General features: G+C 37.6%; 3 protein-coding genes and 1 pseudogene across 5 annotated transcripts; 3 read left to right on the top strand and 1 right to left on the bottom strand.

Annotated features, from left to right (window-relative positions):
- Positions 1-11,203: 11,203 nt before the first annotated feature.
- On the top strand, positions 11,204-26,287 carry LOC112590521 (putative fatty acyl-CoA reductase CG5065). Of its 3 annotated transcripts, none has more exons than XM_025307367.1 (10): positions 11,204-11,575; positions 11,648-11,896; positions 12,093-12,238; positions 12,473-12,582; positions 13,157-13,352; positions 15,177-15,425; positions 19,249-19,431; positions 25,060-25,140; positions 25,505-25,587; positions 26,269-26,287. In XM_025307367.1, the coding sequence occupies exons 1-9, from the start codon at positions 11,378-11,380 to the stop codon at positions 25,581-25,583; spliced, it is 1,491 nt and encodes a 496-aa protein (XP_025163152.1). In that variant the 5' UTR covers positions 11,204-11,377; the 3' UTR covers positions 25,584-25,587; positions 26,269-26,287. The 3 variants fall into 3 exon arrangements, with proteins under 3 accessions (XP_025163152.1, XP_025163153.1, XP_025163151.1); XM_025307368.1 differs by lacking the exon at positions 26,269-26,287 and having other exon boundaries at positions 11,204-11,324; positions 11,454-11,575; positions 25,505-25,657; XM_025307366.1 differs by lacking the exon at positions 26,269-26,287 and having other exon boundaries at positions 25,505-25,657.
- Positions 22,282-23,968, bottom strand: LOC112590522 (uncharacterized). Its single transcript, XM_025307370.1, has 2 exons — positions 23,024-23,968; positions 22,282-22,928 (listed from the first exon to the last, which is right to left on the bottom strand). Exons 1-2 carry the CDS (start codon positions 23,553-23,555, stop codon positions 22,447-22,449), a joined length of 1,014 nt encoding a protein of 337 aa, XP_025163155.1. The 5' UTR covers positions 23,556-23,968; the 3' UTR covers positions 22,282-22,446.
- Positions 26,288-39,620: 13,333 nt separating the features above from the next.
- On the top strand, positions 39,621-42,196 carry LOC112590523 (probable DNA polymerase). The gene is made up of 4 exons (XM_025307372.1): positions 39,621-40,085; positions 40,624-41,023; positions 41,078-41,345; positions 41,422-42,196. The coding sequence occupies exons 1-4, from the start codon at positions 39,621-39,623 to the stop codon at positions 42,194-42,196; spliced, it is 1,908 nt and encodes a 635-aa protein (XP_025163157.1).
- A 14,562-nt stretch (positions 42,197-56,758) lies between these two features.
- Positions 56,759-57,846, top strand: LOC105184476 (histone-lysine N-methyltransferase SETMAR-like; annotated as a pseudogene).
- The last annotated feature ends 14,243 nt before the right edge of the window (positions 57,847-72,089 follow it).

Genomic DNA, 72,089 nt, shown 5'->3' on the forward strand with positions numbered 1-72,089 from the left:
TCTCGAATTATTTAATATTCGATTATCTCGATACATGCATTAAAACAGAAATCCTTGGTTTAAGAAATAATTTCATACACCTAAAAATAAGTATGATATATCACAACCCGCTGTTTCGGTATTCTGTATCCGTTGTCCTGGCTTCCTAATTCAGCATTTTAGATTCAAAAGGGACTTTTTCTATCGTGACATCCCAGATATTTCCTTATAACATTGCCATCAACATTGACGCTCACGCGAGGGACATATCCTTTTATTTAAGTTATTCAGTTAGGATAATATATAGGGTGTTCCATTTTAAATGAACCAGGCAAAACATTTAAAAAATATGAAAGATATTAAGAAATGTTTCAGACAAAACTTGCATAATTTCATAGGGAATATAAAACAACAAACAACTATATCATTTTGTTTACAAATGGCGTTACTGTCAAGATTTACTGATTCGATATTTACTGATCGTTACTTTTCTTAAATGGAAACCCCAATTTTTTATTGTATCATCTTTCCTACTAATAAATTTTAACAACTTTTGTTTATAATAGCGACTTGACATTTATTAATTTGATGATTTTGAAATTTCCAAAGGTCGATAAGTTAACAAAAGTTAGGACTATTGCAATAATATATTCTTAAGACCAAGTAGAGCAAAAAAATCTAGTACCACTTTTTCTTCTGACAAATAGTTAGCGGGATATCGTGAGATAAATATAAAAAAGTTATCAAATTTTCCCTAAATATCTCAAAAAATATTAGGCAAATAAAAAAATGTTTCAGACAAAAGTTATTCAAATTAATTGGTAGAAAAAGATGATATAATGAAAAATTGGGATATCTATTTAAGTAATGATCAGTGAATATTTCGAAAGTGATGCCATTTGTAAACAAAATGACATAGTTATTTCATGTCTTTTTTGAAATCATATAACTTTTGTCTGAAACATTTCTTAAAATCTTCCGTATTTTTCGAGATTTTTTCCTAGCTCATTTAAAATGGAACATATGTCTGAGGCTTAAATAAAGACTCGTTATTTGAAATTTGCCTCAGATGAAATACACAAATTTGAATTTAGAATTAGATGCGAGTTTTTCAGTTAAATTTTAGCGGCTTACAAATGTGATGCATATTATATGAATCTAATAAAGAATTGAAATCTATAATTTAAAATTCAGATCTGAATATCTGAAGATCTGAATATCTCATGTGGGACAAGTATCAAGTAACGATTATTGAGACGTGCTTAACGGTTTGGCTTTTAAATTGTACAATATCTAAGAGACGTAATTTTAGCGCGAGAGATTAATGCGATATCGCACGCGACGAGAAATTGAATACTTTGTGTAAGATTTTGGCGCGTAACTCGGCTAACAAACCACAATATAATATAAATGACCATTGGTTATTAAGACAGACTAGACGTCGCACTGGACACTTGTTTTTTTCACTTACATTTCGTTGCAATTGTGGTACTTTGAACGGAATAGATATATGTGCAGTTTGTTCTTTTTAGCTGTACTGCTGAACTGGTGCAATAAATTAGAGTAAGAAAAAATATAGTGGTCTCACTATATCATCTCACAAGACCATAGACTTAAGTAGTTATATTGAGGATTATTATGATATTTGATATTTTTACATTTAAGATGACCTAGATATTACGCTTGTAAAATCAAACAGATATGTGATCTATATTTACTAATTAAGTAACTATATATTCATGAATTGATTGGAAAGCGGGGGAAAGACGAAGACTACGAGAGAGAAGATGCAGCACGAAGGTACAAATCTTTGCAATTGATCGTGTTCGGCATGCGATGTGCTTAACTTTCGAAATATTTAAATCAGTCGTCGCAAGAGAATCATATCTAACCTACTGACACGTGTACTTTTTGCATCGTTTGCCAAATCAAAATATAAATAACACACAATATCAAGGGGAAGAGAAAGAAAAGAATTCATGGGAAGGCATAAAAAGCTCGAGCGAATCACAATCAGCAAGGAAGATAAGGTCATACGTGAGTGTCAATCGCCGGCCGACGATTTAGCGGCCGATAGATGACAAGGATCTACATTTTGAAACATTGCGGACCTTTCAGGTGACCGAAGCTGTCGAGACCTCGTTTGTACGTTGTATCGCTTCGTGAGCGAACGTTACGTTTCGCGCAGACGAGTGATAAACTTACCGTGATGCGGTTTATGTGTATCGTGTAATGTTGGCCGTCATGTAATGAAAATATTCCGCTGATTCTTGATTGGGATATTTCATCGGACGCTCATCGTGCTGCTCAACACGCATTTCAACATGGTTAAGCTAATTTAATCTTATCTTTGGTCGCGTCGTATCTACAGTGTAGATTCAGTGCCACAATACTTGGAATGCCGCGATGTGGAGCAACAGGAAGCCAGGACGGAAGGCGTAGGACATCGAGACGTGGCAATTCATCGTGTATCATTAAATTGTAAATCATAAAGTAATAAATCTAAAAGTCTTGAAGTAAATATAACGTTCTTAAATTGAAATTTTAACTTGCGATTAAGGGGGTAGTCTGGTTTAGAAGGCCAGAAAAAACATGTTTTTCATGAATTTTTTTTTAACTTAAGGTCGATATCTATTTATGAATCTTTTATAGCATTTTTATTAACATTTGAAAGATGAAAAAAATTTTTAATAGTAAAAAAGAATTTTTTAAACGTTGAATTGCAAATGTTTCTACCGCTGCAGAAATCACGGTGTGCTTGTCGGTGTGCGGTCTGCTTATGTCGGTAATAGCGAGTGTAATTTTATCTGAAACAAAAAAAATAAAGTAAGATATTAATTATTACATATGTATTTTGTAGATGAACTAAAAAAATAACTAAAAGTTAACATTTTTATAATTTCTCAATGATTTAAAGAAACAAAATCGATTTTCGCCCAAAAATTTTGTCTTTAACTAGTAAAAAAATATACTCAAAAACATTTTTTCTGAACTTTTTAGTTCATATAGAAAAAAATTTAATAATCTTTCAAATTTTTTCTGGAACAACTCGATCCGTCAAGTAGTTTTTTTTATTACCGGCATAAAACTGAAAAATACGGTTTTGAGAAAAACGCATTTAAAGTTTTTTTTTTAAAGAAGAGTAGTAATGTTTTTAAACTTACAGCAATCTGAAACTAATCAAATATTCCAGGGGCATATAATAGTCGCTTACTTTCTTCGTGGAACTCGTTTTCTTGAATCAATTCCATTCTACGAGCTGTTCTAGTCTCTTTGATGTTGCTTAAGCTGCGGCACTCTCCTCTCTTGATACGTGAGTTATCGTACAATTCAGCAAAAATTTCGTATTTTCACCAATTCTGATCTGTAATTCATTCATCATTTTCAATATTGAATAATATCCTTCATTGAAAATGCAAGCAGCAATAAAAACAGCAATTTCAATTATTTTGGCGCCCGAATGCAAGTGCTTAGGACACTATACCGTAGAGTTAAAACTCTCGTTCGCGTTTTGTGTGACCTTCTAAATAATGTCGTCTTAAGCATATGTCGTAACTATCAGCACTGCTAAGTTTTCTTTTAGATGCACTCGAAATTACATTTTTACTTTCACGTTGCTCAGTAAAACGATTGTCGTCAAATTCTTTTTTGTGGTTCTGAAGCACGGTGTCGCTCTTCATGAGATCCTTTCGGATATGTTGACATTTTTTTCAATTAAGAAAAAATAAAACAAACAAATAAATTGGCGTCTATAAAGATGTAATGTGCCGGCGTTCTGAGCTCAACTAATCGTTATATGCAGTACGTACAGTGCGTTTCGAATTTCTTTACACACACACATACACACACACATTTTCATTTTCTTTTGAATTGTCCCTGATTCATACGATGGGAACAACCCATCTATCGGGCCGATGACTTTATAAGAAAAGATACAACAACACAAGGAACAAAAGGGACGGGCCTGGTTACCTGGCTACTTTACGCGCTCGGCTTCTCAGAGCTGTAATTTCCGGAATTTATGAGATATTGCTTTGAAATTTGAAATGTACATTTTCAAAGAGTACTTCTATCAATTAAGTATTAGGTGCGCAACTAAGTTCCCGCTGTTTTTCAAGAGATGGCTCCAGTAGTAAGTGCTGGTCGATTGTGACATAACCAAAACGTCATGAACCAAGCTTAGACATATGGTAAACAAACCGCTTTGACACATTAGTGATTTTGTTTTTGCGCCATATACTTTTGGTTGTGTGAAAATGTCTGATTTTGTGCCAAATAATCGTCATTTGCGGGAAGTGTTGCTTTTCTTCTTTCATTCGAAGAAAACGGCGGCTGAAGCGCATCGAGAACTCCAAAAAGTTTACGCAGATGCTGCTCTAAGTGAAACAACGTGCCGTGATTGGTTCCGTCGCTTCAAAGACGGTGATTTCGATGTTGACGACCGTTCGCGTGAAGGAAGGCCAAAAACCTTCGAAGACGCTGAATTGGAGGCATTGCTCGATGAGGATCCGTGCCAAACGCAAAAAGAGCTTGCTTCAGCATTAGGAGTTACCCGCCAAGCCATTTCCAAGCGATTGCATGCGTTGGGAATGATTCAAAAACAAGGAACTTGGGTTCCTTATGATTTGAAGCCAAGAGACGTTGAGCGTCGTTTTTTCGCCTGTGAACAACTGCTCCAGCGGCAAAAAAGGAAGGGTTTTCTTCATCGCATCGTTACGGGTGATGAAAAATGGATTTATTATAGCAACCCAAAGAGAACAAAATCATGGGGTCATGCTGTCCGGTCATGCTTCTACGTCGGCTCGGCCGAATATTCACGCCGCGAAGGTTTTGCTGTGTATTTGGTGGGACCAGGGCGGTGTTATTTATTATGAGCTGTTGAAACCGAACGAAACCATCACTGGGGAACGGTATCGAACTCAATTGATACGATTGAGCCGAGCACTGCGCGAAAAGCGGCCACAATACGAGCAGAGGCACGAAAAAGTGATTCTACAGCATGACAACGCTCGGCCTCACGTTGCCAAACCCGTTAAAACCTACTTAAAAACGCTCAAATGGGAAGTCCTGCCCCACCCGCCATATTCCCCAGATATTGCGCCGTCCGATTATTACTTGTTCCGTTCGATGGCACATGGTCTGGCTAATCAGCAGTTCCGCTCATATGAAGACATCTCAAAATGGCTTGATTCGTGGATAGCCTCAAAAGACGAACACTTCTACCGTGACGGTATTCGAGCTCTGCCAGAAAGATGGGAAAAAGTTGTCGCTAGCGATGGGCAATATTTTGAATGATTCATTTGTAACCATTTTTTCACAATAAAGTTGCATTTTCATCAAAAAAACAGCGAGAACTTAGTTGCGCACCTAATAGTATTATAAAAATTTAACAGTTTATTAATAGTGTCCAATATTAAAAAAAATATCCTTTTAAAGGTTATTGTTATTCACGAAAAACCCAGCTACAAAAAATGTCCATGGCATACATTTTTACAAGTAAAATTTATCATTATTTATTAGAACTCTCAGTTATATGGTTATTTTACTTGTTATTATAACAAATTAATTATTATAATAATGCAATAAAAAATATTTAATACAAATAATCTTGGCGCGGCTGCACCAAAAACTATATCAAAGATGTATGTACATAAAAGTCAAATTAGATATCATTGACATTTCGTCAATTATAATAAGAATAACATCTTTGAATAAAAAAATATCAAAATATGTAGAATATACGAGGGCGGTCCGATAAGTACTTAGCCTCACCGCCCGATGGCGCCACTATCGCAAGAGAAATTTACTATCGTGTAGTACATTTTCGTAGACGGCTACTGTCGAAATTTCAGCCGAATCGGACTCGTAGCTTTGTTTTGACCGCGTGTGGAAGCGGGCGTGTCCGTGGATTTTAGAAAAATGGAAAAAGAGCAATATCGGTCGGTGATTCGAATCTTGTTTTTGGAAGGGAAATCGCGCAGCGAAATCAAAGAGCGCTTGGATGCTGTGTACGGCGACTCTTCTTCTTCGATGGCGACCGTCAAAAATTGGTTTAACGAGTTTCAATGTGGTCGCACGTCGGTTTTTGATGAGCCACGCCCAGGTGCCCCGAAAACGGCTACCATGGAGGATAACATGACAAAAATCCACGATCTCGTATTGGCAGACCGCCGATTGAAGGTGCGCGAGATAGCTGAGACAGTAGGCATCTCAAAAGACCGCGTGGGTCATATCCTGCATGAAATTTTGGGCATGAGAAAGCTGTCGGCGCGATGGGTGCCGCGTTTGCTCACTCCGGACAACAAGCGCAATCGTGAGACCACTTCAGAACAGTGTTTGACGCTGTTTAAGCGCAATCCGAAGGAGTTTCTGCGTCGTTTCGTGACCGTCGACGAAACATGGATCTGGTACATACCAGAGACCAAGGAACAGTCGAAACAGTGGACTTCACCCGGCGAACGTGCTCCGAAGAAGGTGAAGACTGTCCTATCGGCCGGAAAGGTGATGGCCACCGTTTTCTGGGATTCACAAGGTGTGATCTACATCGACTACCTGGAGAAGGGCAAAACGGTCACAGAGCTGTACTATGCCGAATTATTGGGCCAATTCGACGCCGAATTGCAGAAAAAACGGCCCCATTTGGCGAAGAAAAAAGTGATCTTCCACCATGACAACGCACTGGCTCATACCTCCGCCCTCGCCACGGTCAAATTGGTCGAATTGGGTACGAACTGCTGCCCCATCCACCGTATTCTCCAGATTTGGCCCCGTGCGACTTCTTTTTGTTTCCAAACTTGAAAAAGTCACTCGCCGGGCAGAAATTTGAGTCGAATGAGGAGGTCATCGCCGCCACGGAGGCCTACTTTGCAGACCTCGAGAAAACGTATTTTTCAGACGGGTTAAAGAAGTTGGAGCATCGTTGGGTCAAGTGTATCGTGCTAAAAGGAGACTATGTTGAGAAATAAATCGCCACTTTTCCAAAATTTTCGTTTTTCTTTTGTAGGCTAAGTACTTATCGGACCACCCTCGTATACACATTCGATATCTATTAATATTCTATAGTGAAGGTTTATAATTTAATGTAATACTATATAAACTTAAATAAAACATTACACCGTATGTGTATAGAGAGAATTTATAAGTACATTTTATTATAATAAAAATGCTGTCATGTATGTATTAAACAAGTTTTAGTTCGATATAGTTTTTGGTGCAGCCGCGCCAAGATTATTTGTATTAAATATTTTTTATTGCATTGTTACAATAATTGATTTGTTATAATAACAAGTAAAATAACCATATAACTGAGTGTTCTAATAAATAATGATAAATTTTACTTGTAAAAATGTATGCCATGGACATTTTTTGTATCTAGTTTTTTCGTGAATAATAATAACCTTTAAAAAGATATTTTTTTAAATATTGGACATTATTAATAAACGTGTTAAATTTTTATAATACTATATAATTTTTACTTTTAAAAACTTATGTACATATATTTCTTGAAAGAAAAATAATTTGATAAGTTTTATTTGTAAAAACTTATGTTATGTACATAATATATATCTTAAAAAAGGAATTCTAAAAATATTAAGTATACAATAATTATATATATATGTTAGGTTTCTCAATTGGCGCTACTGTTCTAATATATCACTTTTTTTGTACAGTAGAATAGTGTTGTAGAATTTTATTATAGTTATAAGTTTTACTTGTAAAAACTTATGTTATGTACACATATATGCTTTAAAAAAATAATTTGAGTTTAAAATTTCTAAAAATAACACAATAGGTGTTGCACTTGTACTTAGCGCCTTTTTTTTACCTTTTTGTTGAAAAAGGTAAGTTTTATATAAATTTTACTTGTAAAAATTGTATATATGTTATGTACATAATATATATCTTAATATGACTTTCTTGAAAATGTCGTATCACGGAGATCCATTAGAAATCCACTAGAAAAGGTTAAAGGTGTAACATTGAAAAACAGTTATTAATTCTTTGTCTATATGATTTTGCGTAGCCGATCGCGCAGTCAAATGTAAATGTATCTTCTGTCTCGACTGCTTCCGTCTATTTTCTGCAACTCAGTGCACAAAGTACAATTTCTGCGACATTTCTACGTGATGTAACAAATGTGATATAAAAGAAAAACAGTCAACTTTTTATTCAACTTACACCTTCCCTTTTCTTTTACAACATAAAAACAACAAATTCCGACCATAAACATTATCCTTTTGACCGTTTGAGCTGCATAATAATAATGAATTATAAGATTAGTACTTGTTATTAGGTGTATGAATTAATTCGGTCCCTTTTTTCTTCCAAAAAAAGACTTTAGTATGAAAAAACATGAAAAAGTGTACTAATTAAAGTGTTTGCCATCGCTTGCTATTATTTTTTTCCATCTGTCTGGCAGTTGTTGCATTCCGTGACGGAAAAACGACTCATCCTTCGAAGCGGTCCATTCATTGAGCCATTTTTCTTTTATATATGTACATAAGCTTTTAAAAGTAAAAATTATATAGTATTAAAAAAATTTAACACGTTTATTAATAGTGTCCAATATTTAAAAAAATATCTTTTTAAAGGTTATTGTTATTCACGAAAAACCTAGGTACAAAAAATGTCCATGGCATAAATTTTTACAAGTAAAATTTATCATTATTTATTAGAACACTCAGTTATACTCGTTAGAGTTATACTCAGAACACTCGGTTATTTTACTTGTTATTATAACAAATTAATTATTGTAACAATGCAATAAAAAATATTTAATACAAATAATCTTGGCGCGGCTGCACCAAAAACTATATTAAAGATGTATGTACATAAAAGTCAAATTAGATATCATTGACATTTCGTCAATTATAATAAGAATAACATCTTTGAATAAAAAAATATCAAAATATGTAGAATATATACACATTCAATATCTATTAATATTCTATAGTGAAGGTTTATAATTTAATATAATACTATATAAACTTAAATAAAACATTACACCGTATGTGTATAGAGAGAATTTATAAGTACACTTTATTATAATAAAAATGCTGTCATGTATGTATTAAACAAGTTTTAGCTCGATATAGTTTTTGGTGCAGCCGCGCCAAGATTATTTGTATTAAATATTTTTTATTGCATTGTTATAATAATTAATTTGTTATAATAACAAGTAAAATAACCATATAACTGAGAGTTCTAATAAATAATAATAAATTTTATTTGTAAAAATGTATGCCATGGACATTTTTTGTAGCTAGGATTTTCGTGAATAACAATAACCTTTAAAAGGATATTTTTTTAATATTGGACACTATTAATAAACTGTTAAATTTTTATAATACTATATAATTTTTACTTTTAAAAGCTTATGTACATATATGTATTGAAAAAAAAATAATTTGATAAGATTTATTTGTAAAAACTTATGTTATATACATAATATATATCTTAAAAAAGGAATTCTAAAAATATTAAGTATACAATAATCATATATATATGTTAGGTTTCTCAATTGGCGCTACTGTTTTAATATATCACTTCTTTTGTACAGTAGAATAGTGTTGCAGAGTTTTATTATAGTTATAAGTTTTACTTGTAAAAACTTATGTTATGTACACATATATGCCTTAAAAAAATAATTTGAGTTTAAAATTTCTAAAAATAACACAATACGTGTTGCGCTTGTACTTGGCACCTTTTTTTTATCTTTTTGTTTAAAAAGGTAAGTTTTATATAAATTTTACATGTAAAAATTGTATATATGTTATGTACATAATATACATCTTAATATGACTTTCTTGAAAATGTCGTATCACGGAGATCCATTAGAAATCCACTAGATATATATTACATAATTCGCGTAGTTAACTCCTGAATGTAAAGAAAAAAACCGAATATCATATATGCTGTCTTTAAAGCATAAACGAGTAACGTCGCTATTGAAACTTGTAATTTCTTCCACGACTTGCATGACATTTAGAATATGTAGATGTAACGTTTTATATTTGCATGTTCGCCATGAATACTTCATAAGAAATATTGTCATAATAATTTGCTAATGGTAAATTAAGGTATTAATAACTGAATGTACCGTACATATTGTATAACTATAAAAATGGGAGAGATTATGGTATAGTAATATATAACGCAAAACATTCTAGCAAGTTTAATTAGACTGTCGATAACTCAGTAGTTTCGTAAATAATATAAGTAACGTACGTACCACGCAAATAGTATAAGTAACATTAATTAAGTATCGATAAATAAAAGCTTGTCAGCGATTTAGTGTAAAGTGTGATTGAAAAATACCATAGCATTAAAAAATTGATAATTATTCATAGGCAATGTAAAGCGTAAAGATAAATATCAAATCCCGAAATTTGTATGAGTGAGTGGTTCATGAGCGAATGGTTAAGGAATGCCTCGTATGGATTTACATTATAAACTTTGTGAAATAATTTTCATGTTTATTTGACGGATATCTTAATTTTGTCTGAAAAATGGTACAAATATATAAAAGGGAAAATTTCCATTATGATCATGTTTAATAAAATATCTTGATGTTTTTATAATATCTCGCAAGATATATTAAGAGTTACGATCGCATTTATGAAATACGTAAAAGGATAAATAAATCTGCATTGAATGAAAAATTACATTTTTATATAAATTGGCTCAACATTAATGTAATGTTTCTGATTAACAAGTACTGTACTATATATACCTATAGAGACATTTGCACGATATTTCTGATTTCTAATGATACGTACATATATGATATAATGTATATGTGATGTCGAATATTCCAATTTTTTTATGTCCTTCTCCGACAAAATCTCTAAAACTTCAACATTATGGTTACACTAAGTTACACAAAAAATAAATTTGCAGGACTATTCGCAGTAGCAATGTAATAATGATGTCGCATATAGCAATAGTTACACTACAAGAAGAAATTATGCAAAATTTATGCAAAGGGACACTCTGGAACGTCCTTCACGAACGTTCTTCACGAACTGATTAGAATTCAATAGGCAAGCAAAATTTCATAATATACGCAGTAGAGAATAATGAATATGGGTGAATAAATCGATGACCAGTGATATAACATAATATTCACATAAATATTCACGATACTGGACGATGACCGTACAGAATTATCAGAGTGAATAATCGTTATTGTTCTCTTAAAAGAACGTTGCAGTTGCAAATCAGACTTAGCTGTTGTAACTCGTGTATCCACAACCTTCTCAACTCGTCTATTGATTATCATTTGATAAAATTTGTAAACTTTACCACATAAAACACCACATAAAAATTCCCTTACGCTTCAATTAGTAAGTTCTTTCTAGTGATTATTACATTTGGCATTTTAACCCTTAAAATCATAATGGATTCGCTGTGTTCGATACCGGCCTTCTATTCCGGAAAGAGCGTTTTCATTACTGGTGCTACGGGGTTTTTAGGAAAATCATTGATAGAAAAATTGTTGAGGTCGTGTCCTGATATAAAAGAGATATTTCTGTTAATGCGCCCGAAGAAAGACGTGAATATAGAAGAACGGCTCCGAAAGTTGCTGACCAACCCGGTAAATTCACTATTTATAATTGACAATCTCGCAAAGTATCATTTTCATCATGTGTTGTGTTGTATGCTTTAGTTGTTTCATACATTGCGGCGTGAGCAACCCCATTGTTTCGACAAATTGATTCCCGTAAAAGGTGACATTGCTATTGAGAATCTGGATTTGTCAGACACCGATAGAAACTTGCTAATCCAGAAGACGTCTGTAATATTCCATATAGCGGCGAACGTGAGATTCGATATTACTCTGAGAATGTCGGTGCTCCAGAACGTAAAAGCTACGAGAGATATATGTATTTTAGGTGAACATATGAAGAATCTAGTGGTAAGTAGATACTATATTAAATTTAAAGGCATGTACTTGCATACGAATGTGTGAAGGAAAGAGAAAATTGCGATGTAAATTTTTTCTTATATTGGAAATTCCGATATTTTTTTATAAAAATACCAATAAGATACTTAACTAGAAAATTATCAGACATTATTATGTGTATGTATGTATTTAACTATATTCCTTAAAGGCTCTCGTGTATGTCAGCACGGTATACTCACAACTCGACAAACACGTTATTGATGAAATCGTGTATCCAGCGGAAGTCGATTGGAAAAAAATGATTCAAGTCGTCGAGACTTTGGACGAACAACTATTGGAAGTGTTCAAGTCAAAGTAAGTATAGAATCCGGTATCTACGCTATATATATTAAGTGCTTCATCGAAGATATCACATACGTATGTCTGATAAATAAAAAATATATTAATAAAATGAGGTAATCTCTTCGTTCTCAAATCGTTGGCAAATTTAGTTGATTTCATCTAAAGTGATATGTTTCATCAAAACGATCGCTTATGATAGATTTAGAATATATTCTTGAAAACACTTGCAAATGGAATTATTGACAGGTACATGGGCTATCTGCCGAATAGCTACGTATTTTCCAAGAAACTCGCCGAGCAAGTGATAGTCGATTACTCTGAGTCGTTGCCGTGTGTAATTTTGAGGCCATCCATAGGTATGCTGTTATTAACAAATATACTGCTTATTATTCATATTGCTTGTTATACAAATTTTGCACGGAGAAAAATAATTTACATATGTTAACGATGCAATCAACAAAACAAAATTATTTTGCTTGAAGAATGTAGGATCTCTTGACTATCAAATTTGTTTCTAAGATTCAGAAATTATGGTTTTTCCGGTTTTGAAATACGTTTCAATTAGTCCTTTTCTACGTGTAGGCTATATGTTTTTATCATCGAGTTTAAATCCTGAACTGGACTCTCACGATACATAAATGACTTGTAGTTCTTCACAACAGTCGTTTTCCAATGAGGAGCATTCATAATATTGTTATGCACGTTATGCACCTACATGGTACACCAATACCATCGTTTTAGAAAAAGCATGAATTAGAAAACTGTCAGATTACTTAGGTACATAAACGTAAAGGGATGAGAATTTATTTTTAAACAACTTATTTTATAAATTAATGGAATTTTTGAATATCAGTCTGTTTATCTCAGATTTGCAGTTTATTAATTATTTGATACTATCAAACCTTTCTAAAAAAATTAATATTTTAACAGTTGCAGCAACGTTGAGCGAACCTGTAAAAGGATGGATGAGCAATTTTAACGGCCCGATAGCACTTAGCATCGGCGTTGGGAAAGGACTAGTAAGGTTAATATATGGAGATATAAACGTACACATTAACATCATACCGCTTGATACCTTCAGCAAATCTGCCATTGTTGCATCATGGAAATGTGGAGTGAGAAAGACGTAAGTTCCATTTTATTATATGATATTAAGCGAGGATCAGAAGAATCGTTAAAATTTTTGAAGGGAAAAGTAACGGAATATACAGGGTGTCCCATTTTAAATCCCCCAGGCAAATATCTTGAAAAAGATGGAAGATACGGAAAAATGTTTCAGACAAAAGTTGTATAGTTTCAAGGGGAACATACAACAACTATATCAATTTGTTCACAGATAGCGCCATTTTCGAGATATTTACTGATCATTACTTTTCTTAAATATAATAGAAACCCCAATTTCTTATTACACCATCTTTTCCTACCAATTAATTTGAATAATTTATTGTTACGCGCTGGGTGCTAATAAGCGCGTATCCAGGTTCGCGAAATGATTTAACACTTGACTAAGAAAGAATTCTACTTTAGTATCGTTATTTACAAGGATATTTACAAGATTCTTTCGTTCTAACCATATCTGAGAACAACGTTTTTCACACGTCAACTCGCGGCGACGGCTTGTGTGTCTCTCTGTCAGTTATTATTTGTCTCGTTGTCTAGGGAAATCGCTCTCCAATCTCATGGACCGGTATCGATTTTACGTAGCTCAGCTGATCAGATCATTCCAGATGTCGGGCAATTTAAAAACAGGCGATACCACATACCGTGGCATATAATATATGTATACACAGTGTGTCCTGTTTTAAATTCTCCAGGCAAATATCTCGAAAAATATGGAAGATACGGAAAAATATTTCAGACAAAAGTTATATGGTTTCAAGGGGTACATAAAACAATTATACTAGTTTGTTTACAATTTTTTATTATACCATCTTTTTCTACCAATTAATTTGAACAACTTTTGTCTGAAATATTTTTGTATTTACCTAATACTTTCTGAAATATTTAAGGAAAACGTGATAACTTTTCAATATTTAACTCACGATATCTCGCTAACTATTTGACGCTAACTATCGGAAGAAAAAGTAGTAGAACTAGACTTTTCTATTCTATTTAATATCAAGAATATATTGTTATAATAGCGCTCTGACTTTTGTTAACTTACTGACTATTGGAAATTTCAAAATCATCAGATTAACAAAAGTCAGGGCGCTATTGTAACAATATACATGTTACTGAGACCAAGTAGAGCAGAAAAGTCTAGTACTACTTTTCTTCCGACAAATGATTAGCGAGGTATCGTAAGATAAATATTGAAAAAGTTATCAAGTTTTCCTTAAATATTTAAAAAAATATTAGGCAAATAAAAAAATGTTTCAGACAAAAGTTGTTAAAATTAATTGGTAGACAAAGATGATGTAATAAAAAATGGATTTCCACTTAAGAAAGCTAATGATCAGTGAATATCTCGAAAGTGGTGCCATTTGCAAAAGGGTAAAATGGTAAAAAACTTTTTGGTTTAGAATGACTTAATTTACAATTATATGACAGTTATTGTAACGATAGGTTCCAGATTCAAGGTTCAAATTTCAATATACTCATATCTATCGCTAGACATAATAGTCGTCATATAATTGTAGATTAGGTCATTCTAAATCAAAAAGTCTTTTAACATTTTGCAGATAAGTGTCCAAATTTTCAAGTTATCAACACGTTAACCACATTTACACGTTAACAAACGTGTAAATGTGGTCATTTTCAATCATTAATAACTTAATACGTATTGCGAATTTTGCAAAATGCTACATAACTTTTTTTCTCAATTTGGTGTGATTAATTTTCACAATTTTTCATTTCCAAAAGATCTCAGACATTTTGTAGATATATTTGTGTGCTGGTTATTCTCATTCAATATACAAGGATATAACGAGTTGTTTCAAACTCTTTACAGAAACATGAGGATCGATCTTCCACTTGTATACAATTGCGCGATGTCTCATGATAGATGTCCGATAAATAAAGATTTAGTAAATTTCTCCAGGAATTATATACAAAAACTTCCTTTGGAAAATCTACTTTGGTATCCTCAAGTGTATTACATAAAGAACCTGTACTTCTACAACCTGTTGTTTATATTGTTCCAAATAATACCTTTCTGGTTCATCGATGAACTCCTACGATTATCAGGCAGACAACCGAGGTAAGATGTTAATTTTTCTCTCGATTAATCGATTGTGCAAACATATGTAATCATGTATTCACTATTGAAGCAAAAGGTAAAATCTTTTGAGACGATTTATACGAGATACATATGTATATAACATATGTATCCCACTGTAAACAGTCGGTCCGAATATCTCGAAAACTGAGCCTGATAGACAAAAATGTTTCAGACAAAAGTTGTATGTTAACCGATATAGTTGTTTAAAGGGAGGCATAAAATAACTATATCAGTTTGTTTACAGATGATGCCACTTTTAAGATGTTCATAGTCATTACTTTAAGATATTCATGATCATTACTTTTCTTAAACAGAAACCCCAATTTTTTATTATACCTTACTTTTTTATCAATTAATTTGAATAACTTCTGTCAAAAACATTTTTTTATTTGCCTAGTATTTTTTGAAATATTTAAGGAAAACTTAATAACTTTTTCAATATTTAACTTACAATATCTTGCTATTTGTCGGAAGAAAAAATAGTACTAGACATTTGTACTCTATTTGGTCTCAAGAATATATTGTTACAATGGTATCCTAAGTTTTGTCAATTTATCGATTTTTGGGAATTTCAAAATTATCAAATTAACAAAAGTCAAGATGCTATTGTATTAAGTTGGGAAGTAATTGCAGATTTCACTGATAGATGGCGTTAGTTGAATTTTTAGGTATATTTACGTATTCGAAATGTCAAACCTATATTGTTATTCGATAATTGGTACTTTAACTGGCATTCAGTAAAAAAATTGTATCGATCGGTTGTGTAATTTTTGTTTGGCGTCGATTGAAAAATGGAAAAGCAAAACGAGCATTTTTGTCATATTTTGCTTTTTTACTTCCGCAAAAGAAAAAACGCATCACAAGCCCACAAAAAGTTATGTGCCGTGTATGGTAACGAAGCCTTAAAAGAACGACAGTGTCAAAATTGGTTTGCTAAATTTTGTTCCGATGGTTTTTTACTCAAAGATGGACAACGCTCTAGTCGTCTAGGTGAAGTTGATGACAACCAATTCAAAGCAATAATCGATACAAATCGTTGTAGCATAACATGTGAGATCGCAGAGAAACTCAATGTATCACATGTATTGAAAAGCGTTTAAAGCAATTTGACTATGTAAAAAAACTCGATTTATGGGTTTCTCATAAACTTAAATAAATTCACTTATCACAATACATTGCCATCTGCTATTTGTTTATGAAACGTAACGAAAATGATCCATTTTTGAAATGATTGATAAGTGGCGATGAAAAATGGGTTGTTTACAACAATATCAATCTAAAAAAATCGTGGAACAAACAAAATGAACCAATGCAAGCCACATCCAAAGCTGATATTCATCAAAAGAAAGTTATGTCATCAGTTTGGTGGGATTGCAAAGGATGTCTACTTTGAAGTTTTACCACGCAACCAAACAATCAATTCAGATGTATACATTCAACAACTAACTAAACTGAATAATGCATTTCAAGAAAAGCAACCAGAATTAGCAAATCAAATATTGTGTTCCACCATGACAATGCAAGGCCATACACATCCTTAGTCAAAAATTATTGGAGATTGGTTGGGCTGCGTTGCCACATCCACTATATAGTTCCTTACATCATCAGATTATTATTTACCTCGTTATTTGCAAAACTTTTAGAATGGTAAAATTTTCAATAATGATAAAATCAAATCGCACTTGTTTTAGTTTTTTGCTGATAAAAACCAGAAGTTTTATAAACATGGAATTATGCTGAAATCATGCTGTCTGAAAGAGAGCAAAAAGTCATTGATAAAAATGAACAATACATTACTGCATAAAGTTATTTCGTTATATGAAAAAATTGTCTTTTATTTTCTTAAAAAATCCGCAATTATTTAGTTGCCAAACCAATAACAATGTATTCTTGAGATCATTTAGAGTAAAAAAATCTAATACCATTTCTTCTTCCAACAAACAGTTAGCGAGATATCGTAAGTTAAATATTAAAAATATTACGAAGTTTTTCTTAAATATCTTAAAGAATATTAGGCAAATAAAAAAATATTTCAAATAAAGTTGTTCAAATTAATTAGTAGAAAAAGAAAATATAATAAAAAATTGGGGTTTCTATTTAAGAAAAGTAATAATCAGTGAATATCTCGAAAGTGGCATCTTCTGTATATAAGCCGATATAATTGTTTTATGTTTCCCTTGAAACCATACAACTTTTGTTTGAAATATTTTTGTTGTCGGGCATAATTTTCGAGATATTCAGATCGACTGTTTACAATGGGACACCCTGTATACTATAGATGCTAAGATCAATTCTGAACAAGTATCGTGTTGCCCATTTGCAATTTGTTGATATATTTACAGATATATTAGGTGTACAACTTTGCTTCCGCTGTTTTTTTCCGAAATTCGAGGCTTTATTGTAAAAAACTGGTTATACATTTATGATTCAAAGTATTGTCCATCGCTGGCCACTACTTTCTCCCATCTATCGGGCAACGTACGAATCCCGCGTTGAAAAAACTGGTCATCTTTTGAAGCGATCCACGAATCGATTCAATTTCTTACTTCTTCATAAGACCGGAAGTGCTAGTCAACCAGGCCGTGTGCCATTGATCGAAACAAGTGATAGTCAGAGGGAGCAACGTCTGGAGAATATGGCGGGTGGGGTAGGACTTCCCATCTCAACGTTTCCAAGTATGTCTTAACTACTTTCGCAACATAGGGTCGAGCAATGTCATGCTGCAAAATCACTTTATTGTGTCTCTCGTTGTATTGCGGCCGTTTGTCTTTCAATGCTCGGCTCAAACGCATTAATTGCGTTCGATAACGATCGCCTGTGATTGTTTCAGTCGGTTTTAACAGCTCATAATACACTACGCCGAGCTGGTCCCACCAAATACAGAGCGTGACCTTGGAGCCGTGAATATTCGGTTTGGCCGTCGACGTGGAAGCATGGCCGGGGTATGCCCATGATTTTCTGCGCTTGGAGTTATCGTAATAAACCTATTTTCCGTCCCCAGTTACAATGTGATGCAGAAATCCCTTTCGTCTTTGCCTTTCAAGCAACTGTTGACAAGCAAAAAAACGCCGTTCAACATCTTTCGGTTTCAACTCGTACGGCATCCAATTTCCTTGATTCTGAATTATTCCCATATCTTTGTGGCGTTTTGAGATTGCTTGTTGAGTCACTCCCAATGATCGTGCCAATTTTTCTTGACTTTGACATGAGTCTTCATTAAGTAATGCCTCTAATTCTGCATCTTTGAAAACCTTCTTTCTTCCACCGCTATGCTGGTCTTCGACGTGAAAATCACCGTTTTTGAAACCACTCACGACACGTTCTTTCGCTAATAGCAGCCTCACCATAAGTATTTGAGAGCATTTGATGAGCCTCAGCAGCAAATTTCTTCATATTGAAGCAGAAAATTAAAACCTCCCGCAAATGACGAGAATTTGGCTCGTAAACTGACATTTTCAATCTAGAATAACTTTATGATGCAGACACAAATCGACTAATGTTTCTGTGGGGTTATGTTGACAGATACCCAAGTTTATTGCATGACGTCTATGATCTATTTATTTCGACCACTACTGACCGCTAAAGCCATCTATAGGAAAACGGCGGAAGCAAAGTTGTACACTTAATAAAACAGAGATAAGAAAATTGCAAATAATGTGTTTAAAATAACAAATATTATTTACATTTTAAGATAAAACTCAACAATTCTTTTCTCACTATTTCTTTTATAATAAACACGTATACTTACTGTGTAGATAACATGATTTTTTGACAAATTGATTCGACCTTTTTTAAATCACAGGTTGATGGCATTGCAGAGGAAAATTTTTATAAATAATTACATTTTGGCACATTTTACACTAAACAATTGGGACATACGAAATGAAAGGGCGATTAGCCTGTCTGATGAAATATCAAACGATCAACAAGAATTTGAATATGGAACAGTCCTCTCTAAGGGAATTAACATGATAACATATTTGGAGTAAGTGACAAACCTGCTTTATTTACTAATTATTATTACGTCCTACTTACGTCGTAACTTTAAACAACCTTTCTAATCTCAATCATAAAATTAATTCAACAATAACATTTAGACCGGATATTTTGGCTACTCGATCCTCAGTCTAGATGTAATAAATACGACACCGAATGCTTCTTCACCGGAGAAGACCTAAAGAACAATAGATAGATAATAAATACCATGACCACGATTATTGATTATTATTCTAATGTCGTGTGAAACACCTTACCCCTTCTTCTATTAAGGTGATAAGAACTCCCGTAGAAGTGTCTCACCACCATAAAAGGGCAACGCGGATGACAACCAGCGGCTTTAGCTCTTAGCTTTTAAATAGGACACACAATTCTTGCGCACTTGGGTGACACTTGGGAAATATTGGGTCTGGGAAGAAGTTCGTGGCGTTTTTTTAGTAAAATTCAACTGGTTTTCTTATAGTGTGAAAATGAATTTATTTAAACCAAATATGCTCCATTATTATCGACAATGTTTCGTCATTTTTCGGGTAGAGCCATGATGCCATCGGTGAAGAACTTCTGTAGTTTCTGGTTAAAAAACTGAATCAAGTGGTTTTCACAGGTTTCTTTTGAAACCAGCTTAATTCCATTGAGAAAGTTCTGCAGAGATCGGAACAAGTGATAGTCAGAGGGTGCTATGTCTGGATTATACGGTGGATGTATCAAAACTTCCCAACCAAGCTCTCGCAATTTTTGACGGGTCATCAAAGAAGTGTGTGGTCGGGCGTTGTCATGATGGAAGACAACACCTTTCCTATTATTCGATTCGAGCCGTTTTCTTTCAATTGCCTGGCGTAATCTCTCTAGTTGTCCACAGTAGAGTTGAGAATCAATCGTCTGACCAACTGGAAGTAGCTCATGGTGGACGATTCCCTTCCAGTCCCACTACATATACAGCATCACCTTTTTCGGCGTCAATCCTGGCTTCGCGAACGCTTGTGACGGCTCACCATCCCTTGATCTTTGACTCTTCCGATTGTTGTACGTGATCCATTTTTCATCACCGGTTATGACACGTTTCAGAAATGGCTCGATTTCATTACGTTTCAGCAGCACATCGCAGATGTTAATTCGGTCTATCATGTTTTTCGCGCTCAACTCATGAGGAACCCATACATCGAGCTTCTTTTTGTAGTCAGCTTTGTGTAAATGGTTCAAAACAGTTTTGTGGTCAATGCCTAGCTCCATACCAATATCGACACTGCTGATATGCTTATCTTGCTGGACTTTTTTAAGAATTCCATCAGCTTTTTCAGTGATTGGACGACTAGAGCACTCATCTTTCACATCAAAATTACCAGAACGAAAGCGAGCGAACCATTTCCGCGCAGCAGATTTTGATAAAGTACCTTCACTGTACACAGCACAAATTTTTTCATAAGCCTGCGCAGCGTTCTTCCTTTTATCGTAATAATATTGCAAAATATGGCGCAATTTTTCATTACTTTTCTCCATTTTCAAACGCAAACAACTTTCCAACCACTGCACCAATTTCGATGTTTATACACTCAAAGTAACGCTCGAAGTGTCACCTTTCCAACGAGCGTTTAATGTCGCTGCGATTGTGTTTCCTGAGTTATTTGCAATTGACGCCATCTATCGGGAAAAACGCCACGAACTTTCTCCCAGATCCAATATTTGGGCATTTTAAACTCTTATGCCTGACGAAATTCTTTTTAATTCTTTGCAATATTCAAATCTCAGTTTATAGTAACTTATCATTCATGCCCAAAATCATCTTTGATACTTTACATCAATTGTTCGTTGTAAATTTTAATTGCCATCTATATTTCGTTCTAATTTAATTGCCATTCACACTAGTTGCCATTGAATTCATATACAAGCTTTTCAGTTGTATTCAGCCGGTAAATAAAGGTTTGTTTTAAAATACAGTTTCACTCACAAGGGAACTGTCAGGGGTGTCCCTCACCGATTTGATTCCTTGAAATATATTATAAAACAAACAAATCAAAAAGATACGTATTTTTTTATATCGGTCCAATCTCATGTTTAAGGGATGAAACAACCCTTAAAAAAAACAGTCTTTTTCTTTGAGATCGAATATTGTCGAAACTATAAGACATACAAAAAAATTGTTTCAACAAAATTTTAATGGTTTGAAGAGTACTTTGAGGTTATGCAAAGAAAAAATTTTTTATTAAATATTTTTTTATTTAACCACCACCTCCACCTCTCCTTTTTGCAAAATTAAAAATTTTTGTTTACCAAAGTAAAGGTTATTTATTTCCAAATTCAACCATGCATAATAAAGTAACGTTACGAGAAATCATTTTCGAGAATTAATTGTTATCGCCTCCGTATATACGTTCATCTGTGCTATGTGCGCAGGTAATTATGGTTCAACCAGTAAAACATATAAAAAAATGCTTCAAATAAAATTTTTAAAGTTTTCTATATAACTTACAACTTTTCTTTCTTTCTTTCTTTCTTTCATTCTTTTCTTTTCATTTACGCACCCTCTCGTCCTAACGCGGTGGGGCTCCTGAACCTACTAATAAGATTCGAAAATATATAATGGCTTTTGGCGATTCCCTGGGAAAGACATTACATATTAAGCGCACGTAATATGAAGAAGACAACTTTAGAGTACTAGAGAAGAATTATTTGTTTTAGAAGAGCACATTAATGGCCAAATATATGTCCGAAACGTTTGTGAATTATAATAATAAAATATTTCTAAAAAATCACACGTACATTCAATGAAGAGTTTATGGCTTATAGGGATTAAGGACTGATGTTTTTGTATATATTTTCGAATATTTTCGTACATATTTTTACATATTTATGCTTTTATATTTTGTAGTTTACACAATAATTCATAAACGTACTTAATAATTAAAAGAACATAATAAATTTATATTTAGAGTTATTCGCTCTCATTATACTCATTACAATAATGATATTCGTGGAAAAAGTGTTTCAAACATAATGACTTTTTATATCACGAACATCTTATTACCGCTATATTGTTACAACCTTCGATATCACATGTAGTTGAAGTTTCGTCAAAACTAAACTGTACAGGGTTTTTAAACTCTTCTGGTTTCTCGTCTGTATAACCGCTTTTAAACCACGAATATTTAAACAAGTTGTGATATCGTGGGGATGACAACTGATTATGTATCAGTGATTGCAACTTTATTATATTATTTCGTTCATGCAAATTTATATCGCTTTCCAATAGTAAAACAATATCTGAAAATCTTTTAGCAAAATTTTTCCAAATTCTAAATCCATACACATCTAATGGTTGTATTTTTCCTGTAGTGCCTTTTGGTATTATCATAGTAGTAATACGTTTTCCCGAAGGTGTTAAATCCGAAATGATATTAGGGCAATGTCCAGTCCATGAATCGATAAGAAGAACGCTATTAGAACCAATGTTTGGAAAATAAGCTTCTTCTAACCACATTTTAAAATGATCTGTAAGAAACGTAAATGTTAATTTAATAGCTTTTTCATGACGCCTTTTAGATTGTTAAATAAAATATGAAATAGTTATAAAAGGATATCTATACCTGATGTCATTTTGCCAGATTTCGATGCTTTTACAATAACATTTATTGGTTTAAACAAGTTTTCTTCTACTCTTGGTCCAAATCTACCATGAACTTCTTTTAACACAATAAATAAAGGTGACAGCAATTTGCCATCACACGATATTATTGATTGTATCGTGTATGACTGTGTCGTTGATGATATAGACTGCACGACACGTTCTGTTTTCTTTTCTCCTTCGTTAGACAATGATCTTCCAGAATGAATTTCCAATTGGAAACCACTTTGATCTGAATTATAAATATTTTTAGATCCAAACTGTTCAATAAGAGGCTTTACTGCTTTCAAAAAATCATCAGTTGTTTTTTGCAAATCAACAGAATCTTCCAATGATCTTCTAGTGACAAACTTCGTAACTTTTCTTGAAACAATTCGGTGGGACTCTTTGAATCTTGCTACCCAACTGGGAGATGCTTTAAATATAGGATGTAAATTTCCTATTTCTTCCTGAGCTTGCAAAGCCCATCTTTTTATATCAATATCATGAACCATGAATCCTGATTCAACAGCAGCAGTAAATTTACCATGTGTAAATTTGGAGATGTAAGATAATTTTTCTACACGATTTCCACCTGATTGCAATTGTTCTTCCCACCGTCTTAACTGACGTAGAGATGAAACTCTTTTTTAAATGTATGTTGCACTGATTTTAGAGAACGACTCCTTGTTCTATCGTTATTATTTTCTTCATTATCTCTATTCCGCCAATACTCAACAGCCCGTCTTTTATAAGAATTGTCAAAATCTTCGTCAACATTTGAACATTGAGGTTGAGAATTCAAATTATCTTCACCCCATGCTTCTTCGTTATCTTCAATTATTTCCAGACTGTGTAATTTATAAGGTTCTTCATAATCGAGATATATTTCTTCCGTTACTTCCAACCCATTATAATGAAAAATGCTATCCAGTAATATTTTTTGTATGTTTTTTTTTTAATTCTATTTCTGCTTCAGTTACTGGCGTTTCTATTAGATACATTGAATTTATTGACATCAATAAAAGTCTAACAACGTTACGCGGATTAATAATCATTTCCAAGGATGTTAAACTTTGCTGTCTGTTGTAATAAAAACTATTTACTCCTAACTTCAACCATTTCAAAATTTTTACATGCTTCCGATAATTGGGTAAAAGCTATTTTATATTCAACATTTACCTAAAACAATACAAAATATTAACCGATTTTAATTCTTCTTTTTTTCATCGATATACCAGACATTATATAGATCAGACGATAACAATTAATTCTCGAAAATGATTTCTCGTAACGTTACTTTATTATACATGGTTGAGTTTGGAAAAAAATAACCTTTACTTTGGTAAAAAAAATTTTTAATTTTGCAAAAAGGGGGGGTGGAGGTGGTGGTTAAATAAAAAAATATTTAATAAAAAAAATTTTTCTTTGCATAACCTCAAAGTACTCTTCAAACCATTAAAATTTTGTTAAAACAATTTTTTTGTATGTCTTATAGTTTCGATAATATTCGATCTCAAAGAAAAAGACCGTTTTTTTTTCAAAGGATTGTTTCATCCCTTAAACATGAGATTGGGCCGATATAAAAAAAATACGTGTCTCTTTGATTTGGTTGTTTTATAACATATTTCAAGGAGAATCAAATCGGTGAGGGACACCCCTGATAGTTCCCTTGTCAGTGTCACATAACCGAATCTCTCCACTCTGACTCCTATCTCCTTTTTATTCGTTTGTCAATCATCGTCCAGTACGTAACGCTCCTAAAGTCCACTAACCAAAAAGCCTAAACGTAAGTAAATCAGTTGGTTAAATTGACTCTTTTCTCTCTTATTTCTCTTTCATATTCATACATCACACACACAGAAGTTTGTCGATCCCAGGGTAAATTGGTTTAATCCATTGACCCAAAAACGACAACTCATAAACATTCACGATCAAGACATGACATTATAAAATGTCACACACAGGTATTTACTAGCAGATAAATGAAACTATTTATTTTTATCATATCTTTCATAGAAACTGCATAATTGGAGCTAAAACATATCTTCTGAATGAACGTATGGATCACTTGGGCACAGCAAAATCGCAGTTAAATAGGTAAAAACCCAAATTTTGTTCCTTTTTCTTTTTTATTGCAAAGTGATCTAAAATTTTCATTATTCTGACTATCGATCGAATATTTTTCACGATCTCATTTTTATAAAAGATTAACGGCTTGTTAACATATACATTTTAAAACAGAATAGCTAGTAGGTACATTTTTTTTAATTTCTCGATAGCATATGGCAACTTTTAAATAAAAAATTGTGTGTCACTTCATCGAGTTGTTAATACTAGGCTAATTAATAGACAAGTTTTTCGACAAATAAAGTTATTCGCTTCGACTTAAATCGCAAATTTCGATTATATGGTCGTTAAATATATAATAATGAACATATTTATTTGTTTCCGGTATCATCAGAATGTACTGGATCGACATAATTGCGAAAGCCTCGTTTGTTATTTTCTTCATATGGATCATTTACAAAAACATTGTGTAACAAGGTAAATTGATTTTCATCAAAGTATACAATTTTTATGTACGACATTTAGCATCGAAGACTAATGTCCAAATGTCGAAATCAATTAATTATTATAAAATAATAATTTTTATTAGCGATTACTTATATAGAATGTCAAAGTTGACATTTGAAAAACGTTATTTCTTGAGTCTTGTAGGATGTTGTATTGTATTACTTTATAATTAAATTGTAATGGGTTGAATGTTATGGGTTGAATAAAGCAAAAAATTGTGAACATCGTCCCTCTTTTTTTATGCAAAGTCATGCCATTGTACGAACGCCAATCATACATTATGTATAATAAGCTTACATTTTGCATGACAGAAATGACAATAATATTTTATATGAATAAAATTCTTTCGAAGTTATGCGAACGTAGTGGAGATGTTATATATAATTTATATAATGTTATATTAATTTGTGTAATGTTATATTAATGGTATTTTTAGAAATTTCAAATTCAAATTATTTCTTTTTAAAGATATATATTGTATGTAACATAAGTTTTTACAAGTAAAACTTACCTAACTGCAAAAACGAAAAGATATCAAAAATATAATACTTACCTTTTTAAACAAAAAGGTAAAAAAAGGCGCCAACTATACGCGCAACACGTATTGTTATTTTTAGAAATCTCAAATTCAACTTATTATTTTTTTTCAAGATATACGAGGGCGGTCCGATAAGTACTTAGCCTCACCACCCGATGGCGCCACTATCGCAAGAGAAATTTACTATCGTGTAGTACATTCTCGTAGACGGCTACTGTCGAAATTTCAGCCGAATCGGACTCGTAGTTTTGTTTCGACCGCGTGTGGAAGCGGACGTGTCCGCGGATTTTAGAAAAATGGAAAAAGAGCAATATCGGTCGGTGATTCGATTCTTGTTTTTGGAAGGGAAATCGCGCAGCGAAATCAAAGAGCGCTTGGATGCTGTATACGGTGACTCTTCTCCTTCGATGGCGACCGTCAAAAATTAGTTTAACGAGCTTCAACGTGGTCGCACGTCGGTTTTTGATGAGCCACGCCCAGGTGCCCCGAAAACGGCTACCATGGAGGATAACATGACAAAAATCCACGATCTCGTATTGGCAGACCGCCGATTGAAGGTGCGCGAGATAGCTGAGACAGTAGGCATCTCAAAAGACCGCGTGGGTCATATTCTGCATGAAATTTTGGGCATGAGAAAGCTGTCGGCGCGATGGGTGCCGCGTTTGCTCACTCCGGACAACAAGCGCAACCGTGAGACCACTTCAGAGCAGTGTTTGACGCTGTTTAAGCGCAATCCGAAGGAGTTTCTGTGTCGTTTCGTGACCGTCGACGAAACGTGGATCCACTGGTACACACCAGAGACCAAGGAACAGTCGAAACAGTGGACTTCACCCGGCGAACGTGCTCCGAAGAAGGCGAAGACTGTCCTATCGGCCGGAAAGGTGATGGCCACCGTTTTCTGGGATTCACAAGGTGTGATCCACATCGACTACCTGGAGAAGGGCAAAACGGTCACAGGGCTGTACTATGCCGAATTATTGGGCCGATTCGACGCCGAATTGCAGAAAAAACGGCCCCATTTGGCGAAGAAAAAAGTGCTCTTCCACCATGACAACGCACCGGCTCACACCTCCGCCCTCGCCACGGTCAAATTGATCGAATTGGGCTACGAACTGCTGCCCCATCCATCGTATTCTCCAGATTTGGCCCCGTGCGACTTCTTTTTGTTTCCAAACTTGAAAAAGTCACTCGCCGGGCAGAAATTTGAGTCGAATGAGGAGGTCATCGCCGCCACGGAGGCCTACTTTGCAGACCTCGAGAAAACGTATTTTTCAGACGGGTTAAAGAAGTTGGAGCATCGCTGGGTCAAGTGTATCGAGCTAAAAGGACACTATGTTGAGAAATAAATCGCCACTTTTCCAAAATTTTCGTTTTTCTTTTGTAGGCTAAGTACTTATCGGACCACCCTCGTATATGTACATAAATTTTTACAAGTGAAACTGTAAGAGATATATAGTGACAAATCGATCTACGGACATAGTTATATTTAGTTGGTTACTGTCCGCGTTAAGTTCTTTTTTTTTCTTTAGTTGACAGGCGTGCTTGATGGACGTATGGTTTCAAGACGTCAAGCGAAAAAGACTGTTGTCAAGTCTGTCTCTCATTGTACGGTGATCGAGTAAGACGAGCGTGCGTGCATCATATACTGTAGCATAGTTCATTGTTTGTTTTCCTTTTCGTCATTAAAGCTAATATGACATAATCAGGGAAGAGTTAATCATTCATCCCCAACAATTGGTAGCAGAGGTTGGTTCGGTTCTAAAAGGGAACCCTGAGTAAAAAGTTCTGGTTAAGGAAAGAGAAACATGTCGGACAACGTTCGAGGTATGACGATAGCGAAACAAACATGGCGGAAAAATCATCATTACTGACTATCCTATTGCTGAGGGGAGATAACTAAGTAGATAGAATAGGGGGATTCTAACTCAAATTGCTAATTAATTATGCAAAAGATATTATTTTTTAATTAATACCTGCCCTTAATTGATATCCCCTCTTAATTGATTCCACCTCTTAATCGATCCCCCCTCTTAATTGATACCCCTTCTTTATCGATCCCCCCTCTTAATTGATACCCCTCTTTATTAGTACTCTCCTCCTCCTCCCCAGAATTTTTGATTCTATGAGCAAGATGGCGGCCGTGACGTCACGAGAGAAAAACGCATCGGGCTGTAGATAGACTCGAATCTGGGCCCCGCGGGTTGCTATCGGACGCTCGAACCTCCTAGACCATTGCTGCCTGTTGCTAGTAGACGTCTAGTGAAGGTTCTTACAGTATGTGTGATGACGTCACGTATACGTCAAAAGAAAAAACATGGCGGCGGTGTAGGCCAGACTCGAACCTGGGCCCCGCGGTTGCTATCGAACCTGGGCACCGCGATTACTATCGAACGTCTATCGGACGTCTCTCGAACGTCTAATAACACAGCCACACAAAAAAAAAAATGTCTTGATCTGGGGACGAGACATGTGTATTCCTATGTATTTTGACGCGCTGAATCCAAATCCGCTATCAGAATTGGCCCAACGGGTCTTGGTTCAACCCTAACCTCAAAAAACACTTAAAAATCACAGAAATATGCCATAAAATTGTGATATACTCCCTGACAGGCAAATTTTCACCTAAAATCCAATGTCTGCAGAGCCTTAACCTTACAATTAACCATTGTCCTGTTTCAGCATCCAGCAAAAATTTTTGCTGGTTGCTGAAAAGAGAAACGAATGTAAAAGGGAAGAAACATAAGCGAAACCTTTTGCATAAATCCTTCGAAGAAAAAAGAACACGGTATAGTAGAAAGAAAATAGATTGTAGACAATTTGTTAATTAATTTGATATGAATGACAAGTTAGATTTCATTTGAACATGAAAAAGAATATAAATTGTGACCCCGAGTTCATAAACTGCGACGCGAGAAACATTTGAAATGTCATGCTCATATATATACATATTTTGAGCACATGTCCTTCTTTTAATTGCAAAATGAGCAATTTTGAGAAATCAGAGGTATTTTTTAAAGTAAGATTCAATGGTCATGAGGTTGGGGATACAAGTAAGTTTCACAAAACCATAAAATTGAACTCGAATACCCCGAAAACGTACAGGAATGTGCTGACCATATGGACGGTCATGTCAACTTCAACCGAGAAAGGTTAGGTTAGGTTAGATTTTTTGTAGGTTAAGGCTTCGCAGACAATGGTTTCGTGTCAAAATTGGCTTGCCCGGCAGTAGAGTACAATCGGTTCGGTTGGGTTACGTGAGGTGAGGTTAGATTAGATTAGGCTAGGTTAAGTTAGGTTAGGTCAGATCAGGTTAATTGTAAGGTTAAGGCTCTGCAGACATTGGTTTTTAGGTGAAAATTTGCCTGTCAGGGAGTATATCACAATTTTATCGCATATTTCTGTGATTTTTAGGTGTTTTTTGAGGTTAGGGTTGAACCAAGATCCGTTGAGCCATTTCTGATAGCGGATTTGGATTCAGCGCGTCAAAATACATAGGAATACACATGTCTCGTCCCCAGATCAAGACACTTTTTTTTTTGTGTGGCTGTATAATCATCATACCGCAAATAAAGAACTGTATTTTTATCAAACACAATTATCATATAAAATCCTAAGAGGTGAAAGGGGATATGCGTGTTGGAAGAAACATCTGTACATTTGAAATAATGTTTTTATTAAACGTCGTACAATTTTTTACACGTCCGGGAGAGAAATGCCGTTTATAGCACTTTGTTCCGTGTATTATTCTTTTCTCGTACATACTTTCTGATGTTAGCTGAGTTTGCGCACTATGTCGGTTAGCGGGCTGTATTCAACTACACGATCATGCAGGATCAGATAGCACGCGATAGTATTCACCGGTATATTCTCCTTACACTCGAATTCTATCCGTACATCTGCAGTGGTGCTCTTGACGGACTCATATTGACGCGAACAATCGATAACCACGAAAGGATCTAGCCGCAGAAAGTCGGTAGTTGTTAACTATACCTCAGCACTGTTGCATCCATAATATGATTTACGAAAACGTCTATATATATCGTAAAGTACGGCGTATTTATTTTTTGCAAAGTCCAAATTCATGTCGTCGTATGGATAACTCTGAATTCAGATAGAGCTTCGCGTTGATCAATTTGCAGTCATCGAAACGAGTTATATTTTCCAACATGATATTCTTCCGGCCAATCTGCAGCGCAAAGATAACGTATCGAGGTTTCTCCAAATTAGTAGCAGTTTTGACAGTCCACAGGTGTTTAGTCGTGCTTTGCAGTAGAAGACATTCATACAGATCCCACGAGCGGAAACTCATACTCAGGTATCGTCCGTTCTCCAAAGTTTCCAGCATGGAAAGTTTTGATATCGTTCAAGATTACATGAGGCATTCGCCATTCATATCTTGAATAGCTCAATTTTGGGATCCAGCGCTGAAGATCCTAGTAGACTGTTGTTGTCGCTGTGCGATCATAATAGAATCAATTTGTGATGCGCGTTAATCACTATACGCTTGTAGTCTTCGTAGAATCCTAGCAACACGCTGAGTGGTACGCAGAAGTTAAAGTATCCGTCCGGCGATATAGTGTCAGTCGTATCCCTTGCGGCATTCTTCATGAGAGCATTTTCATTTGAAGATATCGATACATAGTTTTTGAGCGTTGAAGTTATTCCCACGTTTCTGTTACGATCAATCTCCACACCATCCAGTTCATAACGAATCTCATCAAACATGAATGCAACGCAATTATATCCCAATGTTACAATCGCACCATCGACTGCAACTTGTTTCGTCACCTTCCCCTCGACATAGAAATAACTCTCGCATGGCAATATGTATAAATCCTGCTGCTGTATGGGTATTCGTATCTCGTCGCTATATCCAAACGTTGTGTTAGCGTATGGGTTGTACGTATGTGTCTCAATCTTGACGATGCGATCGTCAAAGATCGGTTCACTTCCAATGTTCAAAATGTCAATCATCTTTCTCAATCGTTTCGTGCGATGAATCCCAGGGATTCCAAAAATTCAACGCGCTGAGTTTCTTTCGAATGAGGGATTTCGTACTGTTAATCGCGTGTCTCGTAAAAGATATATTTCCAGCTTGTTTCTCCTGTTCGACTTGATTCACCACAAGCATTTCATAGATTACGTTTATTATTGTCGCCGTCGTACGTGCAATCTAATGGTAATCTCTTTTCCTCGAAAATCGAGCGATTGTTCTTCTTGATCAACACGCACCGTTAAATTTGTAGAGCTCCTTGCGATGATTGGAAATGACATGTGTCGGTGTTTCCGATATCTTATATCCTGGTGGCACCTTAGGCGAGAATTTATGTACCGTATGTACACGCATACTGTTACGCACCACTGACAACGCTGCATTCTATACGAATGATATTCACGTTGATAATCTTAATCGGTGCGTCCGATTCGTACCATCAGTGCGATTCTAATATACGACTCGATAAGAGTCCCAAAAGCGAGCCAATGTTGTTTGGTTTGTTAAAATTTATTCTATAAACACATTTTATTTCACTCCTCATCGTATTATTATTGGTATTTATTATAGGATATTATTAGTATTTATTATAGGATGGTAATTATTATAGGATATTCATTCTCGTTATCTCTATATGGATTATTTTTGGAAAGCACTGTTTTTGGAGAATATGAAATTGCACGTTTTAGATATTCGGATATGGCACGCAATTCGTACGATCCTTCAGGAATCGCAATTTCTTCATCGTTAGCACCATACTAAAATTTATTATTCGACGAATTTACGTTTGGTATCGTATTGTATGCTTCGAAATCTGTTAAACCGAGCTCGTAATCACCATCGCTCAAATCTATAGCGGTAAAGTAGCTCATCGTAAGGGTGCCACTGTTGCCAGTCAACGTAAGAGTTAGCGACATGTTTGCAAACTGCCGAACGAATACTGACTGCTATTAGTGGAATGTCATCATCATTTAAATTGATCCTCTACTGTTTAGAGAAACTGCAAGCACAATTGTCCGCAAATGCTTTGGTTGTAATGTTGATAAGACATGCGATTGTACACAATTTTCACTACATCTCTGTCAAGGTATCGAATCAATTCCTTGGGTGGTCGAAGTTTACCGAAACTATCAAAATATACTGCGCGATTTCCCCTTTTCGCATACGCTACCCAGTGAGTACCTAGTCCCTCTGTGTTGTCTAAATTTACAATACCACTCTCGTTTTGACGTATTCCACCCATCGGTAAGGTGTTACGCATAAAAACACCTCGAAAGAAAGATATACACATACGCCTCACTAATATTTCCAACTGTACATTAGTCATTGCACCTAATTATAGGGTAATTTTAGCGTCTCTTTGACGTTTTTTTTTTCTTCCAGCGCCTCGCCGACGCTTGTACGAAGCAAAATAAATTCCGCGGCCTTTCATAGCGCGACATTCCATAGCGCGATGATGACGTTTTAATTCTTCCAACTGGCGTTGCGCGGCTTTGCCATCATTCACAGCTTTTGCGACACCTGCTGTTTCACCAACTAGTGAACCGAGAACTTCCAGTAATGGTGGAACTGGTAAAATACCACCCCGTTTTGCTATTGGAAGTGCTCGTTTTCGGATTACTTTCTTGGACGACTTCTTTTTCTTCAAGCACATGCCGATTTTCGTTTTAGCTTTTATAGCAGTTTAAACAGATACAGCAGCAGCTCTCTCGCCTAGAGTTGAATCTTTTGAAGTTATGCGTTTCCGTGCTTTCACAGCGAGAATCTCATCCGCCGCTTGCCAATTAGCGAGATTGTTGCTACGTGAATAGGCTATCGGCGAATCGTGCTCACGATACACCGCGTCCAATGAATTAATGCCTTGATTGCCTCTGGCCAAACGTTTTGCCAAGCGAGTTCCAGGACCACAAAATTGATATTCGGGAATGTGTAGTTCGATAGGAAGCGTATTTATCGCGCGATTCAACAGACCGCTGCCGACTTTGACTTTTGTCGATGGCATTCACTACAGTCCCGGATCAGAGGTGCCGGACCGTCGATATGCGTTCGCTGCCACGGACGATTGTAATGTTCCAAACATCAACGATACTGCTGAATCTCCCTCCGAATCGAATCTTATATGTTCAGGGAGTCTGTCCTGCAAATCGTCACTATACTTTGCAAATTCGCGTAACAGAACAATCTTTGGTATGTATTTCAGTTGTTCGGAGGTTAGCTCCCGAATATTATGAGTATCTGTCAGCAGGAGCAACATTTTCTAAACTGAGTGTTTCCAAGATCGACGCGCTTATATATATAGTTAAATCAACGTCGCATTTAAATTAAATCGCAACGATCCGTTAACGAAATCAATTTTGTGACTCACGGGGGAAACATGCGGTTCGTAAAACAACCGACGACGATATGCTTGACAAATTTTGACAATAGAACGCAATCAATGCTTGAGCAAGAGGCGCGCAGGCATGGAAACATGCTTCCGAATACCATACGCGGCATCATATGCGGTTTCTCGAATTGCGGGAAGACGAACGTTCTCATCAGCTTGTTGGAAAGTTCGTACGGTCTACGTTTCGAGAATTTGTACGTGTACTCGAAATCGTTGCAACAACCTAAATATCGCTACTTGGAAAAGCTGTTGATACTGGTAGATGAAATTGGATACTTTACATTCTCCAATGACAACGATGTGATTTCAACGACCGAAGCGCTCAAAAATTCCATTTTTATCTTTGATGATGTTGCATGTGTCAAGCAAGATACGATAAGAGAATATTTTGCAATGGGACGTCATTCGAACGTTGACTATTTCTATCTCTGTCAGACGTACGCAAAAATACCCAGCATCTTATACAGGACAATGCAAATCTTTTGATTCTCTTTAAACAGAATGGTACCAACTTGAAATATGTGTACAACGATCATGTGAACACTGATATATGAGTGTCATATGACTGTCATATGAGGATTTCAGTGCATTGTGTTGCAAATGTTGGAAGCATAAATATGGTTTCACAGTGATTGATAAGGACAGCTCAATGACCGACGGACGATACAGGAAAGGATTTAACGACTTTGCAGTGTTATGAGATGCACAATCGTCATTGTAACCTTAACGTGGTAACATCCTCAAAGTCCACGAGACAAACTTATCAATGATGAATGGTAGCGTGAAAGTAGTATGTGGGCAGGTATGGCCCGTCAAAACATTCCCCCTCCACTCGACCAGCCGGCGCCGTTAAACCACGCCCACCGGCGTCGGCGGGTCGAGTGGAGGGGGAATGTTTTGACGGGCCATACCTGCCCACAGGCAAAAACTAATCGACTTTTGAAATAAGCAAATTATGACCGTTATTATTAGAGAGTTGACAATTCTGACTCTTGATCAGCTACTTAATTTGCATATTGCATTTGCGGAAAAACTCTGTGGAGCTGTGCCGGATTCGAACCTGAGGACCTCTGGGCTCTTGAGTCACGCGTCTTACTACTACGCTACTGTTATACCCTGATGGAAACTAGTTATATATAGCCTACATACGGAAAGTATCGACGTCACAACAAGGTTTTGGAGAAAAACTCTGTAAGGTCTTGCTGGATTCGAACCTGGCAGCACACCTACCTTAGGCTCTCTTGGAGTCACGCGTGTCTTACCACTACGCTACCGCTATACCCTGATGGAAACTAGCTATATCGTCTACATACGGAAAGTATCGACGTCACACAGCTTTGGAAAAACTCTGTAGGTGGTCTGCTGGATTCGAACCTGGCAACCTCAGGCTCTTGAGTCACACGTCTTTACCACTACACGCTACCGCTATACCCTGATGGAAACTAGCTAATATCGTCTACATATGGAAAGTATCGACGTCACAAGTTTTGAAAAAACCCTGTAAAGTCTTCCCGCTGGATTCGAACCGGGGCCTCTGGCTCTCGAGTTAAACTGTCTTACCATCATGCTACTGCTGCTCTCTAGTATAAACAGGCATTACGCTGTAGCCGTATAACGGGGTGAGGTGCGCTCCTGTGTGCAGGTGCAGGTGTGGTCATCCGCACATGCGTGTGGAAAGTATCGGCGTCACAGGTTTTAGAAAAACTCTGTAGGTCTTGCTGGATTCGAACCTGGGGGACCTCTGGCTCTTGAGTTACGCGTCTTACCACTACGCTACCGTTATATCCTGATGGAAACTAGCTACATCGTCTATATACGGAAAGTATTGACGTCACAAATTTTGAAAAAACCCTGTAAGGCCCTCTGTTGGATTCGAACTGGAGTCTCTGACTCTCGAATTAAGCCGTCCTACCACCGTACTACTTACCTGTGTGTCCCCATCGCTTTCGAACTCGAAAAATTAAGTTAAGTTGGGTTTTGTTACAACGCATTGGAGATCGCAGGGAAGAGAAAAGAGGTGGAGAGAAAAGAATATACAACATTTTTATAAAATAAATTTACATTTTATTTTTTGGAGTTACATTCATAGCTTTGCAAACACTCGTAGCATTCAGCGTTTGTTATAATCTCGTGTATAATTTCATTTAAATGAATCGTAGTCAATTCACGGAATACAATATTAAAATATGTGTCTAAAAATTGTAAATTTTTCATTTAACGTCGTACATTTTCCTCGATTTCGCGATATTTATCAACGAGCGTCTGTTTTACGAAATCTTCGTTTACACCTTCCTTCGTGAGATTAAGTTCTATTTCGGCTACTAAAATACATTTACAATTACTCACAAGAGCGGCAACCGCTTGTAAGTGCTCGTATCGGGTGTCGATACATTTTGTGACAGTTTGCAGACCATCGAAAGATGTCTTCTGCATTATAATATTCTCCGTATACAGCTTACGCTTCTTCAGCGGCGGTTGCTTCAGATGCGTAGACTCCTCCGATGTCTTCTTCGCAGGTCCGCTCTCGTCTAGCATTTTCCCTCGCTGACTCACCATTACAGCTCATGCACCGTACGCTGAGGTAAAGTTGATGCTGATATTGTTGATGATGATAGGGGTTGGTGTATTCTTATTTTCCCCACACAAATAAGAATTTGCAGAGAGTATAATGTCTTTAAACTTCTCCCACGTATTCAAATCAAGGAGAATTCCTGAAGACGTGTTCCCCATGATCCTAATCGTTGGCTCAAATGGACCCATGTCGTACGTGGTGCGCAATCCAACCTGCATCCTCTTAGTGTCCGAATTGTTGAGCGCGTACGTCGTACATAGAAGCATGTTACGGTCGTTTCCGACTTCTGTAGAGAGACTGCTCGTCTTCTTTGACGTCTTCTTGAGAGCGGTGTCCACGTTAGCGCCGGACATTTTTCTTCCAAGAACTTGTAAATAACTTGTAAAGAACTTGTAATAACGAGAACTAGCTATGCTGCAAGTAGAACCAATGAAGCTCGAATGCTTCACCAGTCTCAGCTCCGTATGGCTTTCCCCGTAGAGAATAGAAAAAAGTAGTGGGGGGTGGTGATGCGTAGGCGTAAAGGTTTACAACTACTTATCTTTTTCAAAATGATGTACAAAAATTGTATCATTAACGTTTACTTAGGATGGTAGATAAGTTCCTGTATCGATAACATACAGTTTCTGAAACCGCTTCTCCGGGGACGATTAGATATATTTTGTTATATTAGGTTATTGTTATGTTAGATTAGATATACGCGCTACGCGTGTGGGAGAATTTACCGTTAAGATTACACTAAAAGAATTGTTAGGGCTTTACTAAAAGGAGATTATTACCGATAATTTTTTTCATCTTTACTTTTCGAAGATATGATTTGGGGAAAATTTTAAAGCGTAGAAAATAGAGTAGAGGAAAGTTTCTGAAAGCGCTTCTCCAGGGCGATTAGATATACCTTGTTATATTAGCTTATTGTTATGTTAGATTAGATATACCGCTACGAGTGTGAGAAAATTTTCCGTTAAAATTACACTAAAAGGAGATTATCACCGATAATTTTTTCATCTTTACTTTTCGAAGATATGGTTTGGAGAAAATTTTAAAAGCGTAGAAAATAGAGTTGAGGGAAAGCTGACGAAGACACTGTCTTTCGTCTTTTCGTTCAGTTCCTCCGCAACAACAGGCGCGTATTGCAGCACCTGCTTAAGTAATATCGAAGAAAGTGTTGAGAAGATGTCGTTGCTCGTTGAAACCGTTCGCGAGTGTATTATCGTGGTATCGATTATAAATCCTCTCATCGAACGCGAGAGGTATTTGCGCGAACTCATGGCTAATAACGATGAGTGCAATTATTTAACGTTTTATAGTTTCGCGGCCTCATGCAGTAGTACTCTGCTGGGAATGCTATTTGCATGTGGGCATTTTAAAAGCGATCAGCGACTTTGTGAAATCGTTGTGGATATTGTGGAAGCTCGAAGATTGTTCGGAGAAAATGAACCAGACATCGGTAACCACGTCCGTGACATGTTCCTTACTTCATCGTAAGTCTTTTATTATTCATTCTTAAAGCAACATAAGAAATAATTCATATTGTCGTCGGTTTTCCCATTAACTTTTATCTTTTCTCTCGTTCAGTCTTTCTCAATGCTTCTCTCGAAAACGAAGAGCATCGAAAGAGCTTTTCCCTGAACAGACAATCTCACCGCCCGCATTACGACATTCCAACAACGAAAAAGTAGAAGAAACGTTGAGGAATGACACTGTCCACAATTCATCAGCAGTCTCTAATTACACAACCCGTGAGGAGATGCATGATATTGGGGAAATATTGGCTGAAGAGGCACAACACAGCCGTCTCCACGCCAAGCCCTTCGACATTCGTTTCTTGCTCGAAAACTATCACGTAGGTAGGGTGATATTGAACTCGTAATTCATTTCTACGCGTCATGCGTAAAATTTAAGAAAATTAAAATTAAATTTTTACAGTGCAACAGGGTGGAGGGGGCGAACAGTCAGATTTCCATGACGTAGACAAGCACAACGAAAAAGAAAATGAGGACGTAGGAGAAGGAGGGGAACAATCGAACGCACCGGAAACCACCCTAATTAGAGCTAATATTAGCGAGACCGACTATAAATTTATTCAAATTTATGGTGAAAAGATGCGTAAATTTAGAAAATTTAATATTCTCGGTAGGGAAGCGCGCATCAAAATTAGGCCTCTCCCCGACGATAACGATATCGTGCTTTACCTCGAAAATGCTTTCCGCAAAATCTATGCCTACGCTGTTAACTCGGTCGGTCTAAACGACTACGTCGGATTATCGTTTGCTTCAACAGACTTAACTCGGGGACCTGCAGGTTTATCGTTTCGCCCAGCACGTGACTTGAGCTATGGAGATATTTGGAATCTTGTGAGCTCGCTAGTTCAAAGCGCTGGAGGTCACGATATACTGGAGCATTTTACTATTAATGTTTTCAATGTCACGTTACCTTCGGGGCAAGGCGCAAAACCGAACAAATTAACGCATGAAGGGGTTGCGAAACGTTCGATCCTTATTATAAACAATACAGATAATCTATGTTTCCCGCGTTCGCTTGTAGCTGCAATGATTTATAGCGAACGCGGGAATGTGCGCACTGGGGAGCTTCACGCAAAATGGAATGCTGTGAGAAAACAGAATTCTGTGATGCAACGAGAGCTAGCACTCGTACTCACGCGGAAAGCTGGCGTTTCTATACCTGATGAAGGGTGTAACATTCCAGAGTTCGAACGTTTCCGACTCCATCTCGCAAGGTACGATACGACGATCACTGTTTATAATTTTAGCTCTTTTGCTCGTAGTGCGCCACCGTTATACGATGGCAGCGGGATGCTCTCTAGGTCGCGCGGTTAGACATAAACTAAATATCATGTATTACGAACGCAGTCGCCACTTTAATCCAATATTGAATTTAAGAGCTGCTAGTGGAAGTAGGGGTTATTGCAGGGGGGTTGCAACCGTGGATATAAACCTGAAAGGGGACATCGGTGTTCAAATGCGTATCTCCGGTGTTTCGCCGTTCCGTCGTGTGAAGAAACGATTCAACTAATCCATTGTAGCATGTGTCAACGGGCGTTTTACAGTAGCGCATGCTTCGAACGACATCGAGTCCCAAAGTCATACAACGTCGAGACAACATCGAGTGTCTGTAGCATTCTCCGGATTTGCAACAAATGCGGTCGTTTACAAAACTCAAGAAAAAACATAAATGTGGTATGATTTATTGTCGTATTTGCGCGTCGTCAAAACCACTGAACTACCTATGTTTCATGCGCCCGCTTCGTCACATCGACGGATTATCGAAAAATCCAACGCGAGCGGAAAATACTAGTGAAACTGAAACTGAAACGGTGGATGAAAATAAGAACGTAGAAACGAGCGAACGCGAGTAAGGTCGCGTCGCATTTGTGTTTTATGATTTTGAGACACGGCAGGATGATGTGGTCGAAGGCAGCGAAAATGTTAAAACGCACGTGGTTACACTTTGTGTCGCACAGCAAATATGTGATTCCTGTATGGAGATAGACGACATGACGGTGCGTTGTCGTTGGTGTGGCGTGCGTGAATTAATATTTCGCAATGATCCGGTGAAGCAATTTGTCGATTTTGTCACGAGACCAACGAAGAGCTTCAAACAGATCATTTGCATGGCACATAACGCTAGCGCGTTCGACTCTCAATTTATTCTCCGCTACCTGGTCGAAAGTAACAACTACGTTGAGCCAAAATTTATTTTAAACGGTACGAAAATTATACTATTAACCGTTGGTCAAACTAAATTCATAGACAGCATTAATTATATGCCGATGCGATTGTCAATGTTGCCAAAAGCTTTCGGGTTGAAGGGTATTTCAGGCAAAGGATTATTCCCTCATTTGTTTAATACCGTCGAAAACCAATATTACACCGGCCCATTACCGGATATTCGGTATTTCTCACCAGATACGATGAAACTGGATGAACGTGAAGAGTTTTTAGCCTGGCATGCGGAGATGGTTAGTAAAAACGTCGAGTTCGATTTTCAACGAGAGATAGTAGCCTATTGTCGCAACGACGTGATATTCTTCGTCGAGCATGTCTCGCTTTTCGTAAAATTTTTTTGGAGCGGGGAAAAGTATGTCCCTTCGAAGAATGTACAACCATCGCTTCCACTTGTATGCGAGTTTTCCGGAAAAACTTTTTGCGTGAGAAAGAGATAGGTATCATTCCGACGGGGGGTTACAGACGCGGTAATAATCAATCGGATAAAGCTCTTCAATGCGTTGCTGGAAGGAACGCGAACTCGGGCGTGTTATAATTCATGCTGGTAGAGGACGGGAACAACGTTTATCAGATGGTACATTAGTTGACGGTTATTACGAGTCGGAAAATCCACCGCGAAGACATGTTATACAATTTCACGGGTGTTTTTTGCATGGATGTCCTGCATGCTTTCGAGTGAACCGCGATAGACCACTCTCGACCAGTGTACACGCGGATACGATCGACGCATGCTACGAACGCACACTCTCGTCAAGTCGTCTTCAAAAACAGGGATATTTCCTTACGGAGAAATGGGAATGCGTCTTCAATCGAGAGCTGCGTGAGAATCAGGAGATGCGTGATTTTGTAGAAAATCACCCAATGCTACGAATCATGCCCCTCGATCCTCGCGACACATTCTTCGGGGGCCGCACAGGGAATATCGTCACGCGGTACGAAGTTACGGGGGATGAGAAGATACGTTACGTTGACGTATGCTCTCTATACCCCTATGTGCTGAAGACAGGCGCTTTTCCGATCGGACATCCGGAAGTTTACGTGGGCGAAGAGTGTTCCAACTTAATCGGTGTGGCTCCTGATTTTAACTTTACTACGGTGGAAGGACTCGTACAATGCAGAGTACTCGCACCACGCGAACTCTTTCACCCCGTACTACCGTTTCGCACGCAAGGTAAATTATTGTTCGCACTCTGTCGCAGCTACTGTGAAAAATTCTCTCAAATAGCGTGTACACAAGAGAATCCAGCCGATCGTGAATTCGAAGGCACTTGGGTCTCTTGCGAGCTACGAAAAGCCATTGAGAAAGGCAATCGTGTGACATCTGTGAGCGAGATATGGAATTATAAAATCTCACGATACGATCCTAGTACACGGCAGGGCGAATTGTTTGCCGAATATATTAATTGTTTTCTACAGCTTAAGCAGGAGGCCAGCGGTTGGCCGAACGAATGCGAGGATAATGACAAGAACGCAAAAGAAAATTATTCAAGGGAGTATAAAGAAATTGAGGGGGTTGTTCTCGATAGGAGTAATATAGTGCGGAATCCCGGTCTACGCTCGATTGCAAAGTTGTCTGAATTCCTTCTGGGGAAAATTCGGTCAACGTTCTAATCTACCGAATACAGAGATTGTTAGAACGCGAGAACATTTATTATCTTTGCTCACAAGTCCTGAGCATGAAATAATAAATATTTTGCCTATAAACGACGACGTGATCTACGTCACGTGGCGACTGCGACAAGAGGCGCTCGTACCTTCTTCGATGACAAATGTAGTAATAGCGGCTTACACGACGGCGCAGGCACGACTAAAATTATACGAATATTTAGAAAAATTAGACCGCCGTGTATTATATTATGATACCGATTCCTGTACATATGTGAGCACCGGTGACCCCAATGAGTACGAACCGCGTACGGGTAATTTTTTGGGTGATATGACGGATGAGCTTGAGAACCATGGTCAAGGTAGTTACATAGAGGCCTTTATATCCGGAGGCCCAAAATTTTACTCCTACGTTGTACGTACCCCGCAAGGTAGAACTCACGAAGTTTGTAAAGTAAAGGGGATAACCCTAAACTTCGAAAATTCGAGATATATTAACTTTAGCAGCATAAAAAATTTATTAATAGCCGGAAAAATAACCGAAAACGAGAAAGATGATGAGAGGGAGGAGGATTCGCGGAAAACATCGATAAATTTACGTTTTAGAGCGATTCGACGTACCGCATTTCACGACGTCGTAACGAGAGACGAGAGCAAATCATGCAAGTCTGTGCTACTAAAACGTAGATTCGACAACAACACAGGACACTCTCTGCCATATGGCTACGTGGCGTCGTAAGAGAGTAGTCGGTTGATCCTTCTCCTCTTTCGAATCTGAACACTTATTTCTAGAGAATAAGAAAATGTATAAATGTAAATATAGTGTTAAGTATTCTGTGTAAAAATATACGACTGTTTTCTCTCAATAATGACTTATCTGTATATTGCGTTCACAGGGATATGAGCTAGTGGTCCTGTCATGGAAGACTCCTCGGCGTGGGGTTATAAGTCCATCACCGTTTCTTCTTTTCTTCAGTATTTATGTAGCTTCACTAGGTAACAGAATCAATCATTTAGCAAAATGGACGTTCGCTGGAAACATCCTTGGACATCTATCGTTTGCGGTCCTACGGGCTGTAGGAAAACGGTTTTCGTAAAGACTTTTCTTCGTTATTTACCTGCAATGGCGGATACTCGTTTCGACAGGATCCTATTATGCCGAGTGGCAAGAGGCTTACCGTCAATTACAGCAAGAAGTGACGAAATCAGGCCGTTGTATGATAGAATTTCGAGAAGGCTTACCGCGCGCGGATGATTATTCAAACGACCCTTTTGTCGCGAAATTGGTGATAATAGACGATCTCATGAGGGAATCGTCATCGTACGAAGTAATTGTCGATCTGTTCACAAAGGGGAGTCATCACAAAAATCTTAGTGTTATACTCATTTCGCAAAATCTATTTCATCAAGGACGAGGGCAACGAGATATTTCTCTCAATACGAATTACATCGTGGTGTTCAAAAACCCCCGTGATCGTGCTCAGATACGCCACTTGGCCAGGCAGGTATATTCGGAAGATTCAAAAAGTTTCTGGAAGAAGCTTATTATGACGCTACATTGTTTCCACATGGATATCTGTTGTTCGATCTGAAACAATCTACTCCGGATGAGTATCGGTTTCGCACATGTATCCTTCCCACCGATACCACGCACTATGTTTACGTTCAACGAGGATCCACCAGAAGTTACATATAAAACCCGTGCATATGCTTATTCTGTGACAGTCTTGTCGTCGCAATGACAATGGGTGGTGGTAGCGGAATGGATGCGAAAAAGAACGATAAAACAGTGAGTCTGGCAAAACGATCCATCGGTGCGAAAAACATCTCTCTCCTGAAGGCGTTGTGCTACTTGACGGAGAAACAACGCTCTGCCTTTCTGCGAGAAGCGGACAGTGATTTCATTAGATGTATTTGCGAGTGCTCCTTCAACACACTCAAAGGTAACGTACCGCTCGGCAGTAGGGAAAAAAATCGTCTATTACGTTACAAAGCAACGTTACGTCATATCGCTAATAACCGTGCCGATTGGAGAGGTAAACGGAAAGTGATAGTACAGCGTGGAGGATTTCTGCCTTATCTGATTGGCTCTATACTCGGTGCTATATTATCTAAAATTATTGATAATTAAGACTGTTCGCGCTTGAACCATGGAAAGAGCTAAGAAGATGGTACTCATTTCTACGGATAATCTTGAGAGATTACAGCAGCAGACTCATACATCGCCGACCTCGCTGTCGTCGTCGTCGTTGGCGTCTTCCTCAACTACGATTCCCTCTGTTTTGACAGATAATCCCACAACTGGGTTGAACATAGCATCGGTAGAGAATGAAAATACGGTGCGTACTCCGGGTTCCGTCCTGTCACGTCTCGACGCAGAGATGCATAGAATTCTCAACTCTCCGGTCCTCGGAGGAGCGCGGGAAAAATGGAGATTGTATAGAGAGGTGCTTCAGCGATATCTGTACTTTTTTTGAGAGCGGGAAAAACGTCGATTACGCGGAAAAAAAGAAGAGAAACCCGATGTTGGTGGTGCGGTCGACGATGATGAAAACGCTGGGGAAGGGGAAAATACCCCTCGTGAAGATGACGAATACGCTGACGGAAACGCGGTAGAAGAAAACACAGGTATAGATGCAAATGAAGATATTCCCAATATAGAGACCGGAGTACGTCGAACGTTGAACGTTTCTCAACACGTACGAGCCGATACACGTAGTTGTCACCACCGCACCAACGAACAGAAAAGTATCGGAAGGATACTGAATAAAGTGCCAAAGAGTTACCGAGTTAAAGCGCGCAAGTTGTTAGCACATTTGTGTGATGCGGCGGTACCCGGTCGATTAAGCTGGGACAGACAAGGAGTCGTAACAATAGATGATAGAATTCTGAGAGGATCGAATATCATCGACCTCTTAAACGACGCGGCTCGTGAACGAAAAACCACCAGAGTAGTAGCGAGAGTACAGTTTGCACGCCTTTTGCGTGAAGTGGGTACACCTCCGGAATTTGTAGGAAATCGAGAATTACTGGAAGAAGTCATGGACGAAAGTGATCTTTCCGCGAGATTGAGAGAAACTCTTCCGAGAGGTAGCAGCATACCGCTCCCATCACCTAACGAGCAGCTTTGGTCTAAACGTAAGATTGCCCAGACGTCGCTTGAGGAAAAAGATCACGAGGATGGACGGTCTCTGTTTGTAACTATCAATGAGAATAGAAATAAAACACGAATGAGCGGAGACACTTCTAAACCAACGAGTAAAAGACGCGTGATAGATTGGAACCCGTTAGAATTGAGTATAGCTTCTTCGCCGACTAACAGCTATGCACATCGGCTTCCACCAACGAAAGGACGAACGTGCAAACGTACTATCGGAGACATGTCTCTCGCTGAAGAACGCGACACAGAGCGCGTACACGCGACATTTATAACTTCCGATCAACATAGGCGTAAAATACGAGTGAACGACAACGCTTCTAAATCAGCGGGTAAAAGACGTTTGATCAATTGGAACACACTGGAATGACTGACCTCGCAAAATTCTACTACGATCCTGCACACTATGCGGGATACTCTACAATAAAATATCTTTCGCGAGCAGCAGGACCTGGCTCCACGCGTGAAGAGATTATTCGTTGGCTTCAGGCACAGGATGCATACACACTTCATCGACCGGCACGGTATAAATTCCCGCGCTTGCATTATAACGTCACGAATATCGACGATCTGTGGGAGGCTGATTTGGTTGAACTCGCTAATCTCCGAAATTACAATGAGGGCTATTGTTACTTGTTGATAATCATCGATGTGCTTAGCAAATTTGTCTGGGTAGAACCAATACGAAGTAAGACTTCGGACAGTGTGACGGAAGCTTTTCGTCGCGTGCTCTCAAGAAGCAGAGGACGAGTACCAGTGTGGTTGCAGAGTGACAAGGGTAAAGAATTCGGGCAAACATTTCAAAAATTTCTGAAGGAAAAGAATATAAGTTTTCGCACGGTACGAAATCCGGATGTCAAAGCAGCGGTGATCGAATGCTTTAACAGAATGCTCAAAGAACGTTATGGCGCTATTTTAAACACAAAAATACACATCGCTACATAGATGTTTTGCAAAGCATCGTGCACGCTTACAATCACACTCGATATTCAACCATTAAAATGGAACCGGCAAGCGTCACGTTGGAAAATGCACGCATCGCTCGTGAACATATGCAGTAGCGATACCATCATCTCGATAAACTCGATCAAAGAAATCATAGTCGAGGAGCTAAATACAAAGTGGGTACACTAGTGCGCATCAGTAGAGCGAAAGGAGTCTTTGAGAAAGGATATGAGGCGAACTAGACAGAAGAAATATTTCGTATTCACCGTATCCTCGAGTGGCGAAACCCCTGTGTGTACGAATTGAGTGATCTGTCAGGTGAAGTGATCGATGGGATATTTTACGAGCAAGAACTAACCGGGGTAAACAAAAACTTACAAGAAGAAGAATTTATCGTGGATAAGGTGATACGACGCAGAGGAGCTAATAAAGAATTTTTCGTCAGCTGGCGGGGTTACCTTTCTAAATTCAATTCCTGGATAGCTGCTTCGAATATAAAACTGCTTCCAAACCATGATGGGGGAAAACCAGTTTCTCATGATACTACCGAGCAATAGCAGTATGCGACACTATCCCGAAAACACAACTACTTCATTTATTACGGAATTGCCTCAAGAAGTGAAGCTGACTGGCTTATGGGAAGTAGCGCTTACCGAAATTCAATACTCCTTTAGTTTTTTACACGTGTGCCCCGAGGAAGATACAGAACTCGTATTCATTTCATTGCCGCGAGAAAATATTAATACCAAAAACACCAAATCAGTCATCATAAAAGGTGACCATCTACCCAAATTAGGGTTTACCCGCATAATCTCCGGTGTTTACACCACAGTGAGCGAATTGTTACAGTCTTTAAACAACGCTAGCTCATTACTCAAAACGCACATTGCCTGGCGCCAGGATCCTCATCATCAAATAGATATAAGAGATCAGGTTGGTGAAAGAATACCATTTGAATTTGGGACGTTGACAGTTACATTACAATTTAGACGTCGTGATTAGCACGATATGATCCATTATTTAGAGTATTACGAAGCGCAATCCGGGGGGAGTCGCGGTGGTGGAATTCCGAGAGTTTTTGTAGGATCACAGTATCAGCGTGGTCATGGTATCGGCAGTTTTCTCGGTGGTCTGTTCAGACGCATGTTACCTTATTTAACCAGTGGTGCGCGTGTCGTTGGAAAAGAAGCTCTACGCGCAGGGATTAATATACTCGATGACGTGGAGAATAACACGTCGTTGAAAGCAGCTGTTAAAACACGTCTCAAGGAATCAGGCTCAAATCTCAAAAGAAGAGCGGAAGAACACATTAATAAACTGATGGAGGGGTTTGGATATAAAACGTCTGCGAACATCAGAAAAGCACAGTTTCCTTTCGTCACGCTAAGCGGATACAGCAGCAAATCATCTGCACCCAAACGTCTAGTCAACGCTTCTAAATCAAGTAAGAGTAAAGTGACTCGAAGAAACGTTCAGGGGAAAAAACCGTATAAGAAGCTACTGAAGAAGCCGGCTAAGAAGCGTTCAGTGAAGAAAAGCGAGAGAGGCCTTGCTAAACGTCGGGGAGTTATCAAGAAGCGTACCGTGTCAGATATTTTTTCCTAAACAACAACAACAAACGCCTGCTTTCGAAGTATGTCCTTTCTTCATACGCATTCCTGTGAATGTTTAAAGAGTGAACTCGATCTCTTCACTCTACCTCCTACACAAACCAGTATTGAGAGCTCGCAATGGATTCACTACAAACCCGTGTCTTCTCTCACGGACGACGCGCCCATCGAATTCGTCGTACCAGGGCATGGAGGAGAATACATAGATCTTGCTCACACCATGCTGTCACTACGCATACGCGTAGAAACGGAAATTGTAGCAGGAGCCACCGCCGCAAAAGTAGGTCCTGTAAACCATATACTGCATTCGATGTTCAATCAAATCGACGTATATTTCAACAAAAAACTCGTGTCACCTCCAAACAACGCTTACGCTTACCGCGCCTACATAGAGGCGTTATTAAATTATGCTTCACCAGTAAAAACCTCCCACCTGGCTTCGTGCCTGTGGTACAACGATACGGCAGGGAACATGGACGCTCTACCTGGAGCGACACCCTGCAATCACGGACTCGACAAGCGAGCCGCTTTTGTACAAGGAGGGCGAACGCTGGATCTCATAGGCCATCTTCACTGCGACGTCTTCAATCAACATAAATTTTTGATCAATGGTGTCGAAGTACGCATGCGACTTGTTCGTTCAAAAGATTCCTTCTGTCTTATGGAAGGAAATACTATGTCGCGGATATGCATTTTAGATGCTACACTACTCATTAAAAGAGCTAGAATAAATCCAGGCATATTACTCGCCCATATGAAAATGTTGACCAGGACTACTACTAAATACCCGCTCACGAGAGTCGAAGTTAAATCATTCACGATTCATAGTGGCGTCGTAGGAGAAACACTGGACAACGTCATTCTTGGGCAAATACCGAAGCGTATAATTGTCGGTTTTGTGGATAACAAAGCATTTAACGGTGCCCGACATTTAAATCTGTTCAATTTCCAGCATTATGGAATAAATTTCTTTTCGCTGTATGTCGATGGAACTCAAATCCCTAGCAGGCCGTTACAACCAAAATTCTCTGATAACGAAATGCTCTACGCCGAGGCATATCACACCCTTTTCTCGGGAACGGGTATTCACTTTTTGAACGAAACTAATTCTATATCCAAAGAAGATTATCCTGCTGGTTATACTCTTTTCGCCTTCGATCTCACTCCTGATCTATCGGCTAATTGCGCTGCTCAATGGAACCTTGTGAAACATGGTAGTTTGCGAATGGAAGTACGCTTCGAAAAAGCTCTCACAATAACGATCAACTGCTTAGTTTATGCTGAATTTGAAAGCGTGCTGGAAATAAATTCTTCTCGTCAAGTCATTGTAGTGTTACGTCATGCTGACTCAGCGAACCTCAAAACTCTTATATAAATAAGAGTTATCGAATTTATTTTTACTGATTACACGTCTAAATGCGCTCAGGCACGTTACCACACGACCTACCTCACAAATTATCACACGAACAATTTCTGGAAATTTTGATACCCCGAAAATACTAATAATCTTAACCTAATCCCTATTTGATTTCCTACGAACTTAATCACTGATATCAGCATCATGACATCGTTCTTATAAATATCGATATTTACTTCTTAAGATAGCTGCCACGATTTTTTTATTTACAAAAGTCTTTCGAAATCCTCTTATTGCCACATGCATCTTATCTCCTATAAAATAATCATCTGGAACATTCCCCTAAAAGCCCCACTCTCTCAACCGAGTTGACTTTTTGAAAAAAGTCAAAAGACTCACTCACTTCTCGCCGATCCAGCACCCAGGACAGACGCTTCTCTCCAGCACCCCTTCAGGGTTTTCTTAACAATCAAGCCAACTTGTGACTTAGACCAACCAGTATTCTTCACTTATTAATTATTCGGTGCAACGATCTTGTGCCTTCTTGGGCCATTGAGAGCGATCCTGCCGAAACCAGCTGCCTGTCCTTGGCGCAGAACTTGAGGCATCTATTCTCACAGAGACGCAACAACCACACCTTTCATTGTCTACTAAGATCAGAGAAGTCCAGCAGTAAGTTATTTATATTTTATTTTACCTGAGTGACCTCTTTCGTTTCATTTTTTTATCTATCCTTCTCTCTCTTTCCTTTTCCTTTCGTTTTACTTCCGTTTTCTATTCCCCTTGGCATTCCTCCTTAATTGTTAAATCAGACCCCAGTGGCCAAACCTTTCGATCACAGTCGGACATAACGAACATGGAATTTTGCTCAGACCGCGATTGTTTATACAACTATGTACGTACACTACATACGTACACTTTATAAAAGCTTGTAAATTTTATTTCATTGTGAACATCCGTCTAATTACTAATAAAACAAGTTGTTTGTAATTGTAAGCCAATCACGATTACCGACTAATTATTCTCAACAAAGATTCTCCCTTCCTTCAACCGTCGCTCACGGTCCTATCCCAGGTAAAAGAATTCAATTCCTTGACCTAAATCAAGGACCACCGGCGTACGTCCGCGTCAGATAAAGGGATCGCTCCGATCCTTGATCTGTACCGCTGACTTGCAAGTACGTCGGAGCTTGCGAAAGCAAGCGCCAAGTTACGCTCCTCCTCCAGGACGTAACAGTAGATTATAGCGGTTAAAATGAGTCCCCACTTTTCTTTTCGACGTCATTCCCCTTCCAATGTAAAGATTTTCAATATCATAACCTTCCTGAGTAAAAGTTTTGAGAAAAGAGCCCAGTCGATTTCGAGACGTGAAAAGTATAGTTTCGGGAAAGCAAAATTGAGTATACAGAGGGAACATGGATGTCATTATCGAAGTACAATGTTTCCGCGATAGCAACGATGTCTACATGCTCAAGAAGGTGGCTATTGTCGGTATTAATGAGTCATTCGTCGGTCATTGGATCTTAGCTCCAGAGTATTCATTTGTGGAATTGAATGAAAAATCAAGACGTATAAATAACTGGCTTTCACAGAATTATCATGGTATCGAGTGGTACGATGGAGAGAGTAATCCGAAATATTTTTATCCGCGCTTGCGTGAAATTACGAGACATATTCGTGACTTCATGACAAAGGGCAGGGAAAAAGCGAGCTACTTGCAAAATTAACTAGCCCGAAACGTGTATAATCTGGAGAATATCTCGCCGATGTCCAGTGATCTTTCATCCAGCGAACTTGTAGAAGCTTGCTCATTCCACGCATTTAGAAAACACAGTCGTTATCATTGTGCATTACGCAACGCATACAAATTGAAACACTGGTACATTGAACAAAGCCAAATCAACATCAGGAAACGTGACAGCGTCTATGTAGCTCAGTGCTTGTCCTCCAAAATTGGCGAGGAAGAGAGTGAAAATAGCTATTCCTACAAATCGGGGGGTGAAGAGTCATCGTCTGAAGAAGAGGAAAACGAAACAAATACCGGGTTGGAACATTCAGTCGAACCATCGAGAACTATAACAATCACGTTACCAGAGGTAAAACGAAATTATATAAAATGAATTCGCTCGAAATTCAACACGCACTGCAACATCTCAACACCAGATACACAGGCGTCTATCCAGCCGACAGACTACCGAGGGTATGGACGAGATCGACGGCAATAGTCGCTAATACAGACAATCACGACCGTCCAGGACAGCACTGGGTTGCATTCTACATCGATCAGAATGGAGCAGCTACATACTTTGACAGCTACGGGATACCGCCCTGGGACTCGCGATTTCTCCTGCGTCTTAGAAGAAATTCCACCGATGGAATACCTCTCAGTTACAGAGTCTCTTATCGACGACTTGTGGTTATTATTGTTGCGTTTTTCTTTACTTTATGTGCAGGGGTTATAACCCCAATACCTTTAAAAATCTGTTTACCAATCATTGCGAACGAAACGATCAACTAATTGTACGATTGTATAAGAAAATCTTTTGTCAATGTAAACGCAAATCGCTAGATCATCATATCCCTATGTACTAGGTTCAATCCTGTATTAGAAAAATATATAAGAATAAAATGTGAATTTATTTTATAAAAATGTTGTATATTTCTTTCTCTCCATCTCTTTTCTCTTCCCCAGCGTTCTCCAATTCGTTGTAACAAAACCCAACTTAACTTAATTTTTCGAGTTCGAAAGCGATGGGGACACACAGGTAAGTAGTACAGTGGTAAGACGGCTTAATTCGAGAGTCAGAGGCTCCAGTTCGAATCCAACAGAGGGCCTTACAGGGTCTTTTCAAAACTTGTGACGTCAATACTTTCCGTATATAGACGATATAGCTAGTTTCCATCAGGGTATAACGGTGGCGTAGTGGTAAGACGCGTAACTCAAGAGCCAGAGGTCCCAGGTTCGAATCCACCAAGACACCTACAGAGTTTCTCTAAAACCTGTGACGCCGATACTTTCCGTATGTATGCTATATAACTAGTTTCCATCAGGGTATAGCAGGTAGCGTTTTAGTGGTAAGACGCGCATGACTCAAGAGCCAACAGTGGTCCCAGGTTCGAATCCAGCAAGACCTTACAGAGTTTTTCCAAAAGCTGTGACGTCGATACTTTCCGTATGTAGACGGATATAGCTAGTTTCCATCAGGGTATAGCGGTGTAGCGTAGTGGTAAGACGCGTGACTCAAGAGCCTTTGAGGTGCTGCCAGGTTCGAATCCAGCAAAGACCTTATTACAGAGTTTTTCCAAAACCTTGTGACGTCGATACTTTCCGTATGTAGGCTATATAACTAGTTTCCATCAGGATATAGCAGTAGCGTAGTAGTAAGACGCGTGACTCAAGAAGAGCCCAAGGTCCTCAGGTTCGAATCCGGCACAGCTCCACAGAGTTTTCCGCAATATGCAAATTAAGTAGCTGATCAAGAGTCAGAATTGTCAACTCTCTAATAATAACGGTCATAATTTGCTTATTTCAAAAGTCGATTAGTTTTTGCCTGTGGGCAGGTATGGCCCGTCAAAACATTCCCTCTCCACTCGACCCGCCGGCGCCTGTGGGCGTGGTTTAGCGGCGCCGGCGGGTCGAGTGGAGGGGGAATGTTTTGACGGGCCATACCTGCCCACATACTACTCGTGAAGATCAAGGATCGTGAAAAAGTAGCGAAAGAGATTGCGAAAACGGGCGAATCGATCCGCAAGAAGTATCGCGCTTTGGAAACCGGTAGAATGGTGGAAAATGCCGCATTGGAGAGGCACTTTAAACCTATTATTGAACCTCTCAAGCAGATCGCAGGAAGCAGCGCTAATGTGGAAAGTAACGTTGATGTTAAAACTGATACACTATCGATGAGTACAAGCGTTGAAACAAAGAATGTAATATTAAAATCCGAAGAAAAGATAAAGCGTAAAGCAAAACTTTCACCCGTCGCATTGACTCCACCGAAACGGAAACTATTAGACGATCTTCTGATAGTTCCTACATCGACGGGAGCTCTATAATATGAGGAATTACATGGAATGTCACATGAACCTTCACCGATCGACAATCTACATACTGATGATGATGATGAGAATGTTTTCGAAACCCCTGATGAACCGTTAGTGACATCTGTTAGACGTCAATTGCGAATGTTCAAAGGATAACAAATTTTACATGATCATTTTGGTCCGTTGGGTCAAAAATATATGGGAGCTGTGCTAAGTAGTGAAAAATTTAACACCATAGATTATGTTTACGACGTAGGTATATGATATTTGGCAGGCCGATGTGGTGGAAATGCATTCTTATTCGCGATTCAATGGAGGCTATCACTACATACTCACCATTATCGATGTAACGGCAGTGCCGTTAAAGAGCAAAAGCAGAAAGGAGGTAGCTAAGGCATTCGCAAAGATAATTCGAGCGAATGGAAGATGTCCGAAGAACTTGCAAACTGATCAGGGAAAGGAGTTTTACAATACAGAGTTACAGAGACTTGTGAAGAAACACGGTGTCAATCATTATTCGACTTATTCAGTAATGAAGGCATCTATGAGCTGCTGAAACCGGGCGAAACTGTCAATGGGCATCGCTACCGACAACAATTGATCAATTTGAACCATGCATTGCTCGAAAAACGGCCAGAATGGGACATGAGACACGAACGAGTGATATTGCAGCACGACAACGCTCCGTGCCATCGCACTTCCATCGTCCAGGACACCATCAAAACGCTGGAATGGGATCTGCTACCGTACCCGCCGTATTCGCCAGACCTGGCCTCTTCCGATTATCACTTGTTCCGGTCCATGGCGCACGGCTTGGCTGGGCAACACTTGGCCAATTTCGAAGAAGTGCAAAATTGGTTGGATGAATGTTTTCGGTCCAAAGACGCGTCGTTTTATCGTCGCGGTATTCATGTATTGCCAGAGAAATGGCAAAAATGTGTAGCTAGCGAGGGACGATACTTTGAATAAACCATTTTTTGCATTTCTCTTGAAATTTTCCATTTTTCATTGATCAAAAAAACCTGGAAACTTAGTTGCGCATCTAGTAGTATACATACATCCTAAAAGTTATATAATAATCCGTTCTGATTTGTATACTTTGATATTTAGTGAATTACAGATTTCTATGTTAGTTTTATTCCACATAATTTTTATAGAAAACTCTTGACATCATATTCTGAAACCTGGTTTCGGAAATCCTAACATGAAAATTTTGAAATAATTAATTATACATATCACAACATGTTTAATTTTTGATGTTGTACAAATTTGTCACTGTATTACCAAGCAGTAATATTTTTTGTATGCTTCATTAATATTAACTAAAGAAATAATTTTATTATTTATTCATCTTCATGAAGTTTCATTTATGTAAAGCTGATCTTTATCATTTACTTGTAAATCTTAAAGTAACAAATCTAGAAGTTCCGCAGAAGTAATAATTCACCATCATTATTCTGTATCCCTCTTATCAGTTTGAGAATACATTTTTCTGATTATAAACCTACTTTTCCATTCAGGTACAAAGTTCTACTGAGTTCTACTTTGAGATGTGCATGGAAACAAGCAAATGTCAGATATATTGCATATTTTTTATATTTATTATAAATGTGCAATGTTCAAAGGTATATTTTTAAGCTATATATTTAAGCTATCGTAATAATATTACGCATACTATTTTAAGATGCTCTTATACTAGACATACTTCTTTATTATTGTCGACATGTTTTGTGTAAAGTATAAACAATGTAACAGCAACATAATTGTACTTAAATATATACTTTGTACATGTGAAAATATATCCATATATAAATATATCCATGTATATCTATAAATTAATTCATGTACATCATAAAAAATGTATAATATCCATAAATAATTTCATTCATATGAATTATAAAAATGGATCATACGAAAATAATAAAAAAAAAATAATCAGCACTAAGAAATAAATTATATTAATACAGAGCAGCTATTTCCAAATATACATAAATTTGTAAAAATAATACTTTTAGCGTATTTTCTACCGCAATTTTGGCAAAGTGATAAGATATATTTTACAATCTAATATCCGAATATCAAATCGTCTTAGGTGGTCCAGATTCATCTTTTAACTTCGAATAAATAGATACATAAATAGATACATACGCATTACGAGAGGAAATATATCCATTCTCAAAATCTCTTAGTGGTTTATAGGAACAAAATTTATTTTCTCCCTCATACTCAGATTTCACATCTGTACCTAGTGCAGCATTTAACTCATTAACATTCATTATTGCTTTATTTTTTGAAGTGGTACTTAAAAGCAATGGACAATTCCTAATTTGAAATAAGAACATGAGATTTGACCGCGTTTCTTTATCTTTAAAATCTGTTTGGAACCCTACAACCATATTTGGCTCCTCATATGTTTGACATTTCATATAATCGCAATATAATTTAGGGTAAAATTCGTAATTTATATGTATGTTTCTATGAATACATGTAGAGCACAATTGAATACTGTCAACCTTCTTTGTCAATTTTTGTCCTATCAGTACAATTTTTAGTATTCTTATAGTAGGATATAAAAGATGAGAAAGCAATTCCCAAGCTGCCAAATATTCTACATCGTGTAAAGTGGATGCTATTATATGAATTATACATTTAGGTGGTGGTATATTTAGAAAGTGCAATAAATTTGCATCCCTCATCGTATAAAACAACGTCAATGGTCCCGAAACATAATCAGAATAGTAATAAGATTGAATATTCCAGTGTACTATTCCTTTGAGCGATCTAACTTGTACGTATCGGTCAATAAATGTCTCCATGTTCTCTATAGAGTTATACTTTTCAGAAAATGTAGTGAATTTATTTGTCAATGAAATATTGAAATATAAAATGTCTGCCTCTATACAGAACTGCAACTCATCGCATCTTGATTCATGTTGAATTCTAAATTCTTGCTCATGTACAACGCAATAGTTTTCGGAATAGCACTTTTGGCAATACTGCAGATCAATCTGTCGATGACAACTAAAACATGATTTTGCGAAAAGGATCATTTGCTCTTCATATAGTTCTGGCTTACGTGGGAGCCGTTCCTTAATTGAACTCAGAAATTCCAGTCTTGAATTCATCCAGGTCATATGATCTACTCCAGTTTCGTTTTCCATATGCGAATTTATGTATTCTTTAAGATATCCGCAGATCTCCATATGTTTCTCATTATGCATCTGTTTGTGTTCATTGCTGCAGTAAGATATCATATTGCATTCACCACAAAATATCAAACCGTTATTATTTCTCTTCTTGCAAACGTGACAAATGTTGGGATAAAAGCACGCGTTATATTTCTCGTTGTTTTCGAAAGAAAGATGCGTTATCCTATCAAATGGTTTATTCATACTGATTTATTTTATCAAACTGACGTTAATGAAAACTTTATGTACAATTAAAATTTTGAATTAATGTACGAATTGCAGCACAAGTAAGAATGTAGAATTCAAACATATAACTGGCGACGGGTCAGAAATCTACAGATATATTTATATGTTTTGCTTAACATCTCGTGTATTGTTGACAAATTCAATTGTATTTGAATGTAACACAAATTACGAATATGTATTCGTTATATACCGAATAGAATGTCGCTTATTGATGTATATCCCGCACGAGGGATTTAGACAAAATTTAGTTTATTACATATAATTTGCAGCATACAAGACGAAGAAATAAAATGGAAGAGAGGGAAGTTTTTTTGAGCTACCAAAAGATATTAGCCAAAAATATGAATAGTTAACACTTTTAGAAAGTGGAAATGTTTATCATACATATAAGTCATACTTGTCAATTAGTACACATAATGAAAAACATATATAGCATACATGTATCCTAAAAGTTATACCGTAATATCTGTTGTCTGATTTGTATATTTTGATACGAGGGTCGTTCAATAAGTCCTTAGAAAATCCAAGAGATGGCGCTCGTAGTATAGAAAATGGTTTGTTTTTAGTAAGCATCATTATTCATTAGACAGCTGTTAAAGTCTCAGTTATATCCATCACATGGTTTCATTTTTATTATCGATTGAAGCAACAAATTTTTCTTTATTTAGAAAAATGGAAAAAAGTGAGTTTCGAGTGGTGATTAAACACTTATATTTAAAAGGCTTAACACCGAAAGAGCTTAAAGTTGAGTTAGATGAAGTTCATGGCACATCTGCTCCTGTGTTTGCAACTGTTTACAATTGGGTAAATGAGTTTAAACGTGGCCGTACATCCACAAAAGATGAACATCGTTCGGGACGTCCAGTGGAAGTGACTACCCCCAAAATGATTGACAAAATCCACGATATGGTTTTGAGTGATCGACGAATCAAAGTGCGCGAAATAGTTGAGGCCACAGGCATATCGCAAGGTACAGTGTTTTCAATTTTGCATGAAAAATTGGGTATGAAAAAAATCTCGGCAAGATGGATGCCGCGTTTGCTCTCAGTGGAGAATAAACGCAATCGTGTGGTCGACTCTGAGGCTGTTTTGACGCTTTTCCGTCGCAATCCTGACGAGTTTCTGCGTCGATACATAACTGTGGACGAAACATGGATACACCACTACACTCCAGGGACAAAGGAACAGTCAAAACAATAGGTTTTGAAGACGAACGGGCTCCGAAGAAGGCGAAGACGGTGAAATCGGTCAGCAAGGTGATGGCCACGGTTTTTTGGGATGTACGCGGAATCATCTGCACCGATTACTTGGAAAAAGGACAAACAATAACTGGAGAGTATTATTGTCGTCGTTATTGCACCGGTTGAGCGAAGAAATCAAGAAAAAACGTCCTCATTTGAAGAAGAAAAAGATCCTCTTCCATTAAGACAATGCACGAATGCACACCTGCGCAGTCTCGATGGCCAAAATTATGGAATTAAAGTTCGAATTATTACAATATCCACCGTATTTACCGGATTTGGCCCCGAGTGACTTTTTTATTTCCAAACTTGAAAAAATGGCTCGGCGGACAACGGTTCACTTCGAACGAGGAGGTCATCGCCCAGATGCCTATTTTGAGGACCTTCCGAAATCCTACTTTTTGAACGGCTTAAAAAAGTTGGAGAAACGCTTAGAAAAGTGTATAGAGCTAAAAGGAGATTATGTTAAAAAATAAAAAATAATCTACCCAAAATAATTTGTTTTTCTATCTTTTTCTAAGGACTTATTGAACGACCCTCGTATTTAGTAAATTACAGATTTTATGTTAGTCTTATTTTACATAATTTTTATAGAAATCTTTTGACATCGTATTTTATAATCTGGCTCGTACCGGAAATCCTAACATGAAAATCTCGAAATAAGTTATTATATATTCGAAATAAATACGAGGGTGAATGAAATATAAACCGGAATTATTCTTTTTAATTTTTTTATTATTTAAATATTTAAATATTTAAATTGAAGCATCATAAAAATATAAACATGCAACATTATTTTTCTACATAATTTCCTGACTTAAAAACACATTTTTTCTAACGATAGTTTTTTGTTATCTTGTTATTGTAAAATGAAAGTGATAACAGCCAATCGCGCACGAACGCGTCAACAGCAACATCATCACATCTCTGTCCTCCAGGTGCTTTTTTTAGTGGTCCAAATAAATGATAATCGCAGAGTCTGAGAGAGAGAATCGATAAGTCTGGACCACAGACTTCTATATAACACTAAACCGCTAACTGCGTCCCTTTAACTGTTGCCAAAAAGTATGTACAACTTGCGCAGAATACGGACTAAGGGATGCGCAGTAAACAGTTTTATATACTTCTATAGGCTCAATTTAATATTTCCAACGATCGTGACGTTATCCTAATCTTGTTTCTCATATGTTGAATAAAAATAGAATGATGTCCCAATCATTGTGAGCGTGAAATGGATCTCTACCTTTATATCTCGTGTTAAACAAATAATATGAAGTGAAATAAAGTTATATGCTATACAAAATTATAAGAGGTGTTTAATTAAAAAAAGTAAAAAAACAATAAAGTGTTTTTTCTTTCCTCTAATATTAATATATGTTAAAATTTAATTCAATAAAAGTCTGCATAATGTGTTGATAAAAGTTTTTATAAATTTATTGCAAGTATAGGAGAACATGTTAATTAATAATATAGTATACAAAAGGAAAAGAAAATATTAATTAATCACTCGTTTGTAAGAGTTAAAAAGAACTTCACTTATAGAAAAATAATACTGGCTGTAGTAAATTAGCCAGTGATACGTTATTGTTGCCAATTATTATTATTTATAAGAATTATAAATTTATTGAGAAACAATAATTTATCAGTGGCTACTTAATTGCAGCCAGTAATATTGTTTTATAAAGGTTGAATATTTAAGCAGGGTTAATAAATATAAAATAAGTAGATAAAATGGGAGAAGGAAATGAGTATATATATAGGAAATAATATATATATAAATATAATTGCGATTATTTATCATATATATTTTTATCAAAATATACATAGAATCAATATTGTTACATAAAAATAAATGTCATATTGAGCAAATGCAATCAGAACATCAGCATGTAGCATCTGTATTCAGTAAATAAGGGATTTTATTTTTTTAAACTTTATATTAATATATATTAATATATATGTATGTACCTATGTCTAGAATGGATGTGACATTTTGTACAGCAATATTCATGTCTTGCGTAACTTCCATTTCTGTTATAATACATTCCGTTTCTTCTGTCTCTGCAAATAAATATCAAATAACCTTCAATAGAAATCAAACTACATAAATATAAAATTAAGATCCTTACCTTGTAACTGTCCGCATACCTTGTATATATCACCACTATCTTCAGTAGAAATAACCTCATTTGCTATGTTTGTTAAATTAAGATATAAACATTAAGTTTCATGTTCATATTTCATTGTGTCATATGTTATTGCTTATATTGCATTTGGGTTTTTGTATTAGGAGTACAAATAAGTTTCCGCCGTTTGACGAAAGATGGCCCCACCAGAAGGTTATGTTGAAATTGTCAGATGTAAAACGTAATATCGTAAGTTTGGACATCTGGTAACAACATAACCTTGAAGTATTAGTGACTCCGTATCAGCATCACATAATTTTTTTCGTGCGAAAATGTCAAGTTTTGTGCCGAATAAGCGTCATTTGCGGGAACTTTTGATTTACTTCTTTAATTTGAAGAAATCTGCAGTTGAGGCGCATCGATTGCTTGTAGAAGCATATGGTGAGACTGCTTTAAGTGAGAGAAGTTGTCTGAGAAGTGAGTGGTTTCAAAAGTTAAAAAACGGTGAGTTGACGTGGAAGACAAAGAACGTAGTGGAAGACCGAAAGTGTACGAAGACACGGAATTGGAAGCATTATTGGAGGAAGATTCGTGCCAAACGCAAGAAGAACTTGCACTTACATTAGAAGTGACTCAACAAGCAATTTCACATCGTTTAAAATCGTTGGGAATGATTAAAAAACAAGGAAATTGGGTTCCATATGAACTGAAGCCAAGAGACGTTGAACGCCGATTTTGCACGTGTGAAATGCTGCTTGCCAGGCATAAAATAAAGGGTTTTTTGCATCGTATAGTCACTGGTGATGAAAAATGGATCCACTACGATAACCAAAAGAGGAGAAAATCATGGGGACCACCTGGCCATGTTTCAACATCGACAGCCAAATCGAATATTCATGGAAAAAAAATCATGCTGTGTATTTGGTGGGATCAGCTTGGTGTCGTGTATTATGAGTTGCTCAAACCGAGCGAAACCATTACTGGAGCTCTCTACCGAACATAATTAATGAGATTGAGCCGAGCATTCAAGGAAAAACGCGCCCATTACTACTCCAGACACGACAAAATTATTCTTCTACATGACAACGCTCGGCCACATGTTGCAAAACCGGTCAAAACTTATTTGGAAACACTTAATTAGGAAGTCCTACCCCACCCGCCGTATTCACCAGACATTGTCCCTTCCGATTATCACTTGTTCCGGTCGATGACACATGGCCTGTTTAAGCAGCGCTTTACATCATATGAAAATACTAAAAATTAGGTCGATTCGTGGATAGCCTCAAAAAATGAAGAGTTCTTCCGACGTGGTATCCGAATTCTGCCAGAAAGATGGGAAAAAGTAATGGCTAGTGATGGACAATATTTTGAATAAAACGTAATGTACCGTTCTTTCACAATAAATTCCTAATTTTTGATAGAAAACGACGGAAACTTATTTGTACTCCTAATATATATTTGTACATATTTATTGTAATATATAGATGATTTTGTAAACTAATAATAAAATATTTGCAGTATACGAAACGTATAGTAAACAATATGTAAATATTATTAATACAGAAATCTTACTTTCGTCTGTCATACAGCTAAAGAGCAAATGTTTCGTGGGTATTGCATCTGGCTTTAAATGTTTTCGTATTTTTGTTAAAATATTCAGGTTTAAAATGTATTTCACACACCGCACTAGCTTTATTTGGTATCCAATTAGTCTTTCCACTTTCTTTAATCCATTTTGCTGCTATATTTTCTATCCGTGGGAATCTAAATCATATATATTAAATTAATGTAATTTAATCTTCAAGCGTAAATTCTTTTAAACATGTATTATATTTCTTTTACACATACTCGAAAAGATGCTTCTTGTATTGCTTTTCCTCTTTTACAGCACTCGGGCAACCAACGACTTCGCACCGTTTTGGCATATTTTCTGTGAATATTTATTTACAATTTATATAAAAATTTAATAACAAAATTTTATGATGTGACATCATATACAGGGAGTCCGGAATGTCATCATTAATATTTTGTGTACTGGTAGAACTCGTTAAAACAATTAAAAAAGTCCTGTGCCATTTTCAATTTTTTCAATATTTATTCCGTAATTAATTAAAATGTGTAAACGAATGAGCGCACGAGAAAGCGACAGGACGGGCTCTGTATATAAGAAGGTGGCTTACCTCGCGCGGCGAGAGACAACCATAAGCGACAAGAGGCGTGCGCGCACGACGAGGAGCGAGCGAGCAAGCACAAGTGACAAGAGGCGGCCCAGCGCTCTCTACGCGCTCATTGGCTCACATGTTTCAATTAATAACTCGAGAACTATTGCTAATTTGACATTATGGTACATGCTTTTTCTTCTCGGCTACACGCAATCTACCAATACACAAAATATTAATGATCACATTCCGGACACCCTGTATATATTTTTCATGATCACGCATACACGATATCACGAGTATTTTATTACTTACCGTAATTTTACCAATATTATTTTTCGTGATACGTATTTTTTTCTTGATTATTATTGATATTAAAAACGTGTATCACATGCGGGCACGTCTTATTGCAACGGCGATTACATATTCATGTGTCACTTCAAAAGGTTAGAATCGCGTCCGTATTTTGCGCATCTGTTTCGCGAACTACATATACATAGGCAACACTTATGCATAAGGAGAACAATAGGAGTTAGCTTAGTCTAGTGTATTACATAGAAGTCTGTGGTCTGGATTATAGGGAAGATATTCCAGTATACCAGGTGTGGCGGTTAATAATTCTTAATTTTTTTAAAAGATGGCGCTGGAAACAAGGATTGGTTCACAGTCTAACCTTTTATATCATTTTGTTGCTATGACAGTACCTTTCAAAACGCCATTGTTTAAACGATTTCGGGTTAGCGTCATATTTTTTTCGTGTGGTAAACATGTCGAATTTCAAGCCAAATAAAAAGCATTTGCGACACGTACTGCTTTTCTTGTTCAATCAAAAGAAAAACGCGAGTAAAAGCCGTCGTATACTTGTGGAAACTTACGGTGACAATATCCTAACACAAGACGCTTGTGTGCGTTGGTTTAGACAATTCAAAAGTGGCGATTTTGACTTGAAAGACAAAGAATGCCCAGGTCAACCGAAAAAATTTCAAGATGCCGAATTTCAAGCATTGTCGGACGAAGACGATACGCAAACTCAACAACAAATGGTAGAGAGGTTAAATGTTGTTCGCCGAACTATTTGTGATCGTCTGCATGCCATGGGAAAGATCCAGAAAGTAGGAAAATAGGTACCACATCAGTTGAACGACAGGCATGGAAAAGCGGAAAACGCTGTGCGAAGTTTTGCTTTCTCGGCATAAAAGAAAGATTTTTTGCATCAGATCGTGACTGGAGACGAAAAATGGTTATATTTCGAGAACCCATAATTCAGAATATCATGGGTTGACTCAGGACAATCATCAACATCGACCGCAAGACCGAATCGCTTTGGAAAGAAGACAATGCTGTGCATTTGGTGGGATCAGAAGGGTGTCGTGTACCATGAGCTTCTGAAACTAGGTGAAGCAGTTGATACCGTTCGCTACCGACAACAAATGATCAATTTGAACCATGCATTGATCGAAAAGCGACCAAAATGGGCTACAAGACACGGAAAAGTAATTTTGCAGCATGACAACGTCCCATCACACACAGCGAAAACGGTCAAAGACCGCCACCATTTCTACACTTGGCTGGGAACTCTTGCCTCACCCGTCGTATTCACCAGACTTGGCTCCTTCTGACTACCACTTGTTTTCATCGATGTCTCACGCACTCTCCATGAAACATTTCAACAATTACGGAGATGTCGAAAAATGGCTTGATGATTGGACCATCTCAAAAGATGTACGGTTTTTCTGGGAGGGCGTCCACAAATTGCCAGAGAGATGGGAAAAATGTATAACTAGCGATGGCGCATACTTTGAATAAACCATTTTTTACCTTTCTCCCAATTTAAACGTGTTTTTTTTAAGAAAAAGTTAAGAATTATTAACCGCCACACCTGGTAGTCCAGAACAAATTCTTAATTTTTGTCGAGTTTGAGCAGTGTGCAATGGGGCCGGGTAGTATGAAGCAGGGTAACATCTTGGATTGGAAATTCACATCTTTTCCGACGATATGCGAGTTTTGTTTCGTCCAAAAGTTGGTAATAATACGCGGCATTCATAGTACGATTCGTGGAGAGTTCGTAGAGAAAATCGATGTGCAAAACTTCTTTGAAATAAAAAAAATACAGTTGCAAGCATCGTTCCAATTGAGAGCCGAGTTTTGGCTTTAAGAGGGTATTCTGGTCCAGCGGTCGAGATTTTATGTTATTTTTGCGATTTTATTTTGGGTAAAATATAAGGGTTATTGCGAAATGATTTTTTGCAATATATTTATACATTTTGAAATACGTTTGCAAATTTTTATATGACTAAACAATTACAAATAGATGATATAAAAGATATATTAAAGGAACATGAAAAAAAGCAACGGTGACGCCCATGGTTCCGGTTGTTCTGCTCGTCTGAAACGGAAAAACCAAAGAGATTCTTAATTAGCAGGAGTATCGCTATAGCCGGTAACAGAATGACAAAAAAACATCGTGAAAATCTAAAAAATGGCATCATGTATTAGGTGTACAACTTTGTTTCCGCCGTTTTTTTTCGAAATTCGAGGCTTTATTGTAAAAAACTGGTTATACATTTATGATTCAAAGTATTGTCTATTGCTGGCCATTACTTTCTCCCATCTTTCGGGCAGCGTACGAATCCCGCGTTGAAAAAACTGGTCATCTTTTGAAGCGATCCACGAATCGATCCAATTTCTTACTTCTTCATAAGACCGGAAGTGCTGGTCAACCAGGCCGTGTGCCATTGATCGAAACAAGTGATAGTCAGAGGAAGCAATGTCTGGAGAATACAGCGGGTGGGGTAGGACTTCCCATTTCAACGTTTCCAAGTACTATTGTGATAAAAAAATAAGGTGAATTTGTTTATAAAATGAAAAATCTTTATTTATTCTTCCAAATCAATTTCATCGCCTTCAAAGTACTCCCCGTCCGACACAATGCACTTATGCCAACGTTTTTTCCAATCCTCGAAACAGTCAGAGAAGTCTTTTTCCGGGACGGCCTTTAATATTTTCTTCGATTCGGCTTTTATCTCCTCAATCGAGTCGAAACGGTGTCCCCGAAGTGGTCTTTTGAGTTTGTTGAACAGCCAGAAATCGCATGGTGCTAAATCAGGCGAATACGGTGGTTGTGGAACGATATGGGTCGAATTTTTGGCGAAATGTTCTCAGAGAACCAATGCAATGTGGGACGGTGCATTATCGTGGTGCAAAAACCAAGAATTGTCTGCCCATAATTTGGCCTCTTGAGGCGAATAGCTTCACGCAAACGACGCACTCAAATAATATTCCTTGTTAACAGTTTGGCCTGGCGGAAGAAATTCATAATGCACAACATCGCGATAATCGAAGAAAACTGTCAACATGACCTTTTGAGCGACTTTGGCGCGGTTTTCTCGGTCTTGGTTCACCTTTTGCACGATATTCGCTCGATTGGTCGGTTGTTTCCGGGTCGTATGCATAGATCCAAGTCTTATCTCCCGTAATGATGCATTTCATGACGTCCTGATAGTCAGAAATCATTGTTTCACAGATGTCAACACGACGCTTTTTTTCCAAAAAATTGAGTGTTTTTGGAACCAATCGAGATTTGACGCGTTTGAGGCACAAAACATCTTTTAAAATGGTTTGGGTTGATCCAAATGAAATGCCCGTAGCATCAGCAAGGTCTCTAATTGTCAATCGACGATTTTCGAACAGCAAATCTTTGATTTCCTTGACGTGGCTTTAATCGGTAGATGGTCGTCCGGGGCGCTGTTCGTCTTGAACTCATTCTCGGCCTTCTTTGAAGTCTTTGTACCACTTGTAAACATTTTTTTGCGACATAGCTTTATCACCAAAGGCCTTTCTATTGCTTTCTGCAACATCCTCAACGTTTTCGCGGCAGAATATTCATTCCGCAAACAAAATTTAATGCAAATTCTGTGCTCAACAAAATCAGACATAGTAAAAATCGAAAAACTCACTTTTGTATGTTTACCAAAACACGTATAGCTCTGCAGCAATTGAATATATTGACATGAAACTTTGCATAGATGTCAAAGACAGTACTACCAACCCACCAAAAATAATTTCATGATTTTATAGTACCCGCGAAGTTTAAATGAAAAATTCACCTTATTTTTTGATCACAATAGTATGTCTTGACCACTTTCGCAACATAGGGTCGAGTATTGTCATGCTGCAAAATCACTTTATCGTGTCTCTCGTTGTATTGCGGCCGTTTGTCTTTCAATGCTTGGTTCAAAGGCATTAATTACGTTCGATAACGATCGCCTGTGATTATTTCAGTCGGTTTTAATAGCTCATAATACACTACGCCGAGCTGGTCCCACCAAGTACAAAGCATGACCTTGGAGCCGTGAATATTCGGTTTGGCCATCGACGTGGAAGCATGGCCGGGATATGCCCATGATTTTCTGCGCTTGGAGTTATCGTAATAAACCCATTTTTCGTCCTCAGTCACAATGCGATGCAAAAATCCCTTCCGTCTTTGCCTTTCAAGCAACTGTTCACAAGCAAACAAACGCCGTTCAACATCTCTCGGTTTCAACTCGTACGGCACCCAATTTCCTTGCTTCTGAATCATTCCCATGACTTTGAGGCGTTTTGAAATTGCTTGTTGGGTCACTCCCAATGATCGTGCCAATTCTTCTTGACTTTGACACGAGTCTTCATTAAGTAATGCCTCCAATTCTGCATCTTCGAAAACCTTCTCTCTTCCACCGCTATGCCGGTCTTCGACGTGAAAATCACCGTTCTTGAAGCGTTGAAACCACTCACGACGCGTTCTTTCGCTAATAGCGGCCTCACTGTAAGTATTTGAGAGCATTTGATGAGCCTCAGCAGCAGATTTCTTCATATTGAAGCAGAAAATTAAAACCTCCCGCAAATGACGAGAATTTGGCTCGTAAACTGACATTTTCAATCGAGAGTAACTTTATGATGCAGACACAAATCGACTAATGTTTCTATGGGGTTATGTTGACAGATGCCCAAGTTATTGTATGATGTCTATGATCTATTTATTTCGACCACTACTTACCGCTAAAGGCATCTATAGGAAAACGGCGGAAGCAAAGTTGTATACCTAATAGAAAATTGAGTATCGATTTCTGACCACATTTTTCACTTTTAGAGAGGTATAAAAAATACAAAACAAAAAATTTTGACTTCATCGTGGTAAGGGCTATAGTTACACAAATGCTGAAGATGTGTGCACAAGCATGATTCAATTGGCTCAACTAGTTTTTGAGATATCACGGGCGCCAATTTGAAAAAAGTGGTTTCGAGAAAAACACGTTTAAAGTATACTGATTACACAGAGATACTTTTATTTACGATCAATCAGCTACTCCAGGACCATAGAATAAACTTTCCTGTTGCTCGTAAAAATTGAGCAGAGCTCATAGCTCTTCTTTGTGTTGTGCTCTTTCTTCTTGAGCGAAATCGGACGAACACCGCTCCAAACGAATTAACCCTTTGACGCCCGTTTTTTATAAGTGTTTTAAGAAGAAAATTTGAGCTTTTTTGAACTGAGACTATAAGTAGTGATAACCATAAAAAATATCAGAATTTTATATCGGTTTTTTTTATCGTTCATTTTTTGTTTATTGGTAAATATGATTTGGATTCTAAAAGCATGTACGAAATGAGCAACCTACACAGAGAAAAATGAAGGGTAATCTATATCACATAACTCTGATTGACATTTGAGTCAGCTTGACATTTTTGAGCTGAAACTTTATTATATTTGTGAATGAAGTTTATCATTCAGAGCGTCAAGCTTACTATTTCGGAAGAATATCTTATAGATCACCATTTAGATAGTCAATCATCCCTTCACTTTTTGCCGCATAAAAACTGCAGGTCACCAGGTTTCACGAAATAGGTTGATTTCTTGATTTTTATATCTATTATGTTGGATTCGCCATTTTGAATTTCTGTATTCTTTTAATTTCACATTTTGCATCTGAGTAAGCTTCCAAATATATAAAATTATAACAGATACCAATCTATTTATTTATAGTGCACTTCTAGATGTCAGTAACAATGCTAACTATGCCTACTTGGAATTTGATAAAACATGTTATCATTAAAACTGAGCTAAAATAGATTAAACCGGATCTACATACAATCTATATACCATTTTTTAGAAGAAGAATTCACCTTTACAGTGGTGCAAAGAAAACGAAAATATCTCCTTTTTTGACTAAGTTATGAATTCTTAAATGCGTTTCTGGTAACTATAGTTACCAGTAGGCGTTAAAGGGTTAAACGAGCCATGAGTTCGCGAATATCTCCGCTTGTTGCCCAATGGTCACTTCCATCATGTCCAAGACTTTTAAAATTGACATAAATCCGTCGTTAAATATAATTATTGCTATAAACGTTACTATTTCTACAATTTTTGGTCTCGAATATAGATGTTTTGGAGCCAAGGTCCAAATAAGAGAATTAAGTGATTCGTTGTTATTTTGTTTTTCTGCTCCAATGCAACAAAGTATCCGATGACAAGTCTTCATAAATAGGCTTGATGATTTCCGATACTTTGACGATAAGAGATAGTCTATCATAATGGAAGTTCTTCAGTGTCTGGGTGCCGCTTCCTAATGTTGTAACTTTGTTGCGAATCGAGCGAAATGGTTTTGCAGATATATTCTCTATACTAAATAGTTATAAAATATGTAAAAAAAAATCGATTTTTTGAACCCGCTAGATTAGAATACCTCTTTAACGGGTGCAGATTCTTCCTTCTTTCGTCATTCTGTATTAGTTTGTTTCGATTCTGGGTGTAATAGTGCACCCAAGTTTCATCGCAGGCAACAATTCGGTACAAAAGAGCCTTCCCTTCAGCCTGGTAGTGTATCAGTAGCCGTTCGCACACATCGAGACGCTGCCGCTTCTGATTTTCGGTGAGAAAACGAAGGACCATTTTGCATTTTGAAACCCAAGATTGTCAGTAATGATTGCCTGAACACACGCACACACACACACGCACATGCGCATACATACATGTGCGTACGCACATGCACGCACGAAACATATTTGTTTTTTCAAACATTTACTTATTAACCTAATCTGTGTATTCAAAAACAAGCATTTCTTAAACTCTAATAGCACTCACTTTAAGCCATCGTATCTTTTATAATTTTTATTTTCAAAGTTTTTGTCACAGGAAGCTTTTGATCCACACTACCTAAACTATTAGGTAGTACAAATGAATAATCCATTTTTTTCAGCTACATTCAAGATTTATTTTAAAAGAAAGTAAATTAAATTGTTCAATCAAAATATTCGCCGTTGCTTTCTATAACTTTAAGCCATCTTTCAGGCAGCTGATAAATTCCATCTCGGAAAAACGTTACGTCTTTGGACACAATAAAGTCGTCAAGCCATTTTCGGATCTCATCCACTGATTGGAAGTGCATATTGGACAAGACGTGTTGCATCGACCGGAACAAGTGATAATCGGATGGAGCAATGTTTAATGAATACGCCGGGTGCTGCAAGACGTCCCAGCCAAGACAGTAGTTAAACTATAGAGATTCTAACCAACTTTTTAAATTAATTATACAAAAGACGTTATGTATTAATTAATATTTTTTAATTAATATGCCCTCTTTATTGATACCCTCCTCCTCCTCAGAATTTTTGATTCTATGAGTAAGATGGCGTGACGTCACGAGAGAAAAAGCGTGCCGGGTGTTGTTAGACTCGAATCTGGATCGCGGTTGCTATCGAACGCTCGAACTTCCTAGACTATTGTTGCTTATTGCTAGTAGACGTCTAGTGAAGGTTTTTACAGTATGTGTGATGACGTCACGCATACGTCAAAGGAAAAAAACATGGCGGCGGTGTAGCCCAGACTCGAACCTAGGCCCTGCGGTTGCTATCGAATGCTCGTACCTTCTAGACCACCTATTGCTAGTAGACGTCACGTTTACAGGTAAGAGGCGGCCGTGACGTCACGCATATCCAGAGAAAAACGGGCAGGGTGTTACTAGACTCGAATCTGGGTCCTGCGGCTACTATCGAACCTGGACCCCGCGATTACTATCGAACGTCTATCGAACGTCTCTCGAACGTCTATCGGACGTCTCTGGAACGTCTCTCGAACGTCTATCGGACGTCTATCGAACGTCTCTCGAACGTCTCTCGAACGTCTTTCGAACATCTATCGAACGTCTAACGAACGTCTATCGAACGTCTATCTAACGTCTCTTGAATGTTTCTCGAACGTCTCTCGAACGTCTATCGAACGTCTATCGAACGCAAAAGTTGAAGTACCCGTCCGGCGAAATAGTGTCAGTCGTATCCCACGCGGCATTTTTCATGACAGCATTTTCGCCTGAAGATATCGATACATAGTTTTCGAGCGTTGAAGTTATTCCCACGTTTCTGTTACGATCAATCTCCACACCATCCAGTTCATAACGGATCTCATCAAACATGAATGTAATGCAATTATATCCCAACGTTACAGTCGCACCATGCAGTCGACTGCAACTTGTTTCGTCACCTTTCCTTCGACATAGAGATAACTCTCGCATGGCAATATGTATAAATCCTGCTGCTGTATGGGTATTCGTATCTCGTCGCTATATGCAAACGTTGTGTTAGCGTATGGGTTGTACGTATGTGTCTCAATCTTGACGATGCGATCGTCAAAGACCGGTTCACTTCCAATGTTCAAAATGTCAATCATCTTTCTCAATCGTTTCGTACGATGAATCCCAGAGATTTAAAAAATTCAACGTTCAACGCGCTGAGTTTCTTTCGAACGAGGGATTTTGTACTCTTAATCGCGTGTCTCGTAAAAGATATATTTCCAGCTTGTTCTTGCTGTTCGACTTGATTCACCACAAGCATTTCATAAATTACGTTTATTATCGTCGCTGTCGATTACGTGCAATCTAATGGTAATATCTCCTTCTCGAAAATCGAACGATTATCCTTCTTGATCAATGACACACACCGTTAAATCATCGATAGACGTTCGATAGACGTTCGAGAGATGTTTGAGAGACGTTCGATAGACGTTCGAGAAACGTTAGATAGACGTTCGATAGACGTTCGATAGATGTTCGAGAGACGTCCGAGAGACGTTCGAAAGACGTTCGAGAGGCGTTCGAGAGACGTTCGATAGACGTCCGATAGATGGTCGAGAGACGTTCCAGAGACGTCCGATAGACGTTCGAGAGACGTTCGATAGACGTTCGATAGTAATCGCGGGGTCCAGGTTCGATAGTAGCCGCAGGACCCAGGTTCGAGTCTAGTAACACCCTGCCCGTTTTTCTCTGGACATGTGCGTGACGTCACGGCCGCCATCTTACCCGTAAACGTGACGTCTACTAGCAATAGGCGACGATGGTCTAGAACAGAGCTCGGCAAAATGTGCACGCGACGGCCGATTTTCGACTATCTCCGCCCACCGCTATTCCCTTTACCTCGCCACTCCGCGCGCTGCCCATAAGCCGCTCGAGTCTCAGGAGCGTGTTTCCAATAGTTTTCCACGTCACCTGTGAAGTACTATTGTTGACGCGTTTTTTTTAAGTGATATTCCCAGTAAGCCTAATCCACTGATGACTGTAACAACCCGTAACTAGTTGAACAGAAGCGAAATAAAATATGTTAAATGAAGAATATTCAATTCGATTTTCGGCGTCTTTTATTGGTAAGAGTGGAAACGTCAATTTGAATATTGCATGTAGCGAGTTGTATAAGACGTGGTAAGGAATCGTCGCTTAAAGAAGGACACTTCTCATTTTTTATAAACTTCATTTTTGAAAAATGAAGAGGCCTACTGGGGATACCACTCAAAGAAAAACGCGTCAACAATAGTACCTCATGGGTGACGTGATAACTATTGGAAACACGCTCCTGAGACTCGAGCGGCTTGTAGGTAGCGCGCGGAGCGGCGAGGAAAGGGAATAGCGGTGAGCGGAGATAGTCGAAAATCGGCCGTCGCGTGCACATTTTGCCGAACTGTGGTCTAAAAGGTTCGAGCATTCGATAGCAACCGCGGGGCCTAGGTTCGAGTCTGGCCTACACCGCCGCCATGTTTTTTCTTTTGACGTTGCGTGACGTCATCACACATACTGTAAGAACCTTCACTAGACGTCTACTAGCAATAGGCAACAATGGTCTAGGACAGAGCTGGCCACAATCGGCACATTTCGGGCGAAATTCAGTAGGTGACGCCTACCGTCCCCTTCGCACCGCTCCGCGCTCAGTGGCTAGGGCGACGATCGTAATGCGCTCAGGTCCGTCGCTGTATAAGAAATCGGCTGAGACGTACCCTTGCGACATATTATCATTAAAATTGTTTCCTCGTTTAATAATCACTTCAAAATAAATATGTTTACGTGTTTTATAAATATATATATATATATACATATATATATACATATTATATTATATATATATATATATTACATATATATGTATATATATGTGTGTGTGTGTGTGCGCATTCGCATATATATATATATATATGCGTATGCGCGCACACACACACACATATATATACATATATATGTAATATATATATATATAATATAATATGTATAT

Source organism: Harpegnathos saltator, unplaced genomic scaffold (genome assembly GCF_003227715.2).
Source record: "Harpegnathos saltator strain DR-91 unplaced genomic scaffold, Hsal_v8.6 scaffold846, whole genome shotgun sequence".
Lineage (NCBI taxonomy): Eukaryota > Metazoa > Arthropoda > Insecta > Hymenoptera > Formicidae > Harpegnathos > Harpegnathos saltator.

Bases quoted from the DNA above. Each gene is read 5' to 3' on its own strand.
- LOC112590521 (XM_025307367.1), top strand. From the start codon at position 11,378: ATGGATTCGCTGTGTTCGATACCGGCCTTCTATTCCGGAAAGAGCGTT. The intron at 11,897-12,092 runs GTAAGTAGATAC...TATTCCTTAAAG, and splicing joins AACATATGAAGAATCTAGTG to GCTCTCGTGTATGTCAGCAC. The intron at 25,141-25,504 runs GTAAAAACCCAA...CGGTATCATCAG, and splicing joins GCAAAATCGCAGTTAAATAG to AATGTACTGGATCGACATAA.
- LOC112590522 (XM_025307370.1), bottom strand. From the start codon at position 23,555: ATGGTTCATGATATTGATATAAAAAGATGGGCTTTGCAAGCTCAGGAA. The intron at 22,929-23,023 runs GTATAGATATCC...CGTTTCTTACAG, and splicing joins ATCTGGCAAAATGACATCAG to ATCATTTTAAAATGTGGTTA.
- LOC112590523 (XM_025307372.1), top strand. From the start codon at position 39,621: ATGACGGTGCGTTGTCGTTGGTGTGGCGTGCGTGAATTAATATTTCGC. The intron at 40,086-40,623 runs GTTAGTAAAAAC...CTTCAAAAACAG, and splicing joins TAGCCTGGCATGCGGAGATG to GGATATTTCCTTACGGAGAA. The intron at 41,024-41,077 runs GTAAATTATTGT...TCTCTCAAATAG, and splicing joins ACTACCGTTTCGCACGCAAG to CGTGTACACAAGAGAATCCA.